This window comes from Elephas maximus, chromosome 19, assembly GCF_024166365.1.
Source record: "Elephas maximus indicus isolate mEleMax1 chromosome 19, mEleMax1 primary haplotype, whole genome shotgun sequence".
Classification (NCBI taxonomy): domain Eukaryota; kingdom Metazoa; phylum Chordata; class Mammalia; order Proboscidea; family Elephantidae; genus Elephas; species Elephas maximus.
Genome location: NC_064837.1, coordinates 17946469 through 18018557, shown reverse-complemented (window position 1 = coordinate 18018557; position 72089 = coordinate 17946469). Strand labels below are relative to the sequence as shown.

General features: G+C 40.6%; 4 protein-coding genes across 4 annotated transcripts; 3 read left to right on the top strand and 1 right to left on the bottom strand.

The window, feature by feature from the left end:
• The first annotated feature begins 2118 nt into the window (after positions 1–2118).
• On the top strand, positions 2119–3066 carry LOC126062632 (olfactory receptor 139-like). The gene has a single exon (XM_049860344.1). It carries the CDS (start codon positions 2119–2121, stop codon positions 3064–3066), a length of 948 nt encoding a protein of 315 aa, XP_049716301.1.
• A 13309-nt stretch (positions 3067–16375) lies between these two features.
• LOC126062631 (olfactory receptor 139) lies at positions 16376–17323 on the top strand. Its single transcript, XM_049860343.1, has one exon. The coding sequence runs from the start codon at positions 16376–16378 to the stop codon at positions 17321–17323; it is 948 nt and encodes a 315-aa protein (XP_049716300.1).
• A 31624-nt stretch (positions 17324–48947) lies between these two features.
• LOC126062630 (olfactory receptor 1L4-like) lies at positions 48948–54475 on the top strand. The gene is made up of 3 exons (XM_049860342.1): positions 48948–49051; positions 50270–50423; positions 53507–54475. The coding sequence occupies exons 1-3, from the start codon at positions 48948–48950 to the stop codon at positions 54473–54475; spliced, it is 1227 nt and encodes a 408-aa protein (XP_049716299.1).
• A 13454-nt stretch (positions 54476–67929) lies between these two features.
• LOC126062629 (olfactory receptor-like protein DTMT) lies at positions 67930–68892 on the bottom strand. Its single transcript, XM_049860340.1, has one exon. It carries the CDS (start codon positions 68890–68892, stop codon positions 67930–67932), a length of 963 nt encoding a protein of 320 aa, XP_049716297.1.
• Positions 68893–72089: the final 3197 nt, after the last annotated feature.

Sequence of the window (72089 nt, the reverse complement as noted above, 5' to 3'; positions counted from 1 at the left end):
TGAGTACTAGCACAGTCATAGAGAGAGGGGTGCCCCAGCATATGCAAGAGTCCAGAAGAAGAGAATCTCAGAGATAATCTTTCCAGAGTCTCATATCCCAATCACACCTAAAGGGCTTTTGATTTCATGAGTTCACTCTTCAATTGTCCACACAGCTGTGAAAATGCCATAAATGCCACTGTCTTAGTTATCTAGTGCTGCTGTAACAGAAATATCACAAGTGGATGGCTTTAACAGAGAGAAATTTGTTCTTTCACAATCTAGTAGATTACAAGTCCAAATCCAGGGCATCAGCTGCAGGGGAAAGGCTTTCTCTCTCTGTAGGCTCTGGAGGGAGGTCCTTGCCCTCAATCTTCTCCTGGTTAAGGAGTATCTCAGGCACAGAGACCCCCAGTCCAAAGGACAGGCTCTGCTCTTGGTACTGCTCTCTTGGTGGTATGAGCTTCCCAGTCTCTCTGCTCAATTCTCTCTTTTATATCTCAAAAGAAATTGGTTTAAATTGTAGATTAATCTTGTAGATTGACTGCCGATAATCCCATCTCATCAACATTGCAGAGACAGGGTTTACAACACATAGAGAAGTCACATCTGATGACAAAACAGTGGACAATCACGCAACACTGGGAATCATGACCTAGCCAAGTTGACAGATATTTTTGGGGGACACAATTCCATCCATGACAGCCACCATGTGTGATAAAGTGAAAGTCCACTTAAGGCTTTCTGGGACTTCAATTCCCTTGTTTTCCTGTGCAATACCCACCACTTGCCCCCCCCCCCCAAGTAATCAACAGTCTTCCCCCAGATCCATTCATAACAATTTCTTTTTTTCAGTTGCTCAAGACAGGAACCTTGGAATCCTTGATAAACTTTCTCTTTCTCTCGCCCCCCATACCTAATCTGTCAAAATACAGTGAAACCTGTGAGGGCTAGAATTTGAGGGGCCTGCCTTATTTTTCTGGGTCTCACAAGTTTTCTGCCTTTGACAGCATGCAGTCTTACCATTTTTCTATCTCTCCTTTTAGTGGAAAATATTTAAGTTTTTCTTCTCTGGCAGGTTTCCACCTTTGCAGTTTCCTGATTTCACAGGTTTTACAGTGCATCCTGAGTTTTACTACACTCAACAGACAAATGTTGAATGAAAGGGTGGATCAATTGGCTATCAGCTTCCTTGAATAACTGTGGTAATGCTAATATCTAAAGCCCTAGGAATAACATTCTTCTTTTTATCACACATCATTTCATTTATAAAGCCTCAATAACCAACATGCATCCAAGTTTTTGAGTGGCAATATAGTATTAAGGTGTGGGCTTGGAAGTCAAGTGACCCTGGGTTTGAGAACAAGCTTATCAAGTGACCTTGAGTTACTTATTTAAACGTTCGAAACCTCAGTGTGCTGATCACATAGAGATAGTAGTAGTTACCCCATAGATATCTGTAAGAATTAAATGAGAAAATAAAATATAAAGTGCTTAACACAATATTCCTAGTATACACTTAGCAAATGTTGTTAGTATTTTATGAAATTGCATTTATGGCTTCAATTTTTAGCCTCTTCTCCCACTTCCTGACTAGCATTTGTGTACTTTGGTCTGCTCCTTGCTCCTGTCTTACTTCATCCTTTTTTGTATCTGTTTTGATTTCATGGGTTCTTGATCTCCCACCTCTCTTCTTTAGGTGATATTCTACTATATTATACCCTGCAGGCACTCATGAATTCATTCATTCAATTAGTCAGGGATGCTATTCAGTTCCCATATGTTCATATGGCCTTAATAGTTCTTAAAATACTGAAGAATTTCCACACAATAGAGGGCAGTGGGATTCCTAAATAGCCACCAACCCATACCCCCAAAGTAGTTCTCTCTGCCTCAGTCCCTCCCTGCTATATTCTGGATGTCTCCCTAAACTAGCAACTAAAGGATTAATGCCTGGACTAGTAGGGGCTTCCAGGACACTGCTCAAGCTCAAGGCTGGCATCCATTCCAACTGGTGGATGCCCATGCCATATCACCTCGACATCAAGTAGACATAAGTTAAGTGCCTACAATGTGTTGCTCTCTCCCTTTTGGCAGGCCCAAGTCTTCTCCTCCCACTATAGCTCTCAACAGTGCCCTATGGATCCAGGTGCCCAGGGGAATAGGACTACTGTCATGGAGTTCATCCTCCTTGGCCTAACGGGGGACATAGGGTTGCAACCCATCCTTTTTGCTGTCTTCCTCTTTGCCTATGTAGTCACAATTGGGGGCAATCTCAGCATTCTGGCCGCCATCTTTGTGGAACCCAAGCTCCACACTCCAATGTACTACTTCCTGAGGAACCTGTCTCTGCTGGACATTGGGTGCATCACGGTCACTGTTCCTCCAATGCTGATATGTCTCCTGGCCCACCAGTGCAGAGTTCCATATGCTGCCTGCATCTCACAACTTTTCTTCTTCCACCTCCTGGCTGGCGTGGACTGTCACCTCTTGACAGCCATGGCCTATGACCGCTACCTGGCCATCTGCCAGCCCCTCACTTACAGCACCCGCATGGGCCATGAAGTCCAGAGTGCCCTGATGGGCATTTGCTGCACCGTCTCCTTCATCAATGCTCTGACCCACACAGTAGCTGTGTCTGTGCTTGACTTCTGTGGCCCCAATGTGGTCAACCACTTCTATTGTGACCTCCCACCACTTTTCCAGCTTTCCTGCTCCAGCATTCACCTCAATGGACAGTTGCTTTTTGCAGGGGCTACCTTCATGGGGGTGATCCCCACGATCCTTATCTCTGTGTCCTATGCCCACGTCGCAGCTGCAGTTCTACGAATCCGCTCAGCTGAGGGGAGGAAGAAGGCATTCTCCACGTGTGGCTCCCACCTCACTGTGGTCTGTATCTTTTATGGAACTGGTTTCTTCAGTTACATGCGTCTGGGCTCAGTCTCAGCTTTGGACAAAGACAAGGGGATTGGGATCTTCAATACTGTCCTCAGCCCCATGCTGAACCCAATCATCTACAGCCTCCGAAACCCTGATGTGCAGGGAGCCCTGAAGAGGGTGCTTACAGGGAAGAGGCCCCCAGAGTGAGGAGGCAGGGATATCAAAGCAGTCCTTCCTCCTTAAGTACCCCCCAGGCTTTCTTATGCTGAAGGTCTACATATGGGCATGGGGAATCTTCAGGGTTGGGCTGCAGGATGCAAGGAAAGTAAATAGTATGGGCCAGGGAAGAATATCGTTTGCCTTTAATTGAAGAGAAAGGCTAAAGCTTAGGCAAGAGAGCATCTAAGTCTCTGATAGAAAATGGATTAAGAAGGACAAAAACAAAACCAAACCCATTAACAAATGGAGACACAAACTATTTTATATTTTTTAATTTAGTGACTGTTCAATTGAAATATTTTGAAAATACTAGTAAAAACAAAATGTTTGGCTCCCTTTTCAAGACAAATTATATTTATGCCAGAGTATTTTCTTCTTCAAAAAATAAGACTAGGATTATGAAATCAAATTGGAGTTGGACATACCCTAGGAGCAGAGTGTTAGTAGTTGTCAGAGGGCCCTGCCAACACGTTTCTTCAGAGCAACATTATCAGACACCTATTCTCCAAACCAGTGCTCCAGCCCTGACTAACCCCTCCATGGGAAAAAGAAATTGACATGCCAGTGCATGAGCTGATTCTCAGAAACCTCCACCAAAATCACAAAAATGTGGCATCATATTTCCATGAGAATAAGCACAGAGAAGTAGTAAGTTCTATGCTTCTTTTTTAATGGCAAAACACACTGATTTATACTTGGCACTCTATTTAATATACCTGTATGGGTAATTAGAAAAGGCAAGGAGGCTCTTAGGGAAAGAAAGAATAGAGAGAGAGATTGTTTGCAATACATCTGTGTGTGAGTGCTGAAACCCAGATTTTTACTCCAAGACACAAGGACTGAATGAAACTACGGCACTCCAGAGAGGAATGGTTAATAGAATGATAGTCTGTTTCATATGCAATAGTGGCCATTTCTAGAATTCATTCTGTGAACCATTTCAGACACTTTCTGACCAAGAAGTTGGAAGTCCAAGATTGATCTTATCTGACATGTTTATTAATTGCCTTAGGAAGGCATTGTGGAACACTTAAGATGTCAGAAAACTTCCCAGTCAGCCAGAGGTATCCATAGACATGCACCAAGCCCATTCACCCACCGGGTCCTGCTGAGTATTCTATAAAGATCTCTTACACCCACACTGTTGTCTTCTTTCAGACAGCAGATACCTCATCAGGCTCTGTACTGACCCATTGAGGCTCCTCAGCAACCTGTGCTCATCTTCCTGTCAGTACTGCCTAGGTTACCATGTTAATCCCCCTGGAGCAAAGTCTGCCTCTCAGCATTTCCTTATCCAAAGGCCACCAATATCTTTCTGATTCCCACCATATCAAACCTAGACCTATGTCAGGCCTGCCATCTTTTCTCCATGACCTCTCCACTCAGTTTTTATTGCTTGACTATAGCCTCTCATTCAAGTTAGGGTCTTCCTTGGCAGATGGCTCATGTATCCTCTGTTTCATTCATTGTTCTCAGTCTTTTCTGACTGAGTGTGGCCCTCAGAGAAGGACACAATCATAATCTCTTCTGTATTCCTTGCTGCTCTCCATTTGTTCTCCTCAACTAGATTACAAATTCTTTAAGGACAGGGACCATGTCTTATATCATATTGTGTCCTCCAAACACCCAGCATAGTGCTGAGTATATAACTGAAGTTCAACAGTACTTGTGAATTGATTCATTGATAGAAAACATGACCCAAAAAAGAGTTTTGTCTTCCATGTAAGAGGTCAGTGAAATTTCTAGATGTTATAAAAATGTCCAATGAACCCAATATTAAAAAAGTGAAAAAGAGAAAGAAACTTTCTTTTGATGAAATAAAGGCAATCATACAGTTTGACATAAACAGGGAGAAACTTTCCTGACTTCATGCCTGAAATGCAATATCATTTGTCTTCAAGAGTAAGAGAAACTGCCTGAAGCTAAAGCCAAAGAAGCATCTTCTTCTTGCAAAGAATTAGGAAGAGAGCATTTAGTTAGCAGAAGCTGAGTATAGACCACCAGTGTGCAAAATCCTGTAATAGCCAAAGACTCTCTGTTCAAGTGAGAGCACATTACACAGAGGTGGGATAATAATAGTAAACAAATGATAATAGGCTATGTCAGAGTGCTTGCCTTTTTTTAATTCTTGTTCTAAAGTGAATAGTTTTAAGTCCTACTATACAAATACAAGTCGTTAATGTTTTCCTTAAATCATTTTAATAAAAGCATATTTTTTGTTTAAAAAGAAGAGTTTATGTATTGTCATGAAGGATGTACATGGCATATGGCTAAATTTAGAAAGGGATGATAATGTGGCATGTAGATGTACCTGTGATGAAAAAGTCCTGGGTTCAGCCCATGAGCTGTAAATGGTAATTATTTTTGCGGAGGGGAATCGGACTAGAGAGAGCAGTGAGAAACGGAGAAGGATTTTCAAGTTTTACTCCATTTACTCCGGTGTTATCTGAAATTTTGTTCTTAATTCTATAATTTGAAAAACACATCCAAAAAGAAGAAAGGGCCAAAATCAAAGAATTATCCCTACAACTTGAATGAATAGAAACAGAGCAACAAAAGAACCCCTCAGGCACCAAAAGAAAGCCAATCATAAAAATTAGAGCAGAATTAAATGAAATAGAGAACAGAAAAACAATTGAGAGTTAACAAGACCAAAAGCTGGTTCTCTGAAAAAATTAACAAAGTTGATAAACCACTGGCCAAGCTGACAAAAGAAAAACAGGAGAGGAAGCAAATAAACCAAATAAGAAATGAGATGGGTGATATTACAACAGACCTAACTGAAATTAAAAGTCATATCACATTATTATGAAAAATTGTACTCTAACAAATTTGAAAACCTAGTAGAAATGGATGAATTTCTAGAAACACATTACCTACCTAAACTACCACAGAGACAGAACAACTACATAAGCCCATAACAAAAGAAGAGATTTAAAAGGTAATCAAAAAACTCCCAAAGAAAAAAAATCCCTGGCCCAGAGGGCTTCACTGCAGAGTCCTACCAAATTTTGAGAGAAGAATTAACACCACTGCTACTACAGGTATTTCAGAGCATAGAAAAGGATGGAATACTCCCAAACTCATTCTATGAAGCCAGTGTATCCCTGATACCAAAACCAGGTAAAGACACCGTAAAAAAAAAAAAAAAAAGAAAAAAAATTACAGACCTATATCCCTCATGAACTTAGATGCAAAAATCCTCAACAAAATTCCAGCCAATAGAATTCAACAACATATCAAAAAAAATAACTCAACATGACCAAGTGGGATTCATACCAGGTGTGCAGGGATGGTTCAACATTAGAAAAACAATTACTGTAATCCATCATATAAATAAAACAAAACACAAGAATTACATGACTTTATCAATTGATCTAGAAAAGGCGTTTGACAAAGTTCAACACCCATCATGATAAAATCTCTCAGCAAAATAGGAATAAAGGAAAATTCCTCAGCATGATAAAGGGCATTTATACAAAGCCAACAGCCAACATCATCCTAAATGGTGAGAGTCTGAAAGCATTCCCTTGAGATCTGGAACCAGACAAGGATGCCCTTTATCACCATTCTTATTCAACACTGTGCTGGAGGTCCTAGCCAGAGCAATTAGGCTAGATAAAGAAATAAAGGACATCCAGGTTGGCAAGGAAGAAGTATCTCTATTTGCAGACGACATGATCTTATACACAGAAAACCCTAAAGAATCCTCAAGAAACTACTGAAACTAATAGAAGAGTTCAGCAGAGTATCACGATACAAGATAAACATTCAAAAATCAGTTGGATTCCTCTATACCAACAAAAAGAACATCAAAGAGGAAATGACGAAATCAATACCATTTACAGTAGCCACCAAGAAGATAAAATACTTAGAAATAAATCTTACCTGAGACGTAAAAGACCTATACAAAGAAAACTAAAAGACACTTCTGCAAGAAACCAAAAGAAACTTACATAAGTGGAAAAACATACCTTGTTCATGCATAGGAAGACTTAACATTGTAAAAATGTCTATTCTACCAAAAGCCTTCTATAGATACAACACAATTCCAATCCAAATTCCAAGGACATTTTTTAATGAGATGGAGAAACAAATCACCAACTTCATATGAAAGGAAAAGAGGCCCTGGATAAGTAAAGCATTACTGAAAAAGAAGAACAAAGTAGGAGGCCTCACTCTACCTGGTTTTAGAACCTATTATACAGCCGCAGTAGTCAAAGCCTGGTACTGGTACGACAACAGAAACACAGACCAGTGGAACAGAATTGAGAATCCAGACATAAATCCATCCACATATGAGCAGCTGATATTTGACAAAGGCCCAAAGTCAGTTAAATGAGGAAAAGACAGTCTCTTTAACAAATGGTGCTGGCATAACTGGATATCCATCTGCAAAAAAAAATGAAACAAGATCCATACCTCACATCATGCACAAAAAACTAACTCAAAATGGATCAAAGACCTAAATATAAAATCTGAAAAGATAAAGACCATGGAAGAAAAAATAGGGACAATGCTAGGAGCCCTAATACGTGGCATAAATAGCATACAAAACATTATGAACAATGCAGAAGAGAAATTAGATAACTGGTAGCTCCTAAAACTCAAACACCCATGCTCATCCAAAGACTTCACCAAAAGAGTAAAAAGATTACCTACAGATTGGGAAAAAGTTTTTAGCTATGATGTTTCCAATCAGAGTCTGATCTCTAAAATCTACATGAGCCCACAAAAGCTCAACTACAAAAAGACAAATAACCCAATTAAAAAATGGGCAAAGGATATGAACAGGCACTTCACTAAAGAAGACATTCAGATAGGTAACAGATACATGAGGAAATTCTCACGATCATTAGCCATATGAGAAATGCAGAACAAAACTACATTGAGATTCCATCTCACTCCAACAAGGCTGGCATTAATCCAAAAAACACAAAATAATAAATTTTGCAGAGGTTGTAGAGAGACTGGAACACTTATACACTGCTTGTGGAAATGTAAAATGGTACAACCACTTTGGAAATCAATTTGGCACTTCCTTGGAATATAGCCTAGAGAAATAAGAGCCTTTACACAAACAGATATATGCACACCCATGTTCAGTGCAGCACTGTTTACAATAGCAAAAAGATGGAAGCAACCAAGGTACTCATCAATGGATGAATGGATAAATAAATCATGGTATATTCACACAATGGAATACTACAAATCAATAAAGAAAATGATGAATCCGTGAAACATTTCATAACATGGAGCAATCTGGAAGGCATTATGCTGAGTGAAATTAATCAGTTGCAAAAGGACAAATATTGTATGAGGCCACTATTACAAGAACTAGAAGAATAAACAGAGAAGAAAATAATTCTTTGATGGTTACGAGAGGAACAGAGCTTTTAACTAATTAGATAGTAGTTAAGAACTATTTTAGGTGAAAAGAAGGACAACACACAATGCAGCAGAGGTCAGCACAACTGGACTAAACCAAAAGCAAAGTTTCCTGAATAAACTGAGTGCTTCGAACGTTAGCATAGCAGGGGTGCGGGGTTGGGGACCATGATTACAGGGGACGTCTAAGTCAATTGGCATAATAAAATCTATTAAGAAAACATTCTACATCCCACTTTGGAGAGTGGCATCTGGGGTCTTAAACGATAGCAAGTGGCCATCTAAGATGCATCAATTGGTCTCAAACCACCTGGAGCAAAGGAAAACGAAGAACACCAAAAACACAAGGTAATTTCGAGCCCAAGAGACAGAAAGGGCCACATAAACCAGAGATTACATCAGCCTGAGACTGGAAGAACTAAATGGTGCCCAGCTACAACCGATGACTGCCCTGACAGGGAACACAACAAAGAACCCCTGAGGGTGCAGGAAAGCAGTGGAATGCAGACCTCAAATTCTTGTAAAAGACCAGACTTAATGGTCTGACTGAGACTAGAAGGACCCCAGACCTTCTGTTACCCCAAGACAGGGACCATTCCCAAAGCCGACTCTTCAGATAGGGATTGGACTGGGCTATGGGATAGAAAATGATACTGGTGAAGAGTGAGCTTCTTGACTCAAGTAGACGCATGAGACTGTGTGGCCAGCTTCTGTCAGGAGAAGGGGTGAGAGGGCAGAGGGAGTCAGAAGTTGGCCGAATGGACATGAAAACAGAGAGTGGAGGGAAGGAGTGTGCTCTCTCATTAGAGGGAGAGCAACTAGGAGTACATAGCAAGTTGTATATAGGTTTTTGTGTGAGATACTGACTTGGTTTATAAACTTTCACTTAAAGCACACTAAAAAATTTAAAATAAACAGGTACTCAAACAAATATGTTCATTGCAACACTATTCACAATTGCCAAAAGGTGGAAACCACCCCTAATGTCCAATGAATAATGAATGAATAAAAAAAATGTGGTAATAGATCACACAATGAAATATTATTCACCCATAAAGAGAAATGGTATTCTGATACATGCTAAACATGGATAAACCTTGAAAATTTATGCTAAGAAGTCTGACACAAAAGTCACATATTATATGATTCCATTTATGTGAAATATGCATGGGAAGAATCTTCTTCTAGAGCCAGTAAAGAGAAAGCATAGTCCTACTAATGATCTGAATTTGGACTTCTAGACTCCAGGACTGTATTACAATAAATTTCAGCTCTTTAAAGCTTCCCAATTTGTGGTATTGTTACGGCAGCCCCAGGAAACTAAGACTGGGTAAACAAATTGTGTTACATCCACAGAACGGTACTATCAGTGATGGAAGTGAATGCACTACTTTTAAAAGTAACCTGTGCGAATCTCAAAAATATTATGCTAAAAGAATCCAGTCATAAAAAAAAAAGGCTGCATCCTGGATGATTCCATTTACATGACATTTTAGAAAAAGCAAAACCACAGGAAGAGATATCAGATCAGTATATGCCATGAGCTATGGCTGTTGGAAGGGTATTGATTGCAAAGAGGAACAAGGGAAATTTTTGGAGTGACAGAAATGTTTCATGTATTGATGGAGGTGGTATACTTTTACCAAACTTAAAATTAAGTTGTACCTTACTAAACAAGATTTTTATAAAATTAAACCTGAAAAACCCAATGTGAAAAATAAATAAAATACCAGATCAGGATATCTGGGGTCCAGCCTGAGTTCGACCATCGACCCACCATCTGGCCTTAGCAAGTTATCTAAGCCCTTTGGATCTTAGTTTTCCCCTCTGTAAAATGATGATCGTATCTTTTCTCCATTCTTAGAGACCTCAGGAAGCTAGACTGATGTCATGATCTAATGTTTCTTTAGTAGAGTCCAAAATACCAAGCAGACGAGAAACACCCTTAGGGACTGAGGTTGTCTGTCTGCCTCTGGCTTCTTGTGCAATCCCTGCCAAGTAATTCTTAGGGTCTCCAGGCACCTAAAAACAACAACAAAGGTGCTAGTTAGCTCCCAAGTGGAAAGAGCACCGGGTCAGAGACTCTCTTGCCTCCCTCCCCTGCCTCACTCCCTTTATAACACTTTTGGGGACAGACCGCCTTGGGTGAACTTAGCACTAGTTCCCTTCTATACAGGAAACCTCACTCAGGGTACCCACGGTGATCCCTGGAAGGTAAGTCCCCACACCAGCTTTCCCACTGCTGGAGATCTGATTTCCTCCCTTCTTAAGTAGGAGTGGATGACAATCATTCAACAATTTTCACGAGCCTTTCCCCTCATCTGTAGAAAAATATAGGACTGAGTGGTGCTTAGATTCAGGAAACGACAATGAAAAAGTCCCTCTGAGTGACTGGATGAAGGACAGATCTGTCAAATAGAAGGAAGTCAGCAGGGAATTGATGGGGGAAAACAGCAGGGGAATTCAAGAAATCCTGGGTAGGCTATCTAGGAGATTCTTTAGGTTGATCTAGGAAGAGGCATCAATTACAGAATTTAATACCTGTAAGTTAACCTAGATGTGATGCAGTACAACCTTTCAGGTTATGGAGTGGATAAATAAAGAGAGACAGCAGGGGTTGGCAGAAAAAGAACGAGCTCTACATTCAAACATGGGCGTGACTTGTGTGACCTTAAACAAATTAATTTTTAACAGCCTCAATTTCCTTATTGGTACAATAATGACCTCTCTTCAAGAAATTCTGTAAAGTTTAAATGGCCTAACACATATACTTGACAACAGTTGATATCCAAGTAAAGATTAGTTTCCTACTTTCCTTTCCTTCCTTCCTTCTTTTCTTCCTTTTTTTTTTTTTAATTTTTTAATCCCCAAGGCTCCAATGCTAATTAGAGGTAAAAGCTTATTAATAAACCAAATATCAGGATTCTGCTGCCAGTGCTTAGAAAAGGAACAAGAGAGAGAGCAAAGTTGGACATGGCTTTGTAAAGAGAAGTAACTAAAACCAAAACTAAACGCAGTGCCGTCGAGTCGATTCCAACTCATAGCGACCCTCCCTATAGGACAGAGTAGAACTGCCTCATAGAGTTTCCAAGGAGCGCCCGGCAGATTCGAACAGCTGACTCTTTGGTTAGCGGCCATAGCACTTAACCACTACGCCACCAGGGTTTCCGAAGTACTAAGAACACATATTATTCAGAGAAAATTGGACTAGAGGACCTGGGGCAAACTGAACCTGGTATGGACAGGAGGGTGGGAGAAGACTGGATAGAGGGTGGAGGGTGGACAAATGTATCCAGGATGGAGAGGAGGCAACTGCTGCTCAGAGCAAGGCTAGATGCTGTCACTGTGCTTCACCTCTATGATTGCAAACCCTGATCTTGCTCCAACTATCCTCATGCCTTAAAATCGAGCTGGAAAAAACAATCTGTGAGGGCATTTGCTAAGGTGTCAAGGGCTTCCTACAAAACCCTCTGCATTCCTACCAGTTTAAATAACCTGTATCAACAAATTGCTTCTCTCAAGAGTGGGCAGAGATGGGGTATTCCTGATGAATCGCCCTGCTGACTCTATTCCAACTCCCTGGCTTAAATCCTAGCTCCACCACTTAACAGCTCTGCAAATCACTCAGCCATCCTCTTTCAGAGGTGTAGAGCGAAGCATTTGAGAATGTTGACTTTGGAACCAGACTGCCTGGGTTTGAATGCCAGCACTACCACTTACTAAGCTGCATGCCTTGAACAAGTTATCTTACCTCTTTGTGCCTCAGTTTTCCTCTCTGTAAAATGGGAATTATAACAGTACCTACTTCATTAGATAGTTTAAGAATTAAATGGATTAATACATACAAAGTGCTTAGAACAGTGCTTGGCACATAATTGTTGTTAGATGCCATCAAGTTGGCCCCTGACTCACGGCAACCCCATGCACAATGGAATGAAACGCTGCCCTGTCCTGGGCCATGCCTGTGATCTGCTGGGGATCAAACTATTGTTATCCATACATAGGGTTTTCATTGGCTGATTTTCAGAAGTCGATCACCAGACCTTTCTTCCTAGTCTGTCTTCATCTGGAAGCTCCACTGAAAACTGTTCAGCACCATAGCAACACACAAGCCCCCACTGACGGATGGATGGTGGCCGCGCATGAGGTGCATTGTAAGATCTAATTAAGTCTCAGTTATTATGATTACTACTCATAGGATCGCCTTAAAGATTGATGAGGTAATGTATAAAAGTCACTTTGGTAGAAAGTAAGTAGAAAGTGCTCGGATAGAAACTTTACCTGTCACTGGCTGTCACTCTGATTCCACCACCTCCAGGGAGCACTCTTATTATTCCTATCCTAACTTCTATTGCTACTCTTGCTGAGCTTCCTCAGCACTTAGGGAGGGATTTATGCATGGGACAAACTCATAAGGGAAGAAATTTATCTTCTCTAACCATGAAACTGGACGGGAAGAGCTGCGAGAAAGCAATTATTGACAGTTTGCCTTTTCTAGAATGGAGGAGAGAAGAGTTGAGATAAACCCTTAGGATCTTTCATCCAGCAGCAATCACTACCCCAGATCTACATTTCCTTCCTCACAGCAGACCTCACTGGCTCCCAAAGACCCCAAAGCCCTGCAAAATCTCCTCTACTGATTTCTTAGGGAAAGAAACTTGGGTAGCATTGTGAAATTCTGTTCTTCTTCTCCTGCTGCATTCAGAGAAGGGTTTTTTTGTTCTTGTTTTTCCCCTATACTTTTTCAATATAGAGTAATTGAGAATCTGTTATTTTTTTCTTCATCTCTCAATTAGCGAATGGAGAAAAGCCCTTGTTTTAGGAAAAGCCTCTTCCAAGAAAAGAATCTGGGTATCTTGTGTTTTTCCATAGTAAGAAAGTTTACTAATTTGCCCTTCTTAATCTACTGATAAGGGAGCCCTGGAGGCACAGTGGTTAAGCACTCGGTTGCTAACTGAGAGGTCGGAAGTTCAAACCCATCAGTGACTCCTCAGCATAAAAGACCTAGCAATCTGTACCCTTAAAGATTTCAGCCCAGGAAACCCTATAGGGAAGTTCTACTCTGTCATTTAGAATAGGCTTGACACCACACAACAACCTGCTGATAATGGTGAAATCTAGTTGCTTTATCTGCATGTCCTGCCTCCTCTATCAGACAGGGACTTCTGTTCAGAGTCCTGTTTCCCGTAGCCCAGAGAACTCTGTCTTCCTAGTTTTGCTGTCTCCTCCCACCAGTTCGTCTGAAAGCTCTCTTACTGCTAGGTCACTTTGAACTCAGGCAGGATGCCTATCAACCTGTCTGAGAGCTCTTCATTTGAGAGTCTTCCTGCCCAGCTAGACTGTGATCCACATTTTTTCCTGCTTTATTGCTCTCATAGGACCCTGGCCAGAAAGCTATATTTGATGGAGCAAACTACATCATTCAGAGCGGAGTCTCCAAGGGACATGTGTCTTCTGTTTAGAGCAAAGCAAGCTTTGCCACTCTCCTCCATATTTGAATGCTGCCTTCAATAGACTGAAACATAACCTGAATATACAATGTCTGAGGAGCCAGTGGCTTCTCACCTGAGGGAACTAGTCATGGCCCGAGTTCGAAGTAAACTCTGGAAAGGGTGGCAGAACCTGTGAGAGGCTAGCACTCATCTTTCCCCCACTGAGGGTCAACACTGGCCCAACAGAGTTTAAGCCCAACAGGTAGTGGAGAGTTTTTGCAGAAAAGCACTGAGTGGAGGTGATGAAGGAATAGTGTAGAGCCCTGGGGTAGCCCATAAGCATAGTCTACACTCTTTGTCTTGTGCTATCGATTTTGAGTGGTCCAATGTGGGCAAGCAGTTTCTCTTAATGGATCAGTTCCTTGTCCCTTTCCCCATATGCATTTATTAGAATGATTCAGCCTATAAATTGTCCAGCACATCAGAGGAGGGAAAGAGCAGTTAAGGAATAGGTGCATAAGGAGGACTTTACTGAGATGGAATAATGACCCAGGATTTGAGTTTTGATGAGCGAAAGAGGGAGAGTTCAAGACATTAATGAGTAAACCCTGGTGGCGTAGTGGTTAAGTGCTACAGCTGCTAACAAAAAGGTCAGCAGTTCAAATCCGCCAGGCGCTCCTTGGTAACTCAATGGGGCAGTTCTACTCTCTCCTATAGGGTCGCTATGAGTCAGAGTCAACTCGACGGCACTGGGTTTGGTTTGGTTTTTGGTTTAGTACAGTCACAGAGAGACGGGTACCCCAGCATATGCAAGAGTCCAGAAGAAGTGAATCTCAGAAATAAACTTTCTGGAGCCACATATCCCAACCACACCTAAAGGGCTTTTCACTTCTTGAGTTCACTGTTCAATTGTCCAGGCAGCTATGAAAATGTCAGAAATGCCATTATGTGTGATAAAGTGAAAGCCTACTTAAGGCTCCCTGGGATTTCAATTCCCTTGTTTTCCATTGGGATACTCAACCCTTGTCCCCGAAATAATCAGCAGCCTTCCCCCAGATTGGTTCATAACAACTCCATTTTTTCACTTGGTCAAGCCAGGAACCTTGAAATCCTTAATAAACTTTCTCTTTCTCTCATATACCATACACTAATGTGTCAAAATACAGTGAAACCTGTGAGAGCTGGAACTTAACGGGCCTGCCTTGTTTTTATGGGTCTCACAAGTTTTCCACCTTTGACAGCATGCACTCTTATCACTTTTCTCTCTATCCTTTAGCAAAAAATATTTGAGTTTTCCTTCTCTGGCACGTTCCCACCTTACACAGTTTCTGGTTTTCATAGATTTTACTGTATATCCTGAATTTTACCACACTACACTATAGGACAAAGTAGAACTGTCCTATAGGGTTTCTGAGGAGCAGCTGGTGAATTTGAACTGCTGACCTTCTGGTTAACAGCCGAAGCTCTTAACCATTATGCCACTATGGCTCCTGTTGAATGAGAGAATGAATCAATTGATTATCAGCTTCCTTGAATAACTGTAGTGATGCTAATACCTAAAGCCCTAGGAATACCGTTCTTATTTTTATCACACACAATTTCATTTACAAAAACCTCAATAACTACACACATCCAAGTTTTTGAGTGGCAATATAGTGTTAAGGTGTGGGCCTGGGAATCAGATGATACTGGGTTTCAGAACCAGCTCTATCAAAAGACTTGTGACCTTGGGCTACTTATTTAACCTTTCTAAACCTCAGTGTCTTCATCACGTAGAGATAATAGTAGTTATCCCTATAGAGTTTTGTAAGAATTAAATAAGAAAATAAAATATGAAGTGCTGACACAATATTTAAAGAATACACTTAGTAAATGTTAGTATTTTATGAGATTACCTTGGGTTTTTAGTGGCTTTAATTTTTAGCCTCTTCTCCCACCTCCGGGGTAGCATTTATGTACTTTGGTCTATTCCTTGTTCCTCTCTTACTTCACTCTTTTTCGTATCTCTTTTGATTTCACGAGTTCTTGTCCTTCCACCTTTCTTCTTTAGTTGATATTCTACTATATTGTGCTTTATAAGCCTGCACAAATCCATTCATTTAGTTATTCAGAGATACTATTCAGTTCCTATATGCTGATATGGCCTTAATAGTTGTTAAAATACTGAAACATTTCCATACAATATTGCTAAATAGCCACCATCCCAGGCCCCAAAGGTAGTTCTCTCCACCTCAGTCCCTTTCCTGGTATCCTCTGGATTATCCCCAAACTAGTCTCTATAGGGTTGATGCCTGGCATAGTAGGTGCCTCCAGGACCCTGGCCAAGCTCTAGGCTGGTATCCATTCCAACTGGTGGGTGACCATGCCATATCACCTCAACTTCAAGTAGACATATGTTAAGTGCCTACAAAGTGTTGCTCTCTCCCTTTTGGCAGGCCCAAGTCTCCTCCTCCCACTATAGCTCTCAACAGTGCCCTATGGATCCAGGTGCCCAGGGGAATAGGACTACTGTCACGGAGTTCATCCTCCTTGGCCTGACAGGGAGCATAGGGTTGCAACCCATCCTTTTTGCTGTCTTCCTCTTTGCCTATGTAGTCACAATTGGGGGCAATCTTAGCATCCTGGCCGCCATCTTTGTGGAACCCAAGCTCCACAATCCCATGTACTACTTCCTGGGGAACCTGTCTCTGCTGGACATTGGCTGCATCACGGTCACTGTTCCTCCAATGCTGATATGTCTCCTGGCCCACCAGTGCAGAGTTCCATATGCTGCCTGCATCTCACAACTTTTCTTCTTCCACCTCCTGGCTGGTGTGGACTGTCACCTCTTGACAGCCATGGCCTATGACCGCTACCTGGCCATCTGCCAGCCCCTCACTTACAGCACCCGCATGAGCCATGAAGTCCAGGGTGCTCTGGTGGGCATTTGCTGTACCATCTCCTTCATCAATGCTCTGACCCACACAGTAGCTGTGTCTGTGCTTGACTTCTGTGGCCCCAATGTGGTCAACCACTTCTATTGTGACCTCCCACCACTTTTCCAGCTTTCCTGCTCCAGCATTCACCTCAATGGACAGTTGCTTTTTGCAGGGGCTACCTTCATGGGGGTGATCCCCACGATCCTTATCTCTGTGTCCTATGCCCACGTCGCAGCTGCAGTTCTACGAATCCGCTCAGCTGAGGGGAGGAAGAAGGCATTCTCCACGTGTGGCTCCCACCTCACTGTGGTCTGTATCTTTTATGGAACTGGTTTCTTCAGTTACATGCGCCTGGGCTCAGTCTCAGCTTCGGACAAAGACAAGGGGATTGGGATCCTCAATACCATCCTCAGCCCCATGCTGAACCCAGTCATCTACAGCCTCCGAAACCCTGATGTGCAGGGAGCCCTGAAGAGGGTGCTTACAGGGAAGAGGCCCCCAGAGTGAGGAGGCAGGGATATCAAAGCATCCCTTCCTCCTTAAGCACCCCGTAGGCTTTCTTTCCACTGAAGGCTTAGGTATGGGCTGGGGGAATGAATCTTCAGGGTTGGATTGCGGGATGCAAGGCAAGTATATAGCAAGGGCCAGAATAGAATATAATTTGCCTTCAAATGAAGAGAAAGGATAAAGCTTAGGTAAAAGAGTATCTAAGTCTCTGATAGTGGATTAAGGAGGACAAAACCAAACCCGTTAGAAAACTGAGACACAATCTATTTTATATTTTTTAGTATAATGACTGTTTGATTGAAATTCATTTAATATGATAATAAAAACAAAATGTTTGACTCCCTATTCAAGACAAATTATATTTATGCCAGAGTATTTATTCTTGAAAAAATTACATTTGTGTCAGAGTATTTTCTTCTTCAAAAAATAAGACTAGGATTAGTGTTGCATGCCTGAAAAGCAATTTCATTTCTCCTCGAGGATAAGAGAAACTGCCTGAAGCTAAAGCCAAACAAGTCTCTCTTTCTTGCAAAGGATTAAGAAGAGAGCATTTAGTTAGCAAAAACTGAGCAGACTCCCAGCATGCAAAATCTTGTAACATCCAAAGACTCTCCATTCATTTGGAAGCGTGTTACACAGAGGTAGGATAATAATAAATAAATAAATGATAATAGGTTATGCCAAAGTGTTTGTCTTTCTTTAATTCTTGCTCTAAAGTGAATTGTTTTTAACTCTACTATGAAATACAAGTAGTTAATGTTTTATGTAAATCATTTTAATTTGTTTAAAAAGAAGAGTTTATGTATTGACATGAAAGATGTACATCACATATTGCTAAATTTAGAAAGGGGTGATAATGTGGCATGTGTATGTACCTGTGATGAAAAAGTCCTGGGTTCAGCCCATGAGCTGAAGATGGTGATTATCTTTGTGGAGGGAAATCAGACTGGGGGGAGCAGTGAGAAATGGAGAAGGTTTTTCAATTTTTACTACATTTACTCTGGTGTTATCTGAAATTTTGTACTTAATTCTATAATTTGGAAAACAAGGAAAACGACCTTTTTTTTAAAGGCTAATGGTGAAAATGTGCGTGGGGGCGGGGAAAGTGAGTTGACTATAGTGTTTACTCTCCAATCTTAAAAGTTTTCTCTGTAACCCTTACCTTTGAGAAAACTAGCAAGTTGACCCATCCAAAGCAAGGCCACTGTGTTCACTTGATCAAGATTCAGAGGCTTGGAAGAGACATTAAGTAGTCATTGGTCATCTTGTCCATTCTTCCTCTTCTGAGTTAAGACCCGAACCAAAGGGTCCCTATCTGTAAGGGAACACCCCCACTGGGCCCTTCCCCCCACTCCTCCGATCTCCTGATCCGGAACACTAAAATGTTAACTCCCATTGCACGTCAGTACTCATCCCTGCACCACCAACAACAGACTCTCCTCCCAGGACCCCTGCACTGCTGCTTATTTTTGACTCTTTTTTATATAACTGCAATTGAAGACAGTGACTGAAGTTATATAAAAATTGCTAAAAGGTTGATTGGGATTAATGAGTAGTCACCCTTCACAATTCCCCATCCTGTGGACATAGACTTTTGGCCTCCTGGAACTTCCAGTGATGTTTTAGGTCAGTCCCTCTCCCAACTTCAGGTAGCTCATATCCAAAGAAATATGTTCCAGATATAATCACTCCTAAACACAACTATGAATATTCGAGGACATCAATGATCCATCTGTCAGACTTAGCAGATGTCATTGTATACGCCCTGTGCACCTACGTACTTCCACTTGGAGATGCACTCAACACATCTCAACAATACCTTCTTCCCTTACGTGCATCCCACCAGCTAGGGGCTTGCCATGTGTCCAGAACAGAAAATGGTGCTACAAGGACTCAGAAAAATTATAACAAGAGTAAGTCTTCTCTTATTATTCTATTAGCACATAACAGTATTTACAAAGCACTTTAAACTATATGTTCTCACTGGAATCCTGAACCAGCACAGCTGAGTGTCACCCACAATGACAGGGCCAATGTGAGAAAGCAAGAAGGTCAGCTTCTATTATCCTCACTTTGCAGAGACCCTGCAAGGGTGTAACCACAATGAGGTATCACTTCACACCCACTAAGGTGGCTATACTAAAAGGAACAAAAAACAACCAGAAAACAATAAGTGCTGATGAGGATGTGGGAAAATTGGAACCCTTGTCCATTGCCAGTGGGATTGTAAAATAGAGCAGGCACTGTGGAAAACAGTTTGGTAGTTCCTCAAAAAGTTAAACATAGAATTACCACATGCCTTTTTTTCCACATATACCAAAAGAATTTAAAACAGGTACTCTAAAAAGTACATACGTACACATGTTCATTGCAACACTATTCACAATTGCCAAAAGATGGAAACAACACAAATGTCCAACGAATGATGAATGAATAAACAAAATGTGGCAATACCTCGTACAATGGAAAATTATTCACCATAAAGAGAAATGGAATTCTGGATAAACTTTGAAAACATTATGCTAAGAAGTCAGACACAAAAGTCACATATTGTATGATTCCATTTATATGAAATATCCATATTAGGTAAATCCATAGAGACAGAAAATGATTTGTGGTTGCCAGGGGCTGGAGATAGTGGGGAATGGGAAGTGACTGCTTAATGGCTGTGGGGTTTTATTTCGGGGTGATGAAATGTTTTGGAAGTAGATGAAGGTTGTGGTTGTACAACTTTGTGGATATACTAAATGCTACTGAACTGTTCACTTTAAAATCATTAATTTTATGTGGCATTAATTTCCTTAAAAAAAAAAAAAAGACAAGCCAAGGGACACAGAAAAGCTAAGTGATTTGCAAGCAGCCATTATAGTTAGTAAGTGGGACAGCCTTGAAGTACTAACCATCTTTGCCTTCTCCCAAAACAGTGCCATCAATTCTATTCCAATTCATGGTGATTCTGTGTGTGTCAGAGTAGGATTTCCAAGGGCTGATTTTTCAGAAGTAAATTCCCAGACCTTTTTTCCAAGGTGCCTGTGGGTGGATTCACATCTCCAACATTTTGGTTAGCAGTTGAGTGTGTTAACCATTTGCAGCACCCAGGGATCCTGCTTCTCTCCTTCTCAGCCTTCAGTAAATCACAAAAGAATTCAACATTAGACAGAGTGATACTGACTTTAGGTGCCTTTACCTGTAAAATTGGTCCCTTTCAAGTATCTTGGGCTTTTTTCATTCATTTGTTGTTGTTGTTGTTGTTAGTTGCCATCCAGTTGGCTCTGACTCATGGTGACCTTATATATAACAGAATGATATGTTGTCTAGTCCTGTACTATCTTCTTGATTGTTGGTATATTTGAGTCCATTGTTATGGCTCTTATATCAATATTCTGATATATGCTACAACACAGATAAAACTTTATAAACCATCTCATTGAGGATTTTCCTCATTTTCACTGACCCTCTACTTTATTAGACATGATTTCTTTTCTGATGATGTGTCCAAAGTAAGCCAGCCAAAGTCTCAACATCTTCACTTCTAAGGAGCATTCTGGTTGTATGTCTTCTAAGACTGATTTGTTTGTTCTTCTGGAAGTCCACGGTATATCCAGTGTTCTTCGCCAACACCACAGTTTGAACACATCAATTCTTCTATCTTCCTTTTTCATTGTCCGGTTTTCAAATGCTCACCATGGCTTGGTGAGGTATACCTTAGTCATGAAACTGACATTTTTGCTTTTTAACACTTTACAGAAGTCTTTTGCCCCAGATTTTCCCAACGCACTGCATCGTTTGGTTTTGGTGGAGTAGTTAGCTACGGCTGCTAACCTAAAGGTCGGCAGTTCAAATCCACCAGGTGCTCCATGGAAACTCTATGGGGCAGTTCTACTCTGTCCTATAGGGCCGCTATGAGTTGGAATTGACTCGACGGCAACGGGTTTGGTTTTTTTTGGTTTGGACTTCCATGGACATTGATTGTTCATTCACTTAATACATGATAAATACTCAGATCCACACAGGATACCAAAGGCTGGGGAAAAATAAGGGACTAAGGGCAATTAAACAGACAGGCTATAAGATTGAGAACAGGTGCATAAACCCAGGAACAATTCGTGTTTATAATGAATGTCTGATAAGGAGAAGCTGGATCTTTGCAACTGGAAACATGCACACATTGAAGGTGATAGGGCTGGGTCAGACCAGACGTGAAGGCCTGAGAGGCAGCAATAACCAAAACAGAAAGAAGTGGGCTTGTGAGGAATTTTTTAACATCAGCCAGAAAATATTTAACCTTGTTTTTAGAGCTTATGTTTGTACAATCTGGGGAGATAGAGATATCAGGGCCCTGAAAGAGTTCAGACCTTTATTTAGCAATTATCCAGGCCAGTTTATAAGGAAAAACAAATATTGATCAAGCATCTTCTATGTTCCAAGCAGTAAACTGGGAAGCCCATGCACATTGTTGGATTAAATCAGCTGTGATAAAGTGAAAACAGCATTGGATTGTAAAGTTGGGAGGCCTCATTTCTGGGCTAACACTGCTACCTGCAGTGGACAGGTCAGATCCTCTCTGTGGGCCTTAGCTTTCTCATCTATGAAATGGGAGTTATAACCTGCACTTCAAATGATTATTCTGAGGATCAAATGAATTGAGATACAGAATTATTGCATTGATGGGCATAGCATAGAAGGTGATATTAAAATTTCATCAGGTTGTGAGTTGAAGGAGTTACCATATTTCTGGAGTTTGTGCCTTCTCTATAACAAGGGCCAGAGCGGGGAATGACTCTTCAAACCCCCAGCCTTCCCCACCAGTGTTATGTCCTTTGTACCACACTGGCCCTCAATTCCATTTCATGAGCTGGTAAAGGACTCGGTCTTTTACAATTCCCTCATAGACATCAGAAGGAAGCATGATTGGGCTCTTGGGACCCTAAACACTTCAGTACCTTTTGATCTGTTAGACAAGAGGAAAGTAATTGAGAAACTTTGTTCACTTCCCCAGCTCAGCAGAGACCCCGGAGATACCCATCTGGAAACTATTCTAATGAAGGTTACCATGGAAACCGCCAGAGCCAGGACTGGGGAATGAAGTCCTTGTGAAGTTCCACAAACAGAATCATCTAATTAGCTCCCAAATGAGGGTTCAAGATAATACAACCTTGGGGCCTACAGAAGACTAGGGATTTGCTGATTGTCTTCTGTAGCTTTCCTAATAAGACCAGAGGGAAAGGGTACCCAGAAAAGATTTGCTTTCTTTTTGATCCTTAGTCTGAAAGGAACTGGGACCTTAGAGAGCACAGCAGAGGAGACTAATTAGTGATGGGTGATTTTCAGTAGCAATGTTAGCAAGACTCATTAGTAAAGTGGTGAGTAGAGAGAAGATGTGTTCAAAATGAGAATGCCTGGGCATAAGTCTCAACCTCCCAGGAAACATCAGCCCCTGTTTCTTCACTTTTGTCTGGTTATTGCGATTGTGTTCTTCTACCCACTTTGTGCTCCAGAACCCCCCTGTGCTCCCACTCTCCCTTCTATCAGAGCCTGTTTTTTTTTTTTTTTCTTTTAATTCCATGTTAGTAAATACAGGTGCTTCACCATTTGCAATGGCTACATAATTTTTAAACTGCATCATGAATTCCCTAAACAACCCCTTATTTTGAATCTTTAGGTTGTTTCCAGTTTTTCATTATTAGAGGCAATGCTTTGGTATGTCTTTACATAGTTATTTCCTTAAGTGGTCATGGATTGAATTGTGTCTCCCAAAAATATGTGTCAACTTGGCTGGGCAATGATCCCCAGGATTGTGTGGTAGTCCTCCATTCTGTGATCTGTTGTAATTGTTCTATGTGTTATAAATCCTAATCTCTACCTGTGGTTAATGAGGCAAGCTTCGATTATGTTACAGAGGATTAGGGTGTGATGCAACACTCTTACTCAGGTCACAGCCCTGATCTGATATAAGAGTAGTTTTCCTGAGGTGTGGCCTGCATCACCTTTTATATTACAAGATAAAAAACAGAGAGACTCGAGCAGAGAAAGGGACCTCCTACCACCAAGAAAGAAGAGCCAGGAGCGTAGTGTGTCCTTTGTACCTGGGGTTCTTGTCCTGAGAAACTCCTAAACCCAGGAGAAGATTGATGACAAGGGCCTTCCCCCAGAGCTAACAGAAAGAGAAAACCTTTGGCGCCCTGAATTTGGGCTTCTAGCCTCCTAGACTGTGATGGAATAAATTTCGGGTTGTTAAAGCCATCCACTTATGGTTTTTCTGTTATAGCAGCACGAGGTAACTAAGACTATGACCCATATGTATGTGTATATTTTCAACATTTTTATGCATATTGCCAAATTAACAACTAAACAGTATCGTTAATTTTTCTACCAATTCAGTGTTAAAGGGCCACTTTCTTAACCCTAACCAAACCTAGGTATTACTATTTTGAAAAATCTTTATAATGTAATAAATAAATCACTATATCCCTTGTTGTTTTAGTCTGCATTTCTTTGATTGTGAGCAAGGCTGAATTTTCTTCTTACATTAATGCAAGCATAACTCTTTGTCATATATTGTGCAAATATTTTTCTTATTTATATTTGTCTTTCATTAATGCTTATGGTGTTTTTGACATGCACCCTCTCCTCACTTACCAACATAGCTAGGTTCCAAAAATCAAGGTCATTATAGAAGATTGGTGTTATGCAAAAATGGAGGATTATCACATCAGATCACAAAATGGAGGATGACTACATCATTACATAACTGCCAAATTACATCATTACATAACTGCCAAACCACTGAAAATCACGGCCCAGCCAAGTTGACACATAACCTTAACCATCACAGCCAGTATTACTCTTGCCTGGCACCTTAGTGATCATTACTGCCAGACGTATGTCGTTAATGCAAAAAATAGTTAGATGGTAGATTTTTTACTATTGTCCTAAAGATGAAATGACAGTTAATGAGATAATTGATAAGGGGGGAGTAGGTGGATAAGTTTTTTTAATTTTATGTAGTCAAGTATATCAATCTTTTGTGATTTCTGTTTTGGCTGTTATAGTTGAAATTATTTTCCCCATCTCAAGTGTATGTAAATGCTCATCAATATTTTCTACTACTTCTTTTATGATCTTAGTTTTCACATCTGAAATTCATTTTAATACATAATGTGATATACAAATACGATTCTTTTTAACTCTATAGCTTTCTGAATAATTTGAAATACTTCCTTTTATCCAATGTTAAATGTCTATATACACTTGTGTCTGCTTCTGAACTTTTCTTTCTACTACACCTTTCTGTCTATTCCTCTTTCAATATCACAATGTATCCAACTCTGTCACTTTATAATACATATTCATATCTTATTCTGGAAACTCTCTGTTATTATTTTTTTCCTCCCAAATGATTAGCCTCACACACTTTCTCTTCCAGTTTAACTATAGAATCACTTTGCTGATTGAGATTTTCTACTACTGGGATTTTAATTAGAACTGTGTTAAATATACAGATTAATTTGGAGAGACTTAACATCTTTACAGTATTGAATCTTTCCAAATGGGGACATGGTAAAGTCTATGCATTTATTCAGAAAGAGTTGTGTAGGATTTTAAAAAACAGAGAGCTCAGCTTTTTATTAAGTTTATTTCTAAATATTTAATAGTTTCTTTTTACTCTTATGATGTGGCTATTTTTAAATGAGACATGAATATTTTAGTTCTCTTGATACATATTGCTAAACTATCTACCAACAGGCAGCTTAGTCTCCGTTTAGAAATTATCCATGTCTATTTCAACATATTATGAAAAATATCAATTATTTTTAATCATTGCTAATTTGAGAGGCAAAAATATATCGCAATTTTGCTTTGCTTTTTTGCTTACTAGTAAAGCTGAGTATTTTCTTTTGCCTGTTAACAATGCTTACTTTTTCAACAGATAGTACAAATAGACCACATGGGGTTTCATGTATTTAAATTTTCATATTCAAACTTTAAAATAGCTTTGGCTATTATTTTTACAAGGAGATTTAGATTTAGAATGGCAATAAAGATCTACAAACTATAAGAAATAACCAAATAGAAATTTTAGAATGATGCAATAGCCAAAATTAAGAATAATAAGTTTGTTCGCAACGTAGATAGAGCTGAAGAAAGAATTTGGGAACTGGAGAACAAGTTGAAAGAAAATCTCCAAAAGGAAATATAGATGGACATCACCTTCCCACACATAAGCCCTCTCTCCTCTCCTAGGAGTTCCTTGTCCTCTTCCCCTTCTTGTGGTTCCCTGAGCTGCTTGCTCTGGAAGGTCTCTAGCTATGGGGAACTGCCCCCCTCTGCATGCAAGCTGTCAATGCCCGAACTCCCTTTTACTCACTACAACCTACCTAGACACATGGCAGTAAAAATGCTAAAAAAATAAAGGCAAAGTGGAAATCTTGAAAGCACTCACATTGAGAAAATAACACTTTGCATACAAGGGACAACAATTAGACTGACACCTGACTTCTCAAAAGAAAAAAAGAAAGCAGAAGACAAAAGAACAATGTCTTCAACCTGCCGAAAGGAAGTTACTGCCAATCTAAATTCAGGAAAAATATTATTCAAGAACGAAGGTGAAGTAAAGGCACCATCCAACAAACAAAACTGAGAGCATGCCACATTAGTACACCTACATTAAGAAATATATTAAATGATGTTCTTCAATCAAAGTAAAAATAATCCCAGATGAAAGCTCAGAATTACATTAAGAGTAATAAAAATAGTAAATATGTGAGTAGTAGAAAATAAACAACAATAGTAATATTTTGTAGAATTTAAAATACAGTTGGCCCTCCATATCCGTGGGTTTCACACCTGTGGATTCAACCAACTGTGGATCAAAACTATTTGAAAAAAAAGTTCCAAAAAAGCAAAACTTGAATTTGCTGAGCACCGAGTACTATGCTGGATCCACACAAATGAAAAGATGTGCAGGCATACCCTGCAGTAGCCTCCCACCATTTCACAGATCCTCAGTCTCTCTCCAGCATTTGTTGTTTGAACATTGTTCATGTGGCATCTTGTCATTATTCCCTAAACAGTACAGTACTGTACAACAGCTATTTACATAGCATTTATGTTGCATTAAGTATTTAAAGTAATCTAGAGATGATTTGAAGTATACGGGAAGATACGCATAGGTTATATGCAAATACTACAGCATTTTATATATGGGACTTGAGCATCCTCGGATTCTGGTATCCACGGAGGTCCTGGAACCAAACCCCCTCTTATACCAAGGAACAGCTGTATAAAGAGAATCAAAATACAATACAACAAAGGCAGATAAATTAAGACCGGATAAATAGAGTTAAAATGTTCTAAGGTCCCTGCATTATTTGGAAAGAAGGTACAACATCAATTAATATTACATTTTGATAAACTAAGGATGCATGTGCTAATAACTAAAAGAATATTAAAAAGAGAAGCTAATAAAGGAAGAATTTATAGATAATTTAAAAACACGAAAGAAAGTAGACCAAAAATGTAAAGAAAAAGCTGAACATGTAGAATGCTGTAAGTATGGTGGTAAATTTAAATCTGAATATATTAGTAATTTATAAATTACATTAAACATAAATGGGCTAAATACTGGATCTTTTTAAAACTCTATACTTTTTACTGGAAAAACATCTAAAGGATGTAGATATAAAAAGGTTAAAAGGAAAGGTTGAAAGTAAAATGGCTAATGTAGGTGTCTTAGTCATCTAGTGCTGCTATAATAGAAATACAAGTGGATAGCTTTAACAAAGAGAGATTTATTTCCTCACAACGAAGTAAGCTAAAAGTCCAAATTCAGGGTGCCTCCTCCAGGGGAAGGCTTTCTTTCTCCATTGGCTCTGGAGGAAGAGTCCTTGTCATCAATATTCCCCTGGACTAGGAGCTTCTCTGAGCAGCAACCTTGGATCCAAAGGATGGGCTCTGCTCCCAGCACTGCATTCTTGCTGGTATGTGGTTCCCCCCTCTCTGCTTGCTTTCTTCTCCTTTTATCTCTTGTAAGACAAAAGGTGGTGCAGGCCACACCCCAGGGAAACTCCCCTTACATTGGATCAGGGATTAGACCTGAGCAAGGGTGTTACATCCCACTCTAATACTCCTTCATATAATCTAATTTTGCCTTATTAACCCCAGGCAGAGATTAGGATTTACAACACAGAGGAATATTAACCACAGGCAGAGTTTAGGATTTACAACACAGAGGAATATTATATCAATGGGAGGACAACCACACAACACTGGGAATCATGGTGTAACCAAGTTGACACATATTTTGGGGGGACACAATTCAATCCATAACAGTAGGTATATTATATACATACATAATTCAAACAAACCAACCAGAAGAAAGATTCCATGTCTATATTGATATTATATACAATACACACCAAGGCAAAAAATACTAGAGATAAAAAGGGATATTTCATAATGATAAAGGGTTCAACTCAACAGAAAGATTTAACAATCTAAATTTACATGTACGCAAATGTTGTTGTTCATTGTTAGGTTCCATCGAGTTGGTTCTGACTCATAGCGATCCTATGTACAACACAACAAAACATTGTCTGGTCCTCCGCCATCCTCACAATCTAAATACATCATTGTGTATTTCTTTATAAACAAGACATTCACTTGTTATTGTTGTTAGGTGCCATTGAGTCAGTTCCAACTCATACCGACTCTACGTACTATAGAACGAAACACTGCCCAGTCCTGCACCATGCTCACAATCATTGTAATGCTTGAGCCCATTGCTGCAGCCACTGTCTCAATCTACCACATTGAGGGTCTTCCTCTTTTTCACTGACCCTCTACTTTACCAAGTATGATGTCCTTCTCCAGAAAATGGTCCCTCCTGACAACATGTCCTAAGCATGTGAGATGAAGTCTCTTCATTCTTGCTTCTAATGAGCATTCCGGCTGTATTTCTTCCAAGACAGATTTATTTGTTCTTTTGGCAGTCCACAGGATACTGAATATTCTTCAGTAACACCATAATTCAAAGGCATCAATTCTTTCTGTCTTCCTTATCCAATTGTCCAGCTTTCCCACGCATACGAGATGACTGAAAGCACCATGGTTTGGGTTAGGTGTACCTTAGTCTTCAAGGTGACATCTTTGCTTTCAACACTTTAAAGAGGTCTTTTGCAGCAGATTTGCCCAATGCAATGCGTCTTTGGATTTCTTGACTTCTGCTTCTGGGGCTGTTGATTGTGGATCCAAGTAAAATGAAATTCTTGACAACTTCAATCTTTTCTCCGTTTATCATGATGTCGCTTATTGGTCCAATTGTGAGAATTTTTCTTTTTTTTTTTTATGTTGAGGTGTAATCCATACTGAAAGCTGTAGTCTTTAATTTTCATCAGACGTGCTTCAAGCCCTCTTCACTTTCAGCAAGCAAGGTTGTGTCATCTGCATATTGCAGGTTGTTAATGAGTCTTCCTCCAATCTTGATGCCATGTTCTTCATATAACCCAGTTTCTCAGACTATTTGTTCAGCATACAGACATATTAAGTATGGTGAAAGGATACAACCCTGATGCACACCTTTCTTGACTTTAAATCATGTAGTATCCCCTTGTTCTGTTTGAAGGACTGCCTCTTGATCTATGTATAGGTTCCTCCTGAGCACAAGTGTTCTGGAATTCCCATTCTTCACAACATTATCCATAATATGTTATGATCCACACAGTTGAATGCCTTTGCACAGTCAATAAAACACAGGTAAATATCTTTCTGGTATTCTCTGCTTTCAGCAGGAGCCATCTGACATCACCTATGATATCCCTGATTCCACATCCTCTTCTGAATCAGGCTTGAATTCCTGATGGTTCCCTGTTGATATACTGCTGCAGCCACTTTTGAATGAGCTTCAGCAAAATTTTACTTGTGTGTGATATTAATGATTTGTTGGATAATTTTCATATTCGGTTGGATCACCTTTCTTGGGAATAGGCGTATATGGGTCTCTTCCAATCAGTTGGCCAGGTAGCTGTCTTCCAAATTTCTTGGCATAATTGAGTGAGCACTTCCAATGCTACATCAGTTTGGTATTACATTAATTCCTGGAGCCTTGTTTTTCAGCAATGCCTTCAGTGTAGCTTGGACCTCCTCCTTTAGTACTGTCTGTTCCGGATCATATGCTACCTCCTGAAATGGCTGAATGTCCTCCATTTCTTTTTGGTACAGCTACAATAAACAGAAACTTCAAAGACCAGAATCCATAATAAAAGAAATTTCTACAAATCAGCTCAATAGAAAAGTGTGCAAGAAACTTGGCTGTCACACAAGAAGATAGCCAAGTGAATAATCAGTTCATGAAAAGGTGTGTAGCTTCATTAATTATGAAAATACTAAATAAACCACACACAGGGCAGGCACGAGGGGGACGCAGTCACTCCTCTCCTCCTCCTGGAGTCCACCCTCCTGGGCTCCGCAGTCAGTTCTTTGGTTGGTCAGCCCCCTCCCTCCACTCTTAGGCAAGGAATTACTGGTACCTCGACCCCTACCAGCATCAGCTGGAGTCCTCAATGTGGAAGACCTCCAGGGATACTTTCCACTGAGGAGCTCAGGGGTCTTTTGGGAACCTGTCACCAGGTGGAGCATCCTCTCTATGCGATGATGGGCAACGGCCACCATCCTGAAGACACGGGTGGCCGTCGGTGGGTGTGGCAAGAACTGCTTGCTCAATGTCTTCAGCAAGGACCAGTTCTCAGAGAGTTTCAATGCTTTTGCTTCCTCTGGATCCTGCATTCAGCTCATCATCATCTGACCTCCAGTTCTTGGAACTAGAGCTAGCAGCTCACCTGCTGATCTTGGGATTTGTCAGCCTCTACAGCTACATGAGTCAGGAGAAGCCCAAGCCTGTTGCCTGACCCACAGACATAGCAACCAAGTGAGCCATTTTCTATTCTTTTTTTTCTGTGTTTTAAGTAAAAGTTTACAAATCAAGTCAGTCTCCCATACAAAAATTTATACGCACCTTTTTTTGCTATATACTCCTAGTTGCTCTCCCCCTAATGAGACAGCACACTCCTCCTTTCCACCCTGTATTTCCCAAGTCCATTCAACCAGCTTCTGTCCCCCACTGCCTTCTCATCTTCCCTCCAGACAGGAGCTGCCCATATAGTCTCATGTGTCTACTTGATCCAAGAAGCTCACTCCTCACCAGTATCATTTTCTCTCATACTCCAGCCCAATCTCTGCCTGAAGAGTAGCCTTGGGAATGGTTCCTGTCTTGGGCTAACAGAAGGGCTGGGGATCATGACCTCCAGGGTCCTTCTAGTCTCATTAAGACCATTAAGTCTGGTCTTTTTACCAGAATTTGACGGCTGCATCCCACTATTCTCCTGCTCCATCAGGGATTCTCTGTTGTATTCCCCGTCAGAGAAGCCATCAGTTGTAGCCAGGCACCATCTAGCTCTTCTGGTCTCAGGCTGATGTAGTCTCAGAATTTATGTCACCCTTTCTATCTCTTGGGCTCATAATTACCTTGTGTCTTTAGTATTCTTCATTCTCCTTTGATCCAGGTGGATTGAGACCAATTGATGCATCTTAGATGGCCACTTGCTAGCGTTTAAGACCACAGATGCCACTCTCCAAAGTGGGATGCAGAATGTTTTCTCAATACATTTTATTATGCCAATTGGCCTAGATGTCCCCTGAAACCATGGTCCCCAAACCCCTGCCCCTGCTACGCTGACCTTCAAAGCATTCAGCTTTATTCAGGAAACTGCTTTTGGTTTAGTCCAGTTGTGCTGACCTCACCTGTATTTTGTGTTGTCTTTCCCTTCACCTAAAATAGTTCTTGTTCACTATCTAATTAGTGAATACCCCTCTCTCTCCCTCCCTCCTCACCCTCATAACCATCAAAGAATATTTTCTTCTGTGTTTAAACTATTTCTTGAGGTCTTATAATAGTGGTCTTATACAGTATTTGTCCCTTTTGAAATTATTTTTTCTTTTTATTGTGCTTTAAGTGAAGGATTACAGAGCACATTAGTGTCCCATTAAATACTTCATACACATATTGTTCCATGACATAGTTTGCACTCCCTGCAATGTGCCAGCACTCTCCCCATTACCACCCTCAGTTCCCCATTTCCATTTGCCCAGTTTTCATGCCCATTCCTGCCTTTTCTTCTTTGTTTTTAGGCATATGTTATCCTTTCTGTGTCATGCACATGATTGTTCTAAGAAGCACTTTCCTCATGTGTTAATACACATTAATTTATAGGCCTGTCTATTATTTGGCTGACAGGTGATCTTCAAGAATGCCTTCGGTTCCAAGTTAGAAGGAAGTCCAAGGTTTATAGTCGCAGGGATTCCTCCGGTCTCCCTCCAACCAGTAAATCTGTTGTTGTTGTTTTTTTTAATTTTTATTGCGCTTTGAGTGAAAGTTTACAAATTAAGTCAGTCTCTCATACAAAAATTCATACACGCCTTGCTATGTACTCCTAATTGCTCTCCCCGTAATAAGACAACACTCTCCTTCCCTCCACTCTCTATTTTTGCGTCCATTCCTCAAGCTTCTGACACCCTCCACCCTCTCATCTCCCATCCAGACAGGAGCTGACCACATAGTCTCATGTGTCTACTTGATCCAAGTAGCCCAATCATCACCAATATCATTTTCTATCCCATAGTCCAGTCCAAGCCCTGTAATTCCCTGGCTTTGGGAATGATTCCTGTCTTGGGCTAACAGAAGGTCTGGGGACCATGACCTCTGGGGTCCTTCTAGTCACAGTCAGATGATTAAGTCTGGTCTTCTTACAAGAATTTGAGGTCTGCATCCCACTGTTCCCTTCCACCCTCAGGGGTTGTCTGTTGTGTTCGGGTCGGTCATCGGTTGTAGCCAGGCACCATCTAGTTCTTCTGGTCTCAGGATGACGTAATCTCTGGTTTATGTGGCCCTTTCTGTCTCTTGGGCTCATAATTACCTTGTGTCTTTGGTGTTCTTCATTCTCCTTTGATCCAGGTGGGTTGAGATCCATTGCTGCATCTTAGATGGCTGCTTGCTAGCATTTAAGACCCCAGATGCCACTCTTCAAGTGGGATGCAGAATGTTTTCTTAATAGATTTTATTATGCCTATTGACCTAGATGTCCCCTGAAACCATGGTCCGCAAACCCCTGCCCCTGCTACGCTGGCCTTGGAAGCATTCAGTTTATTCAGGAAACTTCTTTCCTTTTGGTTTAGTCCACTTGTGCTGACCTAGCCTGTATTGTGTGTTCTGTTTCCCATCACCTAAACTAGTTCTTATCTACTATCTAATTAGTGAATACCCCTCTCCAACCCTCCCATCTTCTTCCCTCTCGGAACCATCAAATAATATTTTCTTCTCTGTTTAAACTATTTCTCAAGTTCTTAATAATAGTGGTCTTATACAATATTTGTCCTTTTGCAACTGACTAATTTCCCTCAGCATAATGCCTTCTAGATTCCTCCATGTTATGAAATGGTTCACAGATTCATCACTGTTCTTTATCAATGCATAGTATTCCATTGTGTGAATATACCATAATTTATTTATCCATTCATCCGTTGATGGGCACCTTGGTTGTTTCCATGTTTTTGCTATTGTAAACAGTGCTGCAATGAAAATGGGTGTGCCTATATTTGTTCATGTAAAGGCTCTTATTTCTCTAGGATATAGTCCAAGGAGTGGGATTGCTGGATCTTGTGGTAGTTCTATTTCTAGCTGTTTAAGGAAGTGCCAAATTGATTTCCAAAGTGCTTGTACCATTTTACATTCCCACCAGCAGTGTAGCAGTGTTCCAATCTCTCCACAGCCTCTCCAACATTTATTATTTTGTGTTTTTTGGATTAATGCCAGCCTTGCTGGAGTGAGATGGAATCTCATTGTAGTTTTGATTTGCATTTCTTGAGTGGCTACTGATTGTTAGCATTTCCTCATATGTCTGTTAGCTACCTGAATGTCTTCTTTAGTGAAGCGTCTGTTCATATCTTTTGCCCATTTTTTAATTGGGTTATTTGTCTTTTTGTAGCTGAGTTTTTGCAGTATCATGTAGATTTTAGAGATCAGGTGCTGATCAGAAATGTCATAGCTAAAAACTTTTTCCCAGTCTGTAGGTAGTCTTTTTTACTGTTTTGGTGAAGTCTTTGGATGAGCACAGGTGTCTGATTTTTAGGAGCTCCCAGTGATCTAGTTTCTCTTCTGCATTGTTAGTAACATTTTGTGTACCGTTTGTGCAATGTATTAGGGCTTCTAATGTTGATCCTATTTTTTCTTCCATGATCTTTATCATTTGAGACTTTATATTTAGGTCTTTGATCCATTTTGAGCTCGTTTCTGTGCATGGTGTGAGGTATGGGTCTTATTTCATATTTGTGCAGTTGGATATCCAGTTATGCCAGCACCATTTGTTAAAAAGGCTGTCTTTTCCCTATTTAACTGCTTTGGGGCCTTTGTCAAATATCAACTCCTCATATGTGGATGGATTTATGTCTGGATTCTCAATTCTGCTCCATTGGTCTATGTATCTGTTGTTGTACCAGTACCAGTCTGTTTTGATTACTGTGGTGGTATAATAGATTCTAAAATCAGGTAGAGTAAAGCCTTCCACTTTGTTCTTCTTTTTCAGTACTGCTTTACTTATCCGGGGCCTCTTTCCGTTCCATATGAAGTTGGTGATTTGTTTTTCCATCTCATTAAAAAATGTCATTGGAATTTGGATCAGAATTGCATTAAGTCTTTTGGTAGAATAGACATTTTTATAATGTTAAGTCTTCTATCCAGGAGCAAGGTATGTTTTTCTACTTATGTAGTTCTCTTTTGGTTTCTTGCAGAAGTGTTTTGTAGTTTTGTTTAAGTCTTTTACATCTCTGGTAAGATTTATTCCTAAGTATTTTATCTTCTTGGGGGCTACTGTAAATGGTATGGATTTGGTGGTTTCCTCTTCAATGTTCTTTTCATTGATGTAGAGGAATCCAACTGATTTTTGTCTATTTATCTTGTATCCCTATAGAGTCACTATGAGTTGGAATCAACTCGATGGCAGTGGGTTTGGTTTTTGGTATCTTGTATCCCGATACTCTGCTGAACTCTTCTATTGGTTTTAGTAGTTTTCTTGAGGATTCTTTAGGATTTTCTATGGCTAAGATCATGTCATCTGCAACTAGAGATACTTTTACTTCTTCCTTGCCAATGTGGATGCCCTTTATTTCTTTATCTAGCCTAACTGCTCTGGCCAGGACCTCCAGCACAATGTTGAATGAGAGTGTGATAAATGGCATCCTTGTCTGGTTCCAGATCACAAGGGAATGCTCTCAGCCTCTCTCCATTTAGGATGATGTTGGCTGTTGGCTTTGTATAAATTTCCTTTATACGGTGGCTTCAGGGGACATCTAGGTCAATTGGCATAATAAAATCTATTAAAACATTCTGCATCCCACTTTGGAAAGTGGCGTCTGGGGTCTTAAATGCTAGCAAGCACCCATCTAAGATGCATCAATTGGTCTCAAACCACCTGGAGCAAAGCAGAATGAACAACACCAAAGACACAAGGTAATTATGAGCCCAAGAGACAGAAAGGGCCACATAAACCAGAGACTACATCAGTATGAGACCAGAAGAACTAGATGGTGCCCGGCTACAACTGATGACTGCCCAGACAGGAAACACAACAGAGAACCCCTAAGGGGGCAGGAAAGCAGTGGGATGCAGACCTCAAATTCTTGTAAGAAACCAGACTTAATGGTCTGACTGAGACTAGAAGGACCCAGGAGGTCATGGTCCCCAGACCTTCTGTTAGCCCAACACAGGAACCATTCCCAACTCAAACTCTTCAGACAGGGATTGAACTGGACTATAAGATAGAAAATGATACTGGTGAAGAGTGAGCTTCTTGGCTCAAGTACATGAGACTATGTGTGCAGCTCCTCTCTGGAGGGGAGATGAGAGGGCAGAGTGAGTCGGAAGCTGGCTGAATGGACACAAAAATAGAGAGTGGAGAGGAGTGTGCTGTCTCATTAGGGGGACAGCAACTAGGAGTATATACCAAGGTGTATATAAATTTTTGTATGAGAGACTGACTTGGTTTGTAAACTTCCACTTAAAGCAGAATAAAAATTAAAAAAAAAAAAAGAAATGTGTAAACTTGGCAAAAAAAAGAATGTTATGTTTACACTATACTGTTGTCTACTAAGTGTGCAACAGTATTATGTCTAAAAGACCGATGTTGTTGTTGTTAGGTGCCATTGAGTCGGCTGTAACTCATAGCGACCCTATGTACAACAGAAAGAAATATTGCCCTGTCCTGTGCCAGCCTCACATTGGTTATTCTTGAGCCCATTACTGCAGCCACTGTGTCATCTTGTTGGATTTTACCAAGGATGGTATCCTTCTTTACCAAGCATAAGGTCTTTCTCCAAGGACTGGTTCCTCCTGGTAACATGCCCAAAGTGCATGAAATGAAGCCTCCCCATCCTGGAGCATTCTGGTTGTATTACTTCCAAGATGGATTTGTTCATTCTTTTGGCAGTCCGTGGTATATTCAATATTCTTTGCCAACACCACAATTCCAAGTTGTCAATTCTTCTTCAACCTTCTTTATTCATTGTCCAGCTTTCAGATGCATATGATGCGATTGAAAATACTATGGATTGGGTCAGACACACCTTAGCTTTCAAGGCGACATCTTTATTTTGCAACACTTTAAAGAGGTCTTTCACAGCAGATTTGCCTGATGTAATGTGTCTTTTGATTTCTTGACTGCTGCTTTCTTGAGTGTTGATTGTGGATCCAAGTGAAATGAAATCCTTGATAACTTCAATCTTTTCTCTGGTTATCATGATGTCGCTTATTGGTTCAGTTGTGAGGATTTTCGTTTTCCTTATGTTGAGGTGTAATCCATACTGAAGGCTGTGGTCTTTGAGCTTCATTAGTAAGTGCTTCAAGTCCTCTTCACGTTCAGCAAGCAAGGTTGTGTCATCTGCATATCACAGGTTGTTAATGAATCTTCCTCCAATCCTGATGCTGCATTTATCTTCATATAGTCCAGCTTCTCAGATTATCTGCTCAGCATGCAGGTTAAATAAGTACAGTGAAAAGATAAAACCCTGAGACACACGTTTCCTCACACAGTATCCTCTTGTTCTGTTTGAACATCTACGTGTTGGTCTATGTATAGGTTCCTCATGAGCACAATTATGTGTTCTGGGATTCCCATTCTTTGCAAAGTTATCCATAATTTGTCATGATGCAGTCAAATGCCTTTGTATAGTCAATAAAACACAGGTAAACATCTTTCTGTCATTCTCTGCTTTTAGCCAAGAGCCATCTGACATCAGCAATGATATCCCTCATTCTATGTCCTCTTCTGAATCTGACTTGAACTTCTGACAATTCTCTGTTGATGTACTGCTGCAGCCACTTTTAAATGACTGTCAGTAAAATTTTACCTTTTTTTTAATATTAATGATATTGTTGGATAATTTCTGCATTCTGTTAGGTCACCTTTCTGTAGAATGGACACAAATATGAATCTCTTCCAGTCAGTTGGCCATGAAGCTGTCTTCCAAATTTCTTTACATAGAGGATTGAATACCTCCAGTGCTGCATCCATTTGTTGAAACATCTCAATTGGTATTCCGTCAATGTCTGGAATCTTGTTTTTGTCATTCCCTTCAGTGCATCTTGGACTTCTTCCTTTACTACCATCAGTTCTTGATTATACGCTACCTCCTGAAATGGTTGAACATCGACCAATTCTTTTTGGTCCAGTGATTCTGCGTACTCTTTCCATCTTCTTTTGATGCTTCCTGCATTGTTCAGCATTTTCCCTGTAGAGTCCTTCAATATTGCAGATCAGGGCTTGAATTTTTTCTTCTTGAAATTCTTTCAGCTTGAGAAATGCCGAGTGCGTTCTTCCCTTTTGATTTTCTATTTCCAGGTCTTTGCACATGTCAATATAATACTTTTCTTTGTCTTCTTGAGCCACTCTTTGAAATCTTCTGTTCACCTCTTTTACTTTACCATTTCTTTCTTTCTCTTTAGCTACTCTACATTCAAGAGCAAGTTTTGAAACCTCCTCTGATATCCATTTTGGTCTTTTCTGTATTTTTAATGACCTTTTGCTTTCTTCTTGTGTGATGTCCTTGACGCCATTCTACAACTCCTGTGGTCTTTGATCATTAACGTTCAATGCATCAAATCTATTCTTGATATGGTCTCTAAATTCAGATGGGATATACTCAGGGTTGTATTTTCAGCTCTCATGAACTTATTCTAATTTTCTTCAGCTTTGACTTGTACATAGCTTAATTAAAAAAATACTTTATGGCTAAAAAATGCTAAGTATCATCTGAGCCTTCAATGAGTGTTAATCCTTTTGCTGGTGGAGGGTCTTGCCTCAATGTTGATGGCTGCTGACTGATTAGGGTAGTGGTTGGTGAAGGCTGGGGTGGCTGTGGCAATTTCCTAATACATGACAACAATGAAGTTTTCCACATCGATTGACTCTTCCTTTTAATGAAAGATTTCTCTGTACCATGTGATGCTGTTTGATAGAGTTTTACTTACAGAGGAACTTCTTTCAAATTTGGAGTCATTTCTCTCAAACTCTGCTGCTGCTTTATCAACTAAGTTTAGGTAATGTTCTAAATCCTTTGTTGTCATTTCAACAATGTTCACAGCATCTTCACCAAGAGTAGATTCCATCTCAAAGGATCATTTTCTTTGTTCAGCCATAAGAAGCAACTCCTCGTCTGTTAGAGTTTTATCATGAGATTGCATCAATTCAGTCACGTCTTCAGGCTCCACTTCTAATTCTTGTTCTCTTGCTATTTCTACCACATCTGCAGTTACCTCCTCTACTGAAGTATTGAACCCCTCAGAGTCATCCATGAGGATTGGAATCAACTTCTTCCAAACTCTGGTTAATGATATTTTGACCTATTCTCACGCATCTAGAATGATGAATCCTTTCCAACAGGTTTTCAATTTACTTTGTCCAGATGCTTCAGAGGAATCTGTGGCAGCTATAGCCTTATGAAATGTGTTTTTGAAATAATGAGACTTGAAAGTCAAAATTACTCCTTGATCCATGGGCTGCAGAATGGATGTTGTATTAGCAGGCATGAAAACAACCTTAATCTTGTACATCCCCACCAGAGCTCTTGGGTGACCTGGTGCATTGTCAGTGTGCAATAATATTTTGAGAGGAATCTCTTTTTTTTTTTTCTTAACAGAATGTCTTAACAGTGGGCTTAAAATATTCAGTAAACCATGTTGTAAACAGATGTGCTGTCATTCAGGCTTTGCTGTTCCATTTATAGAGCACAAGCAGAGTAGATTTAGCATAATTTTTAAGGGCCCTAGGATTTTCAGAATGGTAAATGAGCATTGGCTTCAACTTAAAGTCACCAGCTGCATTAGCCCCTAACAAGAGAGCCAACCTGTCCTTTGAAGTTTTGAACCCAGGCATTGACTTCTCCTCTCTAGCTATTAAAGTCCTAGATGGTATCTTCTTCGAATATAAGGCTGTTACATCTACAGTGAAGATCTGTTGTTTAGTGCAGCCACTTTCACCAATTATTTTGGCTAGATTTTCTGAATAACTTGCTGCAGCTTCTACATCACTACCTGCTGCTTCATCTTGTACTTTTATGTTCCATGGAGACAGTTTCTTTTCCTAAACCTCATGAACCAACCTCCACTAGCTTCAAACATTTCTTCTGCAACTTCCTCACCTCTCTCAGCCTACATAGAATGAAAGAGTTAGGACTTCTTTCTGGATTAGGCTTTGGCTTAAGGGAATGTTGTGGCTGGTTTGATCTTCTATCCAGACCACTAAAACTTCCTACCAGCAAGAAGGCTGTTTCGCCTCCTTATCATTCATGTGTTCAGTGGTAGCACTTTTAATTTCCTTCAAGAACTTTTCCTTTGCATTCACAACTTGGCTATCTATTTGGCACAAGAGGCCTCCTTTTGGTCTGTCTTGGCTTTTGACATGCCTTCCTCACTAAGCTTAATCATTTTTAGCTTTTGATTTAAAGTGAGACTCTTCCTTTCATTTGAATACTTAGAGGCCATTGTAGGGTTATTAATTGGCCTTATTTCAATATTGTCATGTCTAAGGGAATAGGGAGGCCTGAGGAGGGGGAGAGAGATGGGGGAATGGCTGGTTGGTGGGGCGGTCAGAACACACACATTTTTTTTTTTTTATTAACTTTTATTAAGCTTCAAGTGAACGTTTACAAATCCAATCAGTCTGTCACATATAAGTTTACATACATCTCACTCCCTACTCCCACTTGCTCTCCCCCTCTTGAGTCAGCCCTTTCAGTCTCTCCTTTCGTGACAATTTTGCCAGCTTCTCTCTCTCTCTATCTTCCCATCCCCCCTCCAGACAAGAGTTGCCAACACAATCTCAAGTGTCCACCTGATATAATTAGCTCACTCTTCATCAGCGTCTCTCTCCCACCCGCTGACCAGTCCCTTTCATGTCTGATGAGTTGTCTTCGGGGATGGTTCCTGTCCTGTGCCAACAGAAGGTCTGGGGACCATGGCCGCCGGGATTCCTCTAGTCTCAGTCAGACCATTAAGTTTGGTCTTTTTATGAGAATTTGGGGTCTGTATCCCACTGATCTCCTGCTCCCTCAGGGGTCCTCTGCTGTGCTCCCTGTCAGGGCAGTCATCGATTGTGGCCGGGCACCAACTAGTTCTTCTGGTCTCAGGATGATGTAGGTCTCTGAGAACACACACATTTATAGGTTAAGTTCGCCCTCTTATATGGTGCAATTTGTGGGGCCCCAGAACAATTATAATAGTAACATCAACGGTCACTGATCACAGATCACCATAACAGATATAATAATAATGAAAACCTTGAAATATTAAGAGAATCACCAAAACATGACACAGAGACACAAAGTGAGCATATGCTTTTGGAAAAATGGCATCAACAGACTTGCTCAACACACAATTGCAACAAACCTTCAATTTGTGAAAAATGCCGTATCTGAGAAGCACGATAAAGCTAAGCACAATAAAATGACATATGTCTGTATACAATTCACTGGTTTTGCTTCTCTAAAGAACACAGCCTAAGAGAATTGCCTCAAGTAAAGAGAGCAACACTCATGCAGAGTTTTTGGCCCAAGGCATATTTACAAATTAGCCCAGAGAACTCTCTAAATCCAAACAAGTCCATTTAGAGCTTTGATCCTTGGTGATTCAAAAATAGAATTTATAATTTCTTCATCTTTATATTTCCCTAAATAAGAATTATCACAAACTAATGTGATATCTTCTTTACAAAATAATAATAATGCCAATAGTTATCCATAAGGTATAATTTCTTACTATGATACTTCAGAAGAAAATATTAGCATCTCAAATATTCAAAATTTTAGATTTATTACATTGCAACCTGATATCTTATATATCTTCTGTGTTCACATCGCATGATATATATTTCAAAATTTTTCCACAAGTCGGTTTAAACTGATATGAAATTTGATGATATTCATCTTTTATTTAGTCACTTGTCTGAGAATTATAACTATGCTAATATAAAAATAGAATTTACTTTAAAAGATTTACACAAAAGAAAACGTGCAGTCATTGGATGGCTTGTTTTATAGATCATTACTTTTCAGTAGCAAAGCCTGAGAAAGACCAACATCCTGATCTGAAGAAGCCCTGGTGGAGCAGTTGTTAAGCACTTGGCTGCTAACTGAAAGGTTGGCAGATGGAACCTACCAGTCTATCCACAGGAGAAAGATGTGGCAGCCTGCTTCTGTAAAGATTTCAGCCTTGGAAACCCTGTGGGGCAGTTATACTCTGTTCTACAGGGTTGCTGTGAGTCAGAATCCACTCGATGGGACACAACAACAACATACTCTACTAAGTCAGGCAGGTAAAGCCAGGTAAGCACAGCTATATTTCACGTGATTGTGGAGAAACGCATTTAACAGTCAAAAAAAATTAAAACTAGGGGGTATTTCCACAGAGCCAAAAATCAAGAGAAATCAATATTAAAAATGATTATAATACTTTACAATGTGGAGAAAGCACATTCAGCCATTGTTGATGGCAACAAGATTGGTAAAAACTCATTTGATAAGTACCGTCTCCACAACGGTCGGGAGTAACAAAAATGTTTATCTCTTTGACCCTGGATTTTCTCTTTCCGGGGTCTTAGGAAAGCTTCAAGGAAGAAAAAGGGCCTAAGTTGACATACGTTCCTCAATAACTTGTTCAAAATTACAATAATGATTAAATATGTATGTATGTCTGCTTCATGGAGCATTACAGTTATTAACATGAATACCATGGTTGTTTTAATAAAAGTAAAATATATGGTTTAAAATGAAAAAGAATATTGCTTAGCATTATATATGTATTAAAAAAAGCCAAACCCATTGCCGTCAAGTTGATTCTGACTCATAATGACCCTAAAGGACAGAGTAGAACTACCCCATAGGGTTTCCAAGGAGTGGCTGGTGGATTCAAATGGCCGATCTTTTGGTTAACAGCTGTAGCTCTTAACCACTATGCCACCAGGGTTTCCATATATGTATTGGGAGGGAATAAATACAAACGAAAATACCTGCTTTGCTACAATTTAAAATATTTTTTGCCAATATTTCCTGTATTATATTCTCTTTATGCTAAAAAAATACACTTAGAAAAACTTACTATAAACATGTAAATAGATGCTCACACACATACATATGTGTAAATTTGTGTGAGCTGGGAGAGTGGTGTGGAAGGAGGCTGTCAACACTAATTACCACAGGGGCTGGGAAATGGAGAGTGGACCAGGAAAGATTTTTTCACTTGTTATAACAAGTACATGTTACTCTTAAAGTAGGAAAAGAAAAAAATCAAAGCAAATTTAAAGATAAGAAGGGGAAAAAAAAACAAGAAAATTAAAAAAAAAAAATTTAAAGAAAACCATGCCTTAGGAATTTATGGCTGGCAAGTTTCTGGATGATTCCTTTGTTTTAGTTACTGCCATCATTCTATATATACAATGGCAACCATGTTTTCATTGTTCAATAGTACATCATGCACAGTAGTATGTCCATTTGGGCAACATCTGACCCCATATATATCCGTGGTCCCATAAGTTTGCAGAAATCTTGATCTGAGAATGGGACGTACTGGATGTAACTGGACATAGCAAGTGAAACAGCTTCCTGCACACAACATGTGTATCTCATGTCTCTGTGTACAAAGCAATTGCACTGCCAGGTGCCTATTTGTTATCATGAACCATTGTACGTACCTCAATTTTTTTTTTAATCCATTCTGCCACTCTCTGTCTCTTTATTGGTGCATTTACTCCACTGATATTCAGCATAATTATGGATAGGTATGAGTTTAGTGCTGTCATTTTGATGTCTTTTTTTGTATGTTGTTGACAGTTTCGTTTTCCCACTTTATTTTTTGTGCTGAGTAGTTTATCTTTATACATTGTCTTTTCCTATTATTTGCTGTTGTTGATTTTGTTTCTGCTGAGTCTTTATTTCTTTCTTGTATTTTACTTCAATGAGTGGGATAGTTAGTCTCCTTTGTGGTTACCTTAATATTTACCCCTATTTTTCTAAGTTTAAACCTAACTTTTTTATATCATCTTGATTTCCTCTCCACATGAAAGATCTATGACTACATTTCTTAGTCCCTTTTTACTGTTTTAATGTTGTCTTCTTTTACATAATGACATCTCTGTTTCCCTGTTTTGAGCATTTTTTATCTTGATTTATTTTTATGATTTCTCTATCTGGGTCAACATCTGGTTGCTCTGTTCTGTGTTCTACTCTTGGTTGATATCTGATATTATCGATTTTCTGACCACAGAACTCCCTTTAGTATTTCTAATAGTTTTGGTTTGATTTTTATGAATTCCCTAACTTCTGTTTGTCTGGAAATGTCCTAATTTCACCTTCATATTGGAGAGACAGTTTTGCTGGATATATGATTCTTGGCTGGCAATTTTTTTCCTTCTATGCTTTATATAAGTCATCCCATTGCCTTCTTGCCTCCGTGGTTTCTGACGAGTAGTCTGAATTTATTCTTATTGACCCTCTTTCGAAGGTGACTTTTGGTTTATCCCTAGCTGCTCTTAAAATTCTCTCTTTATCTTTGGTTTTGGCAAGTTTGATTATAGTATGTCTTGGTGGCTTTCTTTTGAGATCTACTTTATGCGGTGTTTGATAAGCATCTGGAATAGATATCTCCTCATCTTTCACTATATCAGGGAAGTTTTCTGCCAACAGATCTTCAACAATTCTCTCCGTATTTTGTTATCCCTCCCTGTTCTTGTACTCCAATCACTCATAGGTTATTTCTCTTGAGAGAGTCCCACATGATTCTTGGGGCTTCTTCATTTTTTTAATTCTTTTATCTGATTGTTCTTTGAATATATTGGTGCCAAGTGTTTTATCTTCAGTCTCACTGATTCTGCCTTCCGCTTCCTCAATTCTGCTCCTCTGACTTTCTACTGAGTTGTCTAATTCTGTACTTTTATTGTTAATCTTCTGAATGTCTGACTGCTGTCTCTCTATGGATTCTTGTAGCTTAATAAATTTTTCATTATGTTCCTGAATAACCTTTTTAATTTCTTCAACTGCTTTATCTGTGTGTTCCTTGGCTTCTTCTGCATTTTGCCTGATTTCATTCCTGATGTCTTGAAGAGTTCTGTATATTAATCTTTTGCATTCTGCATCTGGTAATTCAAGGAAAGCACCTTCATCCAGATTCCTTTATTCTTTGTTTTGAGAGCTTATTGAAGTAATTATGGTCTGCTTCTTTAGGTGATTTGATATTGACTGCTTTCTCCAAGCCATCTATAAGTTATTGTATTAGTTTATTTTATGTTTGCTTATTGTACTCCAGCTTCGTGCTTTGTTTTGTTTTGATATGCCCAAATAGGCTGTTTGAGTGAGCTAGCTTGATTATTTCTGCCTTTGAAGCTCTAACGTCCTGTCACCAGATGGCTAGAGCTGTTATCAGGTACATGAGCCTAGAAGTCCATTCACTTTTCTTGTATGGATTCAGCTCAGGTGTCCAGGTAGTTGGTCATCAAGTGTGTGGTACAGGCTCTGTCCTACAGTCTTAGAGGGGCAGGGGTCATTGGTGTAGGTACAGATATCTGTTTGTAGCAGGGAGTCATGAAAAAGGCAGGGGGCTGACAACCGCCCCCCGAGTGTCTGTGAGGAAAGTGCATCCCTGTTCCCTAGAGCACACAGGTATGTGGATTCTGCAGATGGACCATGGGCACCCAATGCTTTTGGTTGTAAGGACTGGGAGGTACCGTTTGTCCTTGGACCCCTGTCATGGGTGGCTAGGTGATATGGATGGAGCCACCAGTCCTTAGGCCCGATGGTAAGTGAGGACCCTGTTTAATAGGCAAAGTGGTTTCAAACATCAACCACCCACATTTCCAGGGCACAGCTGAAACAGTTGCAGTCTGCCAACAAGGGTCTATTCTCCTAAAACGGGCCCACACAGGTCCAGGCAAGCATGAAAGGTATTCAAAGTCCATGGACCATTTATGCCTGGACAGGAGCTGCTTCTGTCCTGAGCTCCCCAGCTTAGTGGAATTGGAAGACTATCTTTTCCTCCAATTGTGAATTTGTTCTTTCTCCAAGGCTGGGAGAATGGCTCAGGGCACCCATCTCAGGCCCAGGGAAATTGACAGCCACTGAAGCTGGCTTGGCAGCTGAGGGTGAGATAAATACAAGTACTTAGTTTTTGCTGAAAGCACCGTTCTTCTCTGGTTCCGGAGGTGTGAGTAGGCTGTGCAGCTAGCTGTATTTCCCTGAAGAAACCACATCTGGAACACTACTGCCAGCCCTGCCACACTTGGGCCAGGGAATGGCGCCTAAGAGTTTCTGGTGATTCAGGTCCGGTTCTGAACCATCTCTTCCTCCCCCTGCTGCTTAATCTGTTTTCTAACTTTGCCTTTGATGTTCAGGGCTCCTACCTTGTCATATATATAATTGTTTCACTTGTTTTTTCAGGTCTTTGTTGTAAGAGGGATCACCAGAATCATCTAACTACTCTGCCATCTTGGCCCCCCTCTCAAATTTTTAATGTAATGGGCTTTACAGGGGATTGGTTCTACATAACTTTGACATTTGTAACCTGGTGACTGTATGTAATATGGTGTTTGAACAACATCCAAATCACATGAAGTTCTATTTCACGGTACATAGAGTGGACATTCACCAATGCATGACTGCACTTTGCATTGCTAAACAACAGGAACACATCAAATAGGGCCACATATTACCACATGGAAGCCTGGTAGCACAGTGGTTAAGAGTTTGGCTGCTAACCAAAAGGTTGGCAGTTTGAATCCACCAGCCACTCCTTGGAAACCCTATGGGGCAGTTCTACTCTGTCCTATAGGGTCGCTATGAGTCAGGGTCAACTCAACCGCAACAGGTTTGAGCCTTTTTGTTTTTCTTTTTAACCACATACTCTAACAACAATGATATTCTTAGGACATTATCCAGTATTCTCAACTCTACTTGAAACAGCTACTAGCAACTTGAAGATAACGTCTCTTTACAGTTGACCAAAGGTCATTTCATGCTTTTCTGGAGAATGGAGAGATTAAAAATAGCTTCTTCTTTTAAAAAGTTTTTTTTTTTTAAATCCATGTCAGGAGAGTGAACGCGTTGCCATCGAATCAATTCCGACTCATAGTGACCCTAGAGCAAAACCTAAAACTCAGCACACAGTAGGCACTGCTGAGAGACAATAATGGTAATAGCCAACCTGTAACTAGTACTTGCTGTATGCCAGGCAGTATTCTAAGGGCTTTACATTCATTAACGCATCTGGTCTTCATATCATCTCTATGAAGCAGATTCTACTATTCTCCCATTTTACAGGTGAGACACCAAAGTGCAGAAAATTTGAGTAACTTCCTTAAGATTAGCTAGTAGGGGCACAGAGGTGACAGAGTCTCAGGAAGCTGACTCTTAGATGTTTTCCTCTACTAAAAACTCACACAGGCAGCTTTTTCCTTCTTTTGTATTTCCCTAAGTCCCCTCTGCATCAAGTGTGGTTACTGATACCTTGCTTTCACCCACACTACCCTTCCACACACCCAAATCCACCTGATTCTTCAGTTTAAACTTCATCTCCTTCCAGAAGTATCCCCTGACATCCGAGCCACAGGCACTGTTTCTTATTCTAAGTCCCCAGGGCCCTTACTGCCCAGCATTGTAACTCTCTGTGCCAGAGTTTCCTTTCTCCAACCTGAATATAAACTATTAAGGGCACATCCTCAGAATTTTATGCCCTTGGAACTAAAGAGGTCCTCAAACTCCATCAGTTTCACCCACTCTCAATTTATCGATGAGGAAGCTGAGACCCAGGGAGAGGGAGTGACTTGCCTGGAGTTCTGTAGGTGGTTGGTAGCCAAACCAGGACTCGAATATATTGTTTTTCTCAATACTTCTCTGACACTTCTCAGAGCTCAACAAAGCTGGACACCCCATAGAGGCTGAATAAATGTTTTCAAATGAATGAATAGTTGAGCTGGAGAAGTACATACTCTGGGGTGTGACTATCAGTTCTGCACCCCAGGTGGAGGAAGGGCAGATGAGAGACAGGCTTCCCTCAGGAGAAATCAGTTCAGCCTGGAAAATTAGGTCAACCCCTCAGATCGAGAAGGGTGGCTTCGCCGAGGTCCATGAGGCAGAAAAGACAGTCAAGAGGCTTTGAAACAAGAAGCAGAAATCATCTTGCTCTGGCACCAGCTTTCCCATAAGCTGGGCAGGGCTGAGGTCCCACTATCTCCAGCCTGGCTGTGGAGTGATAGAGAACAGCTACCCTCAAGTCCATCAACAGAAGCTCTGTGCAGGGTGTGAGACTCAGCTGCCCTGAAGCCAGAGGCTGCTAACAGCTCCAGCACTCCCCTTTGCCCCCCTCAGTCCTGGGTTAGGTGGGACTCTTGGGGCTGAAGTGGGCCTGGAGTTCTGAGAAGTGCTTCTGGGGCCTGTGCTGGGAGTCTGGGCATCTAGGTCCCCAGATCCACTTCATTGCTCTTCTCACAGTGGGCCAGAAGGAAGAGCTATCCCAGAGCAGAGGAATCACATAGTGAGGTCACAGCTTTAAGGGTGGTGGTCACAGCTCAGCATGGGGACAGCCAGGGAAAAGAGGCCAGGGTCCCCTGGCTGTGTGATCTTTGACAAGCCCTGTCCCTCTCAGCCTTTGGTGGCCCTTGGTAGGGGGCAGAGGAGTGACAGCATTTTCACAGCACATTTGGCCAGTGGGGGTGGTCACCACACTGAGACGCTTCCATCCCAATTCTTGGGTGCCAGACTCCTTCATTCCATTTCTTCCATTGTCTCTCCAGCAGAGTAGGAAAGGGAAGCAGTGCTGGCTGAGGGCTGAGGGGTCCTCATGGGGCCAGCGGTTGCAGCAGGCCATCACAGCTCTCCATGGAGTTTCCTGGTTAATTAATTAGTATGTGACCCCCTTTGCTCCCAGCCTGAGTGCCACTCCTCCTGCCTTGGCCTATTGAGGTAAATCTTCTCTCCTGGGCCCACACACCTTCCTCCTACCTCTGCTGGACGTGGATCAGCCTCTGAGTGTACAGCACAGAGGGCAGAGTCTATTTGTGCTCACAGGTGAGTCGTCAGACAGGGAGGCAGGGAGAGGAATAATCAACGGAAAAAAAGGCCAGGTGGGTAAAACAAGCTTCTGAGGAAGAGGAATAAATGAGAAGTAACCACCAAAATGTGGCAGACAACATGTGGAAGTGGAAGAGAGCATAGGTGGGATTCAGAAGACTGGATTAGAATCCTGGCTCTGTCCCCAGATTGCTGAATGACTTCAGGCACAGTGTTCTCTGGGCCTTGCTTCCCCTGTTTGTGACATGGGTGCTGGGTGAGGTGATATCTAAGAATCACTGCCAGATATCAAGACAGGAAAGTGAGCTTTTTGTCTTATCCATCTCTAAATGCCCTCCCTGCCTGGTCCTCAAGTCAGTACCTGCCTGGCGTAGAGTAGATACAGCAGTTAAGATTGTTGAATAAATTACTGAAGAGAGATGCATGACACATTGGCAGAGTAGAGGAGGGGGATTGTGTCTTTGGAATACCAAATGGAGATAAGAGGGCTCATATTGAGTTAAAAACTGTGGTTAAAGTGGAAGCTATTTGGGGCACCATTGAGAAAAGAATCTGGGGTGACCAGGAAGAAACTGGAATGAAGAAATTGGATAGAGGCCCAGGACCAAAGTTTTCCCCTGCCTGGCACTGCCCACTCCCCACTCTGTGTAGGCAGCCAGAGACCAGAGGCAAGAGGGAACCAGAGCGAGGAAGGAGTTGGCATTCAGTGGTGCTGGTGTGTAGACTCGTGCCAGGATGTGTGTCTGCAAGAATCTGTGAATGTCTCTTTATGTCTCTGCACCTGTTTGCATTTGTGGGTCTGTGTTTGGGTTTTCATGTGTATGTGACTTCTGGGCATGAGTGTCTACATTTTCTCTAAGTGTATGGATCTGCATACATGTGTACGTCTGTGTATAAATGACTGTAAGTGGGAGTCCATGAGTGCCCACGTGTGTATATTCCTGTCCAAGTGGGTGTGAGTGTATGTCTGGGCATGTCTGTGTGTCTGGATGTACCAGGATATGTCTGTGTCTATGAGAAAGCACGCATCCCTGTGTATTTTTGTGTCTTGGTGCATCTGAGTGTTTGCTACCACAGGTGACCCTTTCCTCATAGAGTTTAGGGCCACAAGCTGCCTGGGAGATAGGGTTTCTGGTTCTAGATCTTAATTATCCCTGACTCATTTTGTAAACTTAAATAAGTCCTTCCTATCTGTTTCAAGGAAACCCTGGTTGCACAGTGGTTAAGAGCTATGGCTGCTAACCAAAAGGTAGGCAGTTCGAATCTACCAGGCGCTCCGTGGAAATCCTGTGGGAATCAACTCGATGGCAGTGGGTTTGGTTTTTTTGGTTTTACCTGTTTCGAAGCAAACACCTTCCATACCTGGGCCTCTGGAAAGGACTCTGAGTCAACTAGAGCAGCTCATCAACCAGGGAAACTGGCCCTGTGCCAGGTGTCTCTGCAAGTACCAGCATAAATCACTCACCATATCTCCCCATCACCAAAAGTACTTAGGGCCTGGGGTAGGTGAGGAAATTGACTTTTACTAGGTGCCTACTATTTACCAAGTGCTTTTGTATATATATTACCTTGTTTAATCTTCACAGCCAACTATGAGGATGCTATTATTATCCAACTTTTAGAAGGGGAAAAGAAAAATGAAGCTCAAAGAGGTTAAGTAACTTCCCTGAAGTTTCCCTTGTAACTTCCTTTGCACATGGTTTTCCCTTTGTCTGCTCAGTGAATGCCTTGTCCTTTAAGCTGGCCCTGCTCAAATGCCACCTCCTTTGTGGAGCCTTTCTTGGCTTTGCCAGGTCTGTTCCAGGCCTAAGTTCAGATGGGAAAAGACAACTAAATATTTGCCCTCAGAAGGTTCACCATCTAGTAAGGAAGGTGAGCATCCCAGAAGAAAAAGTCACTTTGATAATGGGCAAATGAGGGCTTAGTTTCACAGGAGGGTTACTTTTGGGCTGGAGAAGTCAGGAAAGGGGATGGTGCCTCTTGGAAGAGGAGGAGCCAAAGCTGGGTATTGAGATAAGGCAGGGAGAGCATTTCAGGCAGGGATGGGATGGCATGTGAGAAAGATGAAACCAAGAGACAGAAACAAGGCCAAACTGGCTGGGGTGGGAGGGAGGGCAACACATGGAAGTAGTTGGAGCTAAGGTTGGACAAGAGCACTGGGAGCCACGTTGGAAGGCTTTGAATACGTATGCACTGTATTTAATGGGCAATGAAGAGAGGCAGTAAAGTTAAGTGGGCATAGCATGAATAAGGAATTCTCAGGGTCCTCACAGCTCTGGCTTTCTCTCTCTCTAGGGCTGCTGCCCTAGCCAGCAAGAAACAGGCTAAGGTCTCTGGGCTGAGATGGCTGACAATGGATCTGCCTTCAGGACTGGTAATCTCTGGCCAAGAGGAAGAACAGCCCAGAGGCTCTGCAGACAGTGCTGAGGTCTGGCACGCAGCCCTTCAGGTGAGAGGACCCAACGCTGCTCAGCTATCTTCCTGCCTTGTGTCCTACCTTCTTCCCCACCCCCCTTCATTCTGCCTTGCAGCATTAGCGAGGAAGAGGTCATATTTTAGCTCTACTCCACCAGCAAAACATCGTCCTGTGCCTTCACATTCTCTTCCAACTGCATGAAAGGCGTTTCCCACTCCCATGCCTCTGTCAACCTGATAATTTCCCACTCATTCTTCCAGACCTAGTTCAAACCTCAACTCTTCTTTGGAACTTTCCCTGAATCAGGCATGGAGTCTCTGGGTGGTGCAAATGGTTAAGTGCCTGACTACTAACCGAAAGGTTGGTGGTTCAAACCCACTCAGATGTGCCTTGAAAGAAAGGCCTAGTGATCTGCTTCTGAACGGTCACAGCTTTGAAAACCCTATGGAGTGCAGTTCTACTTTGCAACACATGGGGTTGCCATGAGTCAGAATTGACTCGATAGTAACCAGTTGGTCTGAAACAGGCAGGCAGAGAAAGTCACTCCCACTTTGTTCATACAGATAGTGTGGTGCTTGTTACATTGTGCATGGCTGAAGATCAAGGATGTGGTTGATGTACCTCCATAGCCCCAGAGCCTAACACAATACCTCGCACAAACCTGGCACTCAATAAACAGACATGAAGTGTACGGTTGAGCTGTTAAACTGCCCCAGGGAATTCTGCCCACTCCAACTCCAGCTGGAGCACTGCATCCCATTTCCATTAAGAAAAATATTGGCAAAGCAGTGGGTGTCTAGAATGGCAAAGGATCTAAAAATTAAGTCTATATGGAAGAGTCTAAGGTACCAGGGTGTTTGGCTGGGGCAAAGAAGACTCACTACACACAAAATAGATTTCTTCAACCACCAAATGAAAAGCTGCAGAGAAAGCAGACTTGGATGTGTAACTCCAAAGGCCAAAACTGGGCTCATGAGTAGAAGCTACAGAGAAGGTTTCAGCTGAGATTAAAGAAAAACATACTTAAGTAACTACAGCCCTCCAGAAGTGGACTGGAATGCCTCAAGGAGCCATCAAGGAGCAGGGTGAACCATCAGAGTTTTGGCGGAAGGGAACTAATATCTATTGAGCACCACTTCTGTGCTAAGTGCTTATACATACATAACCTCATTAAATCCTGTCATCAACCATGTGAGATAGGAATCAATTTCCCCATTTTATAGGTGAGAAGAATGGAGATGACATGAAGGTGGGTCTATGTTTACATGGCCAATCAGAATTAAAACCAAAGCAGCTCTGACTCCAAAGCCAGTGCTCTCTCCATGACATCCCATACCCTCCCACATGCAGGTTGGGAGGGAAGGTCAGTGGCTTTGTGGAGGAGAATCCTATACTCAAAAGAGGTTGGATTGGAGAGGGCTAAGGTCCTAGCTCTGAGACTGAGTGGGGGACTTTGATTCTATATTGGGGGAAGTGAAGGGGGTTGGCATGAACACAAGCAGATTATTTCCCTGGTACAACCAATCCCAGTAAACCCAGTGCTGTCAACCAATCGGTGACAATAATAGAGAAGCAGAAAAATGAAAAAAGATGATATATCTGGAACCTCTCCCAGGAAGTGACAGAAGTGATCACTGTAGTTTGCCCATCATCTCCTCTTCTTCACTCTCCCTTTGTCTTTGTTTTCCTTCATTCCTCTTAAAAAAGCTTTATTCAACAAGTATTTATTAGACAAATTATGTGTACATATCACTGGACAGCAGTAAGATAAGCCTCCCTGCTAAGAGATGACTTTCCTGGCAAAAGGTGAATGGGCTAGATTAGTAACAGAACATTTCTAGAAACCTAGGAGCAAAGGGAGAAAAGAATATGTTTAAGGAAGAGATTGAGTGGGGATGACACAAGTGCATTATTGCTGAGATAAGTGAAATCACTTGGTTAACTTATCAACTCTGCAAAGTTTTCCGCCCAACTGATTTTGTGCACTCTTTGGTCAGAGCAAGGACAAACTTTGTGTCTGGGTTATATGCCGATGTCTCACTCTCTTCTCTCCATGCCTTCTCTGCCAACAACCCCAATCTCTTCCACCTGCCTGGAACGCGCCCCCCCCTTCCCACCATATCATGTCTTTTTCCTGAACCCGTATTCATTCTCCAAGACCTGGTTCAAATCCCACCCCTTCTTTGGATTCTTCCCAAACTCCTCCAGAAAGAATAATTTATACTCACTTAGTTCATAAAATTAATAAAGTACATAACACTCTGCAAGCTGCTACAGGTCAAACTGTTTGAGGGCAGGAGCTAAGACTTGTTCATCACTCTGTCCCTCGTGGTATTCAGTACAGGTGTCAGCAAAGTACAGTCTGCAGGCCAGATCTAGCTCCCACCTATTTTTGTAAATAAAGTTTAATTGGAACACAGCCGTGGTCATTTGTTTATGTATTGTCATCCATGGCTGCTTTCATGCTACAAGGGCAGAGTTAAGTCATCGCAACAGAGACTGTCTGGCCCCGGAGCTTAAAATATTTACTATCTGGCCCTTTATAGAAAAAGTTGGCCAACCCCTGAGCTAGCACACAGTATGTGCTGAAAAATTGAATGGTAAATTCAGAAGGTATTTTGTGAAGAAAATTGGACTGATATTCAGAAGGCCTGGGTCCCAGTCCCAGCTCTGCCCCTAACTAATTGTTTGGCTATTAAACAAGCAAATAACGATGATAGATAAATAACAGTTTTGAGTGCTTATTAGGTGTGGGGCTTTATTCGCTGAGTGTTTAAACCTCTTATCCACTGTATCCTCACAACCAACATCAGGAGTAACTACTAAGGAAACTGAGGTTCAGAGAGTTCACACCATCTGAGTGGCAGCGTCAGGACTCAAAGCTAGGTCTGACCTACTCCAAAGCCTGAGCCCTTGCCTGCTAACTTAGAACACTCTTCTGAGACTCAGTTTCTTCATCAATAAAATTAGGATTGTTGCATGAGCACTGTAGTTTTCAAATCATTTTAGCAAGGAAAAAAATTTTTTTAAACATTGTTTACATAGAGCCCCACTATCTCAGGAAGTCTACCTAGAGCTCCCAGCATTTAGGCCTGCTGCCTCATTTCTGCCCTCAGCACTCCCACCCGTCTGGGCATTCCAAGGCTCTGGCCAACCTCACATCCGCCCCAGGGTTCCTCCTCCTCGGCCTGATGGACGGGCCAGACGCCCACCCGCTGCTGTTCCTGCTCTTCCTTGGCGTCTACCTGCTCAATGCCCTGGGCAACCTGAGCATGGTGGTGGTGGTGAGCTCCGATGCGGCTCTCCACTATCCCATGTACTACTTCTTGGGTCACCTGAGCCTCGTGAACGTCTGCTTTACCACCGTCACGGTCCCCAGGCTGCTGATCAGCCTGCTCCACCCGGGCCAGGCCATCTCCTTCCAGGGATGCTTTGCCCAGATGTACTTCTTCGTGGCCCTGGGCATCACTGAGAGCTACCTGCTGGCAGCCATGTCCTACGACCCCGCGGTAGCGGTGTGCCGCCCGCTGCACTACTGCGCCCACATGACGCCCGGGCGCTGCGCGGCGCTGGTGGGGGCGTCCTGGGCGGTGGCCCACCTCCACTCACTGCTTCACACGCTGGTCATCTCCGCGCTCTCCTACCCCGCCTGCGCCCCTGTGCGCCACTTCTTCGGCGATATGACGGTGATGCTGAGCTTGGCAACCTCGGATATATCCGCCGCGGAGACTGCCATCTTCTCTGAGGGCCTGGCCGTGGTGCTGACCCCGCTGCTCCTCGTGTCCCTCTCCTATGTCTGCATCCTTGTCGCGGTGCTCGGAGTGCGGTCCGCTGGGGGGCGGCGCCGTGCCTTCTCCACCTGCGGGGCCCACCTGGTGGTGGTGTCGCTCTTCTTCGGGTCTGTCCTCTCCGTCTATTTCCGACCGTTGTCGGCCTACTCAGCCCACTACGACCGCCTGGCCAGCATAGTCTACGCCGTGGTCACGCCGACCTTAAACCCTTTCATCTACAGCCTTCGCAACAAAGAGGTCAAGGGCGCCCTAAAAAAGGGGTTCAGATGCCGGGCTGCACCCCAAGAGTTGTGAGGGCAGGGCTGAATTCACTAGCATTTCATTGATAAAGAACCTTTTTTCTTTCTTTCTTTCTTTTTAGCTTTCAAAGTACTATCAGTTTGGTCCAACAGTGTCTTATTTCCTGTTAAATAAAAATTAGATCAGAAACAACAAAGTGTCTGTCCTTAGTGATGTGTACATCCAAACCAAAACCAAACCCTTTGCCTTCCAGTTGATTCCGATCCATAGTCACCCCACAGGACAGAGTAGAAGTGCCCTATACAGTTTCCAAGGAGCTCCCGATAGATTCGAACTGCCGAGCTTATGGTCAGCACCCATAGCACTTACCAACTACGCCATTACGGTTTCTGGTGTGTACAGACCAGTCGGTTAAATTAGTTTTATATTGCCTGAATGTTTGCAGTAGATTATACTTTTAAATTTTGGAAACTATAAAAGTGAACAAGGGGGCATAGAGAGGAGTCTTATAGTTTGGGGAGAAGAAAAAAGTACAACCAACAGCAACCAAGTGGAGAGAAACCAGTAGAAACCTAAAGGGAGTTTTTCAGAGGTTTGCTAGGTGTGCTGTAGTGTAACAAACCTTCTTGTAGATTCCTCCTCAGGTGGAATCCCTGTATTTCTAAGGTCCGTCCATCTATTTCTTCCACAAAAATATCACCAAACTTCATTAATCTTGCTTTATCCGATCTTGGAACACATGGACAAATATCATTAATATGACCCACAATTAAAATTTTGCTAAAGATCATTCAAAAACAGTTGCAGCAGTACATCAACAGGGAACTGCCGGAAATGCAAGCCTGATTCAGAAGAGAACGTGGAACAAAGGATATCATTGTTGATGTTGGAAGGGTCTTGGCTGAAGGCCGAGAATGTCAGAAAGATGTCTACCTGTGTTTTATTGACTATGCAAAGGCATTCAACTATGTGGATCATAACAAATAATGGATAACTCTGTGAAGAATGGGAATACCAGAACACTTAATTGTGCTCACGAGGAACCTATACATAGACCAAGAGGCAATCATTCGAGCACAACAAGGAGATGCTGGGCGGTTGAAAAATCAGAAAAGATGTGCATTATAGTTGTATTCTTTCACCATACTTATTCGTTCTGTATGCTGAGCAAATAATCAGAGAAACTGAACTATATGAAAAAAAATGTGGCATCAGGATTGAGGAAGACTCATTAACAACCTGCATTACGCAGATGACACAACCTTGCTTGCTGAAAGGGAAGAGGACTTCAGGCACTTACTGATGAAGATCAAAGACCACAGCCTTCAGAATGGATTGCACCTCAACATAAAACAAAAATCCTCAAAACTGGACAAATAAGTAACATTATGATAAACAGAGAAAAGATTGAAGTTGTCAAGGATTTCACTTTACTTGGATCCACAATCGATGCCCATGGAAGTAGCAGTCAATAAATCAAATGACGTATTGCATTGGGCAAATTTGCTTCAAAAGGCCAGTTTAAAGTGTTGAAAAGCAAAGATGTCACTTTAGGGGTGCATGACCCAAGCCATGGTATTTTCAGTCCTCTCCTAGGCATGCAAAAGCTGAACAATGAGTAAGGAAGACCAAAGAATTGACGCCTTTGAATTATGGTGTTGGCGAAGAATATTGAATATACCATGGACTGCCAGAAGAAGGAACAAATCTGTCTTGGAAAAAGTACAGCCAAAATGCTCCTTAGAAGCCAGGGTGGTGCGACTTCATCTCACATAATTTGGACATCTTATCAGGAAGGACCAATGCCTAGAGAAGGACATGATGCTTTGTGAAGTAGAAAGAGGGTCAGCAAAAAAAGAGGAAGACCCTCAATGAAATGAATTGACACAGTGGCTGCAACAATGGGCTCAAACATACCAGTGATTGTGAGGATGACACAGGACCAAGCAGTGTTTCACTCTGTTGTACATAAGGTCACTAAGTTGGAAGTGACTCAGCGCACCTAACAAAACAACAAATAATTCTTTGCCTCAGGACATCTCTCTTTCCAGGGAAGATGAATGGAGAGATACATCTCTCAGCGCTCTGCTCCCTAGGTGGGTTTCTCTACTCCACAGACCTCCAGGGCCACTTTTGGGTGGACCTGTAATACAGAGGTTCACTTCTGGCTGTTGCCAACAAAATGTACAAAATCATCCGTACACTGGGTTTATTTTTTCCTTCTCAAATAGTCACGGAGAATCCCCCATGGGACAACATATGTAGGTTTGGGAAGAGACCACTGGAACAGGCATGTTGGTAGGTGAGGCTGCTGTTCACCCAGCTTCTTGTGCCTTCATGATTTGCTTGGGAGTGTTGCTAGAAGAATCACACAACACCCAATTTCTGATGGGTCACCAGGCATCCCATTGTCAGGCATCCCATCCTTACCAGGACTCAGAACCAAGTGTTGTTTTTCAATAGGAGAATATTCCCTTGCCAAAAAGGATAAGGCTTTTCTCCAAAACAGCCTCTGGCTATGTTTCTTTTGTCAGCAAGAGCCACACGCTTCATGTAGCATCTCTGTCTGATAGACACTTCGAGAATAATCGGATTCATCTCTTGCTCTGAGCTTTCCTCAAAGATTTCTGTTCCTTCTTTTATCTCCCATAATAATTTTATACATTTATTCTATAGTTTCTTTTGGATTGTCTCTTATTGCCAGTTCTTGGAGTGATGTTTTTCCTGTTTGCCTACTGGTTAATTGCTTTCTAAATTTTTACAACCAAATTTAGGGGAAATCTTGTGGAGCCTGAGGAGTGCTTTTGTTTCTCCCTAAAAGTTTCAAAAGTTCTGGATTAAGTCTTGATTTATCTTCTTGGTCTCTTGTGTGCCAAGCAAGGGAGTGACAGAAACACCACAAATAACCCATAGGGCAGGCTCCAGGCAGATTTAAATTCACAGGCACAGACTAGCAGGATGCTCCAAGCGGAGGGACCCCATATCTTTCCACACTTTGACCATTTACAGAAGTCTTGGAAGAGGGGAAGAATAACCCAACAGGCTGGATGACTTTGAGTTTTGCAATTTTCAAGTAAGATTTCAGTCTTCTTGACAAGAGAAACAGCCTGTTCACGGAAGTCATTTGCATGGGAAGTTTACATAATCAGCACTGGGTTAGCAGAGTTCCTACCGAGTCATATTGTTGCTAGGCTTCCTGAGGAGAGACCCTGGAATCAGCCAGTGGGAAAAATGATTTATTTTTTTCATATTCCACTACATAGGTAGGTTAATTTAGACCTTTCACCTGTGCATTTGTTGTTGTTGTTTGGTGCCATGCGTAACAGAAATCTTTCCTGGTCCTGTGTCATCCTCACAATCTTTGCTATGTTTGAGCTTATTGTTCCAACCACTGTGCCAGTCTATCTCATTGAAGCTCTCCTTCTTTTTACTGACACTTGACTTTACCAAGCATGATGTATTTCTCCAGCAATTGGTCCCTCCTGATGACATGTCTACAGTAAAAGAAGGAAGTATCTCCATCCTCGCTTTTAAGGAGCACAGGGGTTCCATTTCTTATCAGAAATCGTATATCTAGTCAGAGCCCAGGGTGAACAACAAGTTTTCTTGCTGCTTTTTGCAAAAGGGGCAGAGCCTCTGTGTTCTAGGCTTATTCAAAGACCTCAGTTCCAGCTTCTTGCCTCTCATGAACCAAGGCCACGTCTTCAATTCCTGTATGAATGTTGAAGGCCCAGCATACAACTTATATCAGAATCTGAAGCCCTCTCAGGCCACTACAGCATCAGCTCCTACTAAGTGCTCTTTTTTCCATCTCAACTATGACTTCAAAATTTTTTTTAATTTCATTTCAGACAAAACTTTCCATGCATTTATAAATGTTAGAGGACATCCATGTTCACTCAGTCCACCATGCTGCTAGAAGTCAAAGCCTATGTTATTTTTAATGCCTTTTTGGTATCAGATTTGCTTTTCTTTTAAATATACCACTGTTCTGAGTAGATTAGCACAAAGGAGCCCCAGCACATTTGGAATAAAAATACACGCATTTGTGTGCTTGCATATAAGAAGGTCTAGAAAGATAAAGTGTGGGCCTTTTAGTACCATTTGAGTTTTGTTTAAATAAACACATCAGTTTTATAAATATAATAAACAAAGCACAAAGCAAGAGTATCAACATCATCAAAGTAGGGTTCAAGGTAATAAAGGCATTAAATTAGAAATACATATGTGTATGTATTTCTAATTTAATGTGTGTGTGTATATACATATATATAGTAATAATAAAAACATAATTCAGTAAGATAAAATAATCAGAAATTTAATTAATGCCTTAAACAATATGGTATTGGCATTAAACAAAATATTAAAAATACATGGCGAATGTGTAGAACCAGAATCACAATACCCATTGCTGTGGAGTCGATTCTGACTCATAGCAACCCTATAGGACAGAGTAGAACTGTCCAATAGGGTTTCCAAGGAGCGGCTGGTAGATTCCAACTGTGAACTGTTTGGTTGGCAGCCATAGCTCTTAACCACTGCACCAATGTTGTTGCTGTTGTTAGGTGCCGTCAAGTCAATTCCAACTCACAGCGACCCTATATACAACAGAACAAAACACTGCCCCATCCTGCACCATGCCCACAATCATTTTTATGCTTTGAGCCCATTGTTCCAACCACTGTGTCAATCCATCTTGTTGAGGGTCTTCCTCTTTTTCTTTGACCCTGTACTTCACCAAGCATGATGTCCTTCTCCACGGGCTGATCTCTCCTGATAACATGTCCAAAGTGTGTAAGACATAGTCTTGCCATCCTTGCTTCTAAGGAGCATTCTGGTTGTACTTCATCCAAGACAGAGTTGTTCATTCTTTTGGCAGCCCATGGTATATTCAATATTCTTCACCAACACCACAATTCAAAGGCATTAATTCTTCATCAGTTTTCCTTACTCATTGTTCAGCTTTCACATGCATATGATGCAATTGAAAATACCTCGGCTTGGGTCAGGCTCACCTTAGTCTTCAAGGTAACATCTTTGCCTTTCAACACTTTAAAGAGGTCTTTTGCAGCAGATTTGCCCAATGCAATGTGTCTTTTGATTTCTTGACTGCTGCTTCCATGGCTGTTGATTGTGGATCCAAGTAAAATGAAATCCTTGACAACTTCAACCTTTTCTCCATTTGTCATGATATTCCTCATTTGTCCAGTTGTGAGGAATTTTGTTTTCTTTATGTTGAAGTGCAATCCATATTTGAGTGTGTGGATCATACTAAACTATGGATAACATTTCGAAGAATGGAATTTCAGAACATTTAATTGTGCTCATGAGAAACCTGCACATAGATCAAGAAGCAGTTGTTTGGATGGAACAAGGGGATACTGAGTGGTTTAAAGTCAGGAAAAGTGTGCATCAGGGTTGTATTCTTTCACCATACCAACTCAATCTGTATGGTGAGCAAATAATCTGAGAAGCTGGAATATATGCAGAAGAATGGGGCATCTTGGCGGAAGATTCATTAACAACCTGCATTATGCAGATGACATAACCTTGCTTGCTGAAAGTAAAGAGGACTTGAAGCACTTACTGATGAAGATCAAAGACCACAGCCTTCAGTATGGATTGCACTGCACTGCTAGGGCTCCATAATCATAATAAACCAAAAAGTCAATTCCAACTCATAGTGACCCTACAGGACAGAGTAGAACTACCTCATACGGTTTCTAAGGAGTGCCTGGTGGATTTGAACTGCTGACCTTTCAGTTAGCAGCTGTAGCTGTTAACCAGTATGTCACCAGGGTTTCCAATAATCATAATATGTAGCTTTAAATGAAAACTTCCAGAAATTAAAAGATCAAGCAGGTAAAAAATTAAGTAATGACATAGAGGACTTGAATAATACAGTTAAATATTCAATATACTTCATTATTTATTATAATATTTATAAAATTCTATATAAGCTTATAGCAAACAAACATAAGATATAAGTTCTTTTCAAACACTCACCCGTCAAGTACTAAGCCAAAAAAAATTAGTCAAATAGAAAATCAATCAAAAATGTGGAAATAATATACAAAACACTTTAAAATTAGAAATTAACAACAAAATGATAGCCAAAATCAATCTCTCCTCTTCAAAATTTAAGGGGAAAAATACTTCAAAATACTTCTTGAGGAAAAAGAGAAAACATTCAAATTACACATTATAAAGAAATAAACAGCTATGCATATTCTCAACAAGATAAATAAAAGTGAAAAAATAATAATAAAAGAAATAACAATGAAAATTCTCTGTATCAATAATACTTAGAGAAAAATGTAGTTGTTAAAAGTATTTGATAGAAAAAAAGACATTTGAAGAATACATAATTTAACTCAAAGTCTATGAAAATAAAACAACAAAAACACTAAAGAAACAAAATTAGTAAAGAGAAAATCAATAACTGATGAACTAGAAATAAAACATAACAGTAGCTTAGTCAGTGAAACTAAAACCTGATTAGTTAAATGAAAACAAACAATAATGTAAGTGTTTTAGTCATCTAGTGCTGCTATAACAGAAATACCACAAGTGGATGACTTCAACAAACAAAAGTTTATTCTCTCACAGTCTGGTAGACTAGAAGTCCAAATTCAGGGTGTCAGCTCCAGGGGAAGCCTTTCTCTGTCCGTTCTGGAGGAAGGTTCTTGTCATCAATAAGCTGACAGCCAACACAAACGAACAGTAAGCATAATGCTTAATGGTAAAACATGGAAATCACTCTCCTAAAGTAAGGAACAACACAAGAGTGTCCTTTACAAACACTATTATTTTACATTATTCCTTTTTTCATTTTATTGTGCTTTAGATGGAAGTTTACAGAGCAAATTAGTTTCTGTTTCAACAATTTATACACAAATCATTTTGTGACATTGTTGCAATCCCCACAATATGTCAACATTTTCCCCTTCTCCACCCCAGTTTCTTCATTTCCATTAATACCATTTTCCTGTCCCTTCCTGCCTTCTTGTCTTTGCTTTTAGGTGGGTCTTGCTCATTTGGTCACATATACGGGATTGAGCTAAGAAACACATTTCTCACATGTGTTATTGTTTGTGTTATAGACCTGTCTAGTCTTTGACTGAAAGGTGAACTTCGGGAGTGATCTCAATTCGGAGTTAAAAGGGTGTCCAGGGGCCATAGTCTTGGGGTTCCTCCAGTCTCTGTCAGACCAGTAAGTCTGGTCTTTTTTTGTGTGTGTGAATTTGAAATTTTTCTACAGTTTTCTCCCACTCTGTTCGGGACTGTCTAAATGTAATCCCTGTCAGAGCAATTGACAGTGGTAGCAGGGCACTATCTATTTCTTCTGGGCTCAGGCTGGTGGAGGTTTGGTACTTGTGGTCCATTGGTCCTTTGGACTAACATTTCCCTTGTGTCTTTAGTTTTCTTCATTTTCCTTTGCTCCAAAAGGATGAAACAAGTAGATGTATCTTAGATGGCCACTCACAAGCTCTTAAGACCCCAAATACTACTCACCAAAGTCAAATGGAGAACATTTTCTTTATGAACTATGCTACGCCAATTGAGCTAGATGTCCCCGAAGACCATGGTCCCCAGCCCTCAGCCCAGTAACTTGGTCCCCCAGGGAATTTGGATGTGTCTACGAAATGTCTGTGACTTTGCCTTGGTCACGTTGTGCTTACTTCCCTATACTTTGTTTTTTTTTCCCTTCACCAAAGCTATCACTTATCTACTATCTAGTGATTTCCCCTCCCCACTCCTTCCCTCCCTCGTAACCATCAAAGATTTTTTCTTTCTATGTGTAAACATTTCTCGAGTTTTTGTAACAGTAGTCTCATACAGTATTTGTCCTTTGTGGCAGACTTATTTCACTCTGCATAATGTCCTCCAGATTCATGCATGTTGTGAGATGTTTTGCAGATTCATCATTGTTCTTTATCATTGCATAGTTTCCATTGTATGTACCATAATTTGTTTATTCATTCATCTGTTGATGGCCACTTAGGCTGTTTCCATCTTTTTGCTATTGTGAATAATGCTGCAATGAACATACGTGTCCATGTCTATTCATGTGATGGCTCTTATATCTCTAGGATATATATATTCCTAGGACTGGTATTGCTGGACCATATGGTATTTCTATTTCTAGCTCTTTAAGGAGCACCATATTGTTTTCCATAGTGGTTGTACCATTTTACATTCCCACCAGCAGTGTATAAGAGTTCCAATCTCCCCACAACCTCTCCAACATTTGTTATTTCTGCTTTTTTATTTTACATTATTCTTGAATTAGTATCGAATGCAATTAGATAAGAGAAAGAAATAATAAAAGTAAGCATTGGAAATGAATATGCAAACTTATCAATATTTATGTTAGCTCTGATGCAAAATACTCAATAAATTTAACAGAAAATATTAGAAACAAGAGAATTTAATAAGGTGAACAGTTACAAAGTAATATGCAAAACAATAAATTTTCTATGTACAAACAATAACCTGTAAGGAAACATAATAGTGAACCCCTAAACATCTTTTTTTAAATGTAAAATACCTAGGATTAAACATAGAAAGTAATGTACAGATTCAAAGTTAAGAAATCAACAAGCTGTAATAAATGGAATGGTGTTCTTTATTTATAGTTTCTAACACAATCATATAAACAGCCCATTGTCCTTATTAAAAGTATAATTCATGGCAATTCCAATTAATATCCCAATAAGTAATTTACTGGAATTTAATAAAGTAGATCTGAAGTTTAAACTCAATAAGAAAAAGAGCAAAAAGTTTGACTTTTTTTGGGGGGGTGTCATATTCAAGCCATTGGCATTTCTTACATGTAGCATGAGGAAAGGGCCTAAACAGATCTCCTTGAATCTATTCTTTTCTCTGTAAAAAATATTCTCCAGAGAACAGGCAAAGGGACTTTTAAAAAATATGTCACGAGGAGTTACTTCACCTCTTAAATCCCATCATCTCCTCATTTTATTAGAGTAAAGGTGGCCTTCAAAAATGGCCTGTGACAAGGTCATGGAAGCTCCATACACATCCAGATTCTCTGAGGGACCGAATTGCTGGGCTGAAGGCTGTAGGAACCACGGTCTCGGGAACATCTAGCTCAAATGCCATAACATAGTTTAGAAAGAAAATGTTCTACATTCTACTTTGGGGAGTAGTGGCTGGGGTCTTAAAAGGCTGTGAACGGCCATCTAAGGTATTTCACTGGTCTCACCCCTTCAGGAGCAAGGAAGAATGAAGAAAAGTAAACATACAAGGGACAGATTAGTCCAAAGGACCAATGGACCACATCTACCACCAGACAGTCCAGTACAGATAGACGATGCCCAGGTACCACCACTGACTGCTCTGACAGGGATCACAATAGAGCGTCTGGAACAGAGCTGGAGAAAAATGTAGAATAAAATTGAAACTCACAAAAAAGACCTGGCTTACTGATCTGACAGAGACAGGAGAAACCCTGAGAGTATGACCCCCAGGAACTCTTTCAGCTCAGTAATATAGTCACTCCTGAGGTTCATCCTTCAGCCAAAGATCAGACAGGCCCAGAAAAGAAAACAAGACTAAAGGGACACAACCGCACAGGACCAAGGACTAGAAGGCAGGATGGGACAGGAAAACTAGCAATAGGGAACCCAAGGTGGAGAAGGCAGAGTGTTGACATGCCATGCATTGTTAACCAATGTCATAGAACAAGATGTGTACTAAGTGTTTAAAGAGAAACTAGTTTGTTCTGTAAACTTTCATCTAAAGTTCAATAAAAAAAGAACATGCATGTTCCCAATTCACTGCATGAAAGAGAAGCCAAAAAAGACTTTTCCCATTTCAATAAATGAGTGAATGAATGAATAAATAAAGGCCTGTGAAAGAACACATTAAAACTGAGATGCTTGACATGACTGACTGACTCAGCTTTGAATCGAAACTTCACTTTGTCTTATATCCCCTTTTTCTTCTGCTTTCAGCATATGTGCACCCTCTACCTCTTGAGTGAACAATTATGCATTTGTGCTATGATAAATATGTTTTGTGCTAAGAAAGGACACTTTCAACTGATGTATGACAAAGTTGTAGTTCATGAATAAGCAAGCAATAGAATGTTTCAGGAATGTAATGACCATACTGTTCCATAGAAAGTTGTTTATGTACACACTTTGCTCCCAGAAAATCTGATGATTAACTGACCTTGTGAAAAGTTTACTTGTCACTCATGTGTAACGCATGTGTAACACCCAGTCCTTATGCATAAAACTCTCCCTCCCATTTCAGAGTTTGAAGCACCTCCCAGTGCTAATGCGACACAGGAGTCATTCTCAGTGTTACCCCAAGCTGGGTTGTTGTTTTGGTTGTTTTCTATTCTACAATAAAATCTACCATTTCTCTCCTTAAAAAAAAAAAAGAAAAAGATCTGAAGTGTATTTGAAAGAATAAATGTGTCGGGAAAATTTTGGAAGAGAAGATTATTGATAACTTGTCACCCAAGATATTTAAAAATGTTATTATGAAGCTATGCCTTATTTACTACTAATACAAAACAACAGAACTCTTGGAAGTAATTTGGCAATTTTTATCCAATTTAAAAATGTTCATATCTTTTGATCTAATATACCCATTTCTAAGAACGTGTCTATAGAAATGCAAAACAAAACCACAAAAATATATATAGGCCACCCTATAAAACTGAAGCCTTTTTCAAAATGATAAAAAATTGAAAACGACCCAAGTGTCCACCAATAACAGATTATTTAAATAAATTATGGTAAATATATCCAGTCAACAAAATACTATCTAGCTTCTGAAAGTAATAAGGAAGAGTCACATGTCCTCATACAGAATGATGTTCACATTATATTTTTAAGGAAAACATTGAGTAAATAGCACATAGCTCTATTTAGTTATTATACATAATGCTAACTTGTACATGGAAAATATCTGGAATAATATTTCCCAACTTTTAACTGCCTTCACTGGGAGCAGAACTATGGCGATCCTCACATTCTACTTTATTCATTTATTTATACTTTGAGTAATTTCCAGTAAGCAGATATTATTTTACTAATCTGTAAAAAAAAAAAAAAAAAGCATTTAAGAAGAAATGAAGTCAAAGTCAAAGCTAACCTGACTAGGAACGCTCTGTTTAAAAGGTGGGATTTTTAAGACATAAATCCATTTCAAGGGATAGACGAAAATGCATTCAAATCAAATCAATCAGTGTTTATTCTATATCTAACAGATGTCAGGCAGCAAACTAGGCATTATAGAGATTAGAGAGCACATGTGTTCAAAATGCTCATATTTTGTAAGAAAATAAAGAAAGAGTTAAATAATTTCGACACAATATTCCAGAAAGAAAAACACCGACCTGAGAGTCATAAATAGATTCTAGACCTTCTCTCACTATTTGTGTTACCTTAGGCTATCCTCTGGGCCACTATTTTATTGTCTATAAATTTAGCAGTCTACAGCAGAATTCTATGATACATTCCATATTATACAATTTTAATGCAAAAGGAGAATTCTTATCCAAAATATAGTTATTATCAAAAGAAGTAATTCGTTAATAACTGACAAACGATTAGTAAATTCAGAAAGGGAAAAAATAATTATAAAATGTGATCATTAAATAAAATTAATTCACACTGTAAAAGAAAATTAAGAACTGAATAGGTTAGCAAGAGAAGAAATGATGATACTAGAGAGTGAAAAATTACAAGAGCATGCACAAAATTCTAACTTTTTCTAAATAAAATATTAGAAGGTACTCTACTGAAATGGTGAGGAATCTGGATTTTATTTCTTAGGGAATTAGGGACCACTGTATATTCTTTGGTAGGAGCCATGGTGGCACAGTGGTTAAAGCCCTGTGGTTAAAGACCAAAAGATCGGCAGTTCAAACCCACCAGCCGCTCTGTGAGAGAAAGATGTGGTAGCCCACTTCCGTAAAGATTTACAGCCTCAGAAACCCTATGGAGCAGTTCTTCTCTGTCCTATAGGGTCACTATGAGATGAAATTGATTTGACAGCAGTGGGTTTGGCTTTTGGGGGGATGTATTCTTTGAGTATATTTAATATTCTTCCCTAACACTGCAATTTAAAGGCGTTGATTTTTCTTCAGGTTTCGTTATTCATTGTTCAGCTTTCACATGCATAACATACGATTGAAAACACCACGGCTTGGGTCAGGTGAACCTTGGTCTTCAAGGTGACATCTTTGCTTTTCAACACTTTAGAGAGGTCCCTTGCTGCAGATTAGACCAATGCAATGTTTTTATTGATTTCTTAACTACTGCTTCCATGGGTGTTGATTGTGGTTCCAAATAAAATGAAATCCTTGACAACTTCAATCTTTTCTCCATTTGTCATGATGTTGCTTATTGGTGCAGTTGTGAGTTTTTTTTTTTTTTTTTTAAGTCGAGGAGTAATCCATATTGAAGATTGTGGTCTTTGATCTTCATCAGTAAGTGCTTCAAGTCCTTGTCACTTTGGCAAGCAAGATTGTGTCATCTGCATATGGCAAGTTGTTAATGAATCTTCCTCCAATTCTGATGTCCCGTTCTTCTTCATACAGTCCAACCTCTCAGATTATTTGCTCATCATAAGATTGAACAGGTGTGGCAAAAGGATACAACCTCGAAGCACATTTTTCCTGTCTTTAAACCATGCAGTATCCCCTTTTTCTGTTCAGACGACTGCCTCTTGATCTAAGTACAAGACTGCAAAAAGAACGAACAAATCTATTTTGGAAGAAATACAACCAGAATGCTCCTGAGAAGCAAGGATGGCAAGACTGCATCTTACATACTTTGGGCAAGTTATCAGGTGGGATCAGTCCCTGGAGAAGGACATCATGCTTGTCAGAGTACAGGGTCACCAAAAAAGAGGAAGACACTCAGCAAGATGTATTGACACAGTGGCTGCAACAATGGGTTTAAGCATAATGATTGTGGGCATGGCAAAGGACCGGGCAGTGTTTCACTCTGTAGTACATATGGTTGCTATGAGCTAGAACCGACTCAACAGCACCTAACAACAACAAAAACAGCATTCTTTTGTGGAGCCCTGGTGGTGCAGAGGTTAAGAGATCAGCTGCTAACCAAAGGTGAGCGGTTGGAATTCACCAGGCACTCATTGGAAACTGTAGGGGCGGTTCTACTCTGTCCTATAGGGCCACTATGCATCAGAATCAACTGGATGGCAATTAGTTTGGTTTTTTGGTTTTGGTGAGTACAGTGAACACCAAAGTTAGAGTGGTGTTTATTCAACATTTAATAAAATTTACTGAGTGTTCACCACGTCAAACCTTCTGCTACATCACTCCTGGGATCGAGTGATAAATCAGAGAAGCATGATGATGCGCCCCATAGTAAAATGTGAGGAAACACCCTCTGGAAGTGGTATGGATGCTACATTAGAAGTGCCAAGTCTGGGTGCTACTTAACTATTCAGAATACTACTCATTTTTGATATTAACACCAACTGTTTGAAAACATAATTTAATCCTTAGAGTCACTGGCCCAAAGAAAAGTGAAATATCCTTTTGAAAAGACCCTTCCCAAGGCTCCCTTTATGTCCTGGTTCCTTAGGCTGTAAATAAAAGGATTCAGCATGGGGGTCACCATAGTGTACATCACAGCCATGACAGTCTCCTTTACAGTAGAATTATCAGCTGATGGACATAAATAGAGACCAATGATCGTCCCATAGAAGAGAGACAACACGGAGAGGTGGGAGCCACAGGTGGAGAAAGCCTTTCGGATGCCTCTGGCAGAACGGACCTTGAGGATAGAGAAGACAGTTCGTGCATAGGATGAAAAGATCAACAGGAATGGAACAATAATGACAAGCCCTCCCAAGATAAATATCATCATTTCATTTATCTGAATGTCAGAGCAGGCCAACTTCAGCAGAGCAGACATGTCACAGAAAAAGTGAGGTATCACATTGTCTGCACAGAAAGACAACCGAGCCATGAACAAAGTGTGCAGCAAAGAAATGAACGTGGTCAGCACCCAGGACAGTGCTACCAGACAGAGACAGAGCTGGGGGCTCATGACGGTGGTGTAGTGCAAGGGGAAACAGATGGCCACATAGCGGTCATAGGCCATGATCACAAGCAGGAAGCTCTCCAGGTCCGCAAAAGGCAGAAAGAAGTACATCTGGGCCAGGCATCCTGTATAGGGAATGGATGGGACTGGGTTCTGCATGGTCTGCAGCAATTTGGGAATGGTCACAGAGGAGAAGCAGAGGTCAGAGAAGGACAAGTTGCCTAGAAACAAATACATGGGTGCGTGGAGGTGGGAGTCCAGTTGAATGAGAATGATGATGATGAAGTTGCCCACGACCGTGGTGAGATACATGACCAGGAACAGGGCATAGAACAGGATTCGCTGCTCTGGCTCAATGGGCAGGCCCAGGAGGAGGAACTCTGAGACAACAGTTTGGTTTCTCCTTCCCATGTTGCTTTTGTTTTACCTTTTAAAAATTAATAATAATTTGTATGAAAGTATGAATAGATTATACACATATACACAATTGCAGAACCTTCGGAAAAACATTTTTAATTAAATGCCGGTAAGTCATAAGTCCTCTCCCAACTACATAAACAAATGCTTACTTAAATAAAAACTACAACAGCATAGAAGTTATGAGTCAAATTTAACCATATTCCAAACTTCTATAAGAATGTTCCATAACTGTATCATGGGTGGGATCAGATCAACAGGGTCTGAAACTAGGCAGGAAATTGTCTAAGAAAACACCTCTGTATGCCTCTATTTTAAGGATGCAAATACTATAACATCAGTCGTAAAGCCAGCCACCATTCTTATTCATTTTTATCACTCAGGAATGGTGGTGGTGATGATAATGGTGGTGGTGATTGTGATGGCGATGATGGTGATAAGACCACAGCAATGTTTGTCAGTGCTTACTCTGGGCCATACACTAGGCTAAAACCTTAATATGCATTAATTCATTTAGTCAGGAGTGCTTCCAGGACAGATACATACTGCAGGTTGGTAGGTATTATCAAGATAAAGCCTAATAGAGGGAGCGGAGGCAGGATGAGTTCTGAGAGTAAAGCATTCTGAGGGAGGGAGTGGGAAATGGTTTTTCTCCACACATCTAATAATTAAAAAGGAATACCTACTGTGAGCTTCAGACTATTCAGAAATACAACCACTTCCTCTTGATCATTGAACACAGCAGCAGGGCAAGCAAAAGATCTCCTTTTGGTGGAGGTACACAAAATGAATGTCTCGTAGGCATTGGAAACCATGAAAAACACAGCACATAGCAACCAGTTCACGGCACAGAGAATTAAATATGGCCCTTGAACTCTCACATTTGGTGAATATCTCCAAAAAATGATGTGATGGAATAATTTTTGAGATATTAACCTTTGAGGTTTTTTGTTTCCTTGGTTTCCACTTTCTCTTCCCGCCATTCAGGTGGGTAGTAAATTATGTGCTCATTTCCTCAGGAAAGAGATGTGGTGGGAAAGCAGAAATATGCCACAAGTTTTCCTGGGTTTTATTTCCAGAAGCCCATGCCTCTGTATGAGGACAGAATTTGCTGGTATAGAAAAAAATTCTTGACCAGAATTGGGAGGTGAAATTAAACTTTTTCTCAGAAAACCAAAAAACAAATTCCCTTGAACAAGGGGCAGAGAGTAGAAGAACTGTCGGTGGATAACAAGAACAGGGAGGACCTGGCAATGCCACCAGAAGGCAGCAAGATAAGATGCAAGCCTTGATTAAGAGCAGAGGAAGAAAATTTTAAAATAACATGTGTAGCTCTAGGCCAACAAACCTGATGATTTTGGTGAAAGCCTTGATTTTCAGAGAGGAAAATAAAAACATAAATTATTAATACTTATTCAAGAAGTCAGAGCGATGATTAGCGCTGGGCTTCTCCCATTATTTCTCTGGATGCCCTTGAGCCAATCACTTGGCATTCAGTGTCTTCCTAGCCCGGCCTTGGGATCCCTTCTTCTAAATCAGGAGTCATGAGCTCAAATCTCACTGGGGCTGCTTAATGTAATATACCATCTAGAAGGACCCTCCATGAGGGTAAAGATCATGTGTATCTTGTTCATTGTAAGGGTCAAGTTGTATACTTGTATATTTGGTTTACTTTTGACACTATCGTCATCTTTATTTGTTTTTATACCACATGATGGACAATAAAGTACAATAAATTCCTGCAGGAGAACTTACAGTCCAAAAATAGAAGACCAAGTTCTGAATATAATGCAGTAAAATGAAAAACTAATAACAAAAAAGGTTAATAGAAAACTACTTCACTATTACAAAAGACTCTTCTAGATAACTTTAGTGTCAAATAAGCAATCAAGAAACCAATTCTCTGTTCAAAAAGAAATTAAGACATATAAGATCACCATAGAAGAAAAATTATTGCTTAATTTCCATTGCTTAAAAGAGAAAAAATGAAAAGAAATGAGTATAGTATTAAGCTGAAAAAGAGAAACAAAGGTAAAAACTCAAAGAGGATTGAGTCCTGAAGCTAAAGGAAGATATCAATAAATTAGAAAAGCAGCAAAATTAATAAAATAGTTTGAGAGCTGTTTCTTTCAAAAGAGCAACAAATAGACAAAACTGGAAAATCAAATTTTTAAAAAGAGATCAATTTAGCATGTTAGGAATAAGAATAAGGATATACTCATAAAGCTGAATTCTTTTTTATTTTTCTAGACCCTCTCAAGTAAATTTAAAAATCTGGATGGGATGCTTTCCTAAGAAAATACAAATTGCAAAGGCTGGCTGAAGAATGTATATTATATGAATGCAAAACATCAGATAACAAGATAGTCTATAAGTGAGGAAAAGGTGTAATCGGAGTTGGTCAGTTTGAACTAACTTTAGAAGAAAAACAATCATTTAATAGGATGTCTCAGGCCCTACATAGGCAATTTTTTCTGAGGATTTCCCAAAATACATAATGAAAATATCTATATATGTTGTCTTAAATCCAGAGGTAACATCACATGTAGGGGTGAAATTTTGAAAGTATCAAAACGTTGGAAGGAATCAAAATGGAGGACGTTAATGAAATCTAAGGCAGCACCGTCCACTAGAAGTAAAATGCAGCCACAAACGTGAACCACACAGGTAATTTGAAATTTTCTAGTAGCCACACTTAAAAAAGCAAAAAAAAAGGGGGGGGGGTGAAATTAAATTTAATAACATTTTATTTAAGCTAATATACCCAAAATATTATTTCAACATTTAATAAATGTTAAAAATTATTAATGACATATTATACATCCATTTTTCCTACTAAATCAATGTAAACTGGTGTGTGCTTTGCACTTACAGTGTATCTCAGTCAGCCTACATCCACATTTCAAGTGCTCAAGAGCCACATGTGGCTAGGGACTATTGTATTACCCAGCACAACTCTAAGGTACAGCTTTCCATGGCATATTCTGTAACAAATTAAAATAGCAGGTAAATTTTTAAATACTGAGTAGCTATGCTGGAAATCAGAATGGTACTATTGGAATGCCTGAAGTTTTGAGGATTTCTGGATCATATAAACCTACTGGGAATCAGACTGAGGAAAAGTTAATCAGGGTAACTGGCTCTCACTTAAAACAAGCAAAGGAGAGGCCAACCTAGAAAATAAATGGACC

What these genes read in the sequence shown, in the direction of transcription:
- LOC126062629 (XM_049860340.1), bottom strand. Translation starts at nt 68,892, where the DNA reads ATGGGAAGGAGAAACCAAACTGTTGTCTCAGAGTTCCTCCTCCTGGGC.
- LOC126062632 (XM_049860344.1), top strand. Translation starts at nt 2,119, where the DNA reads ATGGATCCAGGTGCCCAGGGGAATAGGACTACTGTCATGGAGTTCATC.
- LOC126062631 (XM_049860343.1), top strand. Translation starts at nt 16,376, where the DNA reads ATGGATCCAGGTGCCCAGGGGAATAGGACTACTGTCACGGAGTTCATC.
- LOC126062630 (XM_049860342.1), top strand. Translation starts at nt 48,948, where the DNA reads ATGTCTGTGTGTCTGGATGTACCAGGATATGTCTGTGTCTATGAGAAA. An exon ending in CTGAGTGTTTGCTACCACAG is followed by an intron (nt 49,052 to 50,269) that starts GTGACCCTTTCC and finishes CTCTCTCTCTAG; the next exon opens with GGCTGCTGCCCTAGCCAGCA. An exon ending in TCTGGCACGCAGCCCTTCAG is followed by an intron (nt 50,424 to 53,506) that starts GTGAGAGGACCC and finishes TTCTGCCCTCAG; the next exon opens with CACTCCCACCCGTCTGGGCA.